At 39.8% G+C, this 72089-nt stretch overlaps 3 protein-coding genes and 1 long non-coding RNA gene across 7 annotated transcripts; 1 reads left to right on the top strand and 3 right to left on the bottom strand.

Moving 5' to 3' along the window:
- Positions 1 to 2538: 2538 nt before the first annotated feature.
- Positions 2539 to 15517, top strand: selenos (selenoprotein S). Its single transcript, XM_038692445.1, has 6 exons — positions 2539 to 2789; positions 6087 to 6212; positions 9881 to 9987; positions 10078 to 10167; positions 12806 to 12878; positions 14918 to 15517. Exons 1-6 carry the CDS (start codon positions 2687 to 2689, stop codon positions 14998 to 15000), a joined length of 582 nt encoding a protein of 193 aa, XP_038548373.1. The 5' UTR covers positions 2539 to 2686; the 3' UTR covers positions 15001 to 15517.
- Positions 15518 to 17358: 1841 nt separating this feature from the next.
- Positions 17359 to 30296, bottom strand: snrpa1 (small nuclear ribonucleoprotein polypeptide A'). Its single transcript, XM_038692444.1, has 9 exons — positions 30110 to 30296; positions 25923 to 26070; positions 24704 to 24782; positions 23786 to 23832; positions 23587 to 23689; positions 21477 to 21556; positions 20994 to 21066; positions 19854 to 19947; positions 17359 to 17630 (listed from the first exon to the last, which is right to left on the bottom strand). Exons 1-9 carry the CDS (start codon positions 30189 to 30191, stop codon positions 17467 to 17469), a joined length of 870 nt encoding a protein of 289 aa, XP_038548372.1. The 5' UTR covers positions 30192 to 30296; the 3' UTR covers positions 17359 to 17466.
- Positions 30297 to 40685: 10389 nt separating this feature from the next.
- LOC119882245 lies at positions 40686 to 43614 on the bottom strand. Its single transcript, XR_005440478.1, has 3 exons — positions 43532 to 43614; positions 43085 to 43173; positions 40686 to 41011 (listed from the first exon to the last, which is right to left on the bottom strand). It is a non-coding gene; the product is annotated as an uncharacterized LOC119882245 (long non-coding RNA).
- Positions 43615 to 44747: 1133 nt separating this feature from the next.
- On the bottom strand, positions 44748 to 71610 carry fah (fumarylacetoacetate hydrolase (fumarylacetoacetase)). Of its 4 annotated transcripts, none has more exons than XM_038693239.1 (15): positions 71453 to 71610; positions 70803 to 70916; positions 69796 to 69917; positions 68857 to 68906; positions 67954 to 68044; positions 66186 to 66283; positions 63149 to 63201; positions 62842 to 62941; positions 56498 to 56628; positions 54312 to 54402; positions 52550 to 52596; positions 47299 to 47400; positions 46727 to 46844; positions 45981 to 46109; positions 44748 to 44841 (listed from the first exon to the last, which is right to left on the bottom strand). In XM_038693239.1, the coding sequence occupies exons 1-14, from the start codon at positions 71531 to 71533 to the stop codon at positions 46033 to 46035; spliced, it is 1275 nt and encodes a 424-aa protein (XP_038549167.1). In that variant the 5' UTR covers positions 71534 to 71610; the 3' UTR covers positions 44748 to 44841; positions 45981 to 46032. The 4 variants fall into 4 exon arrangements, with proteins under 4 accessions (XP_038549167.1, XP_038549165.1, XP_038549169.1 ...); XM_038693237.1 differs by having other exon boundaries at positions 44763 to 44841; positions 45974 to 46109; XM_038693241.1 differs by having other exon boundaries at positions 44763 to 44841; positions 45974 to 46109; positions 54327 to 54402.
- Between the last annotated feature and the right edge of the window lie 479 nt (positions 71611 to 72089).

Here is a 72089-nt window from a genome sequence, read left to right as displayed (position 1 = left end):
CTAGTTACTCTGCAGATTATAAATTTAAAAAATAATCAAAAACTAGAGTATGATGTATTTTCATAGATACAGTCACACAGTAAAATATGAAGTATTTAGAATTAGCTTTACTTTTTATCTTAAAATTTGAATGTACAGAATATCTCTACAGTGTGGTGTTCTTAAAGGTCTGACTACTTTTTCCACCACTGTGGAAGACTTTTTAATCTATTAAAATTCTGTCCCTCTTTTCCCTTTTAAATTCTTCCATCCAACTATCCACTAGATACAATGTGTAAATGCAAATGTAAATGCTCCGTATTTGTATAGCGCCTTTCTAGTCTTTTCGACCACTCAAAGCGCTTTTACACTACATCTGCATTCACCAGTCACACACATTCATACACTGATCCTAAGTGCTCAAACGGAAATTAACATTCACACTCATTCATACACTGGCGGAATAGCCGCCAGGGGCAATTCGGGGTTCAGTATCTTGCCCAAGGACACTTCGACACGCAACCAGGGGGAGCCAGGGTTTGAACCTTCCGATTAACGGCCAACCCGCTCTACCTCCTGAGCCACAGCCGCCCCCAATGTGGATGGCACCACTCAGATGACTGGGAAGCCTATCTGTCCCCATCTCTTAAAAGAAGAGTATCACCACAGCAGCCCCACTGTGCACATCCAGCCAGCCAGTTAAAGAGCTGAAGTTGAAACAGCCCCAAGAACTGAAGGTTTTGCCCAAGGACTTCCACTCATCCTACGATGGACTGGACCACGAGGGATGCCCATCACCGCCTGGAGCCTCACGCAGACGCACACACACACACACACACACACACACACACTGATGTACATAGGCTAGATTGGTTACAGTTGTTCCTTAAAATGAGCGTAATTATATTTTTACATTACTTTTTTAATACCTTTACTGATTTTAATGGTGTTAATATAATTCCTAATTGTTCAAAGTATAAGTCAAATATCTAATAGTAGTATTAGAAGACTCCAATCAATTGTCTCTCACAAATAGTCTGACAGACTCTTTATCCTGGTTGTTCATAATTATGTTTTAATAAAAGTTATTATAGTTTGGGATGAACTTTGTGATGAAATTTTTTTGAATGTTGTGTGGTTTACACAGTAAAATGAATTTCAACCTTTATTGATTAAACCGATTTCATTTTGTCATTATCAGCCAACATCATTCACAATGTAAAGATGATGATTAACATGATTTCAAAACATGTATCTTATTATTTAGCTTATGTATCATCAGAAGGTATGCTTTCAACAAAGAGTTCAGGTAACCTTTCTCAAATATGTCCATTTTGGAGGAAAGCAATGCAGTGTTTTTTTAAACAAAGTATCTTAGTAGCCTGCAGATGCCTTTTTGCTGAAAGTTAAGTTTTTGTAGCAACTTGTATAGTGTAGTGTTTTTGGGGAACATATAAATTATGATAAGAGTCCAGAAGGATAGTTTTGGATAAAAAAAAAAAACAAGTTTCCAGACAGGGAATAAATGACAAGCTGTGCTTTCCCTGAAACGTCAGGTTGCCTTTGGACTGGATCATGTTGAATTTAGTATGACATGGTAAAACAAAGCTTTGTAGAAACAAGGGTAGGCTTGCTATCAGTACTTCACGGACTGAAGGGATAATAAAGAGAACTGAGGCTTAAACTGTTCACTAATGACCATGTAAAGATAGTTGTTCCACTTATGGTGATTATTTACATTCTTTATATTTGTATGTACTATTTTAGGAGATACTTTCATCTGACAGTGACAATAAAATGCAAATTAATCATTTATGTCAAATTTGATCTAAAATCATCAATCAATAGATGTTACAAACTGTAACTATAGCTCAAATTTTGGTAGGTGTAGCCAATTTACTTGATCAGTCTGGGACTTTTGTGTTGAGTTTTTCATGCTTATCTGTGGTAACTTTAAAATTTAATCTAATCGATCCATGGAGAGAAAATTTTCCTTTATCTAAATCTTACACTTGAAGCTCCAAAGAACTTCTAAACTCTATTAAAACTTGCAAAACAATTTCTGAAGACTATAGAGCACTTTGTGGCTGCAAAAGTACTCACGATGAAGTTCTGAATGCTGTTCTGAAACTCATATATAACCAGGCAATGACGGACTCATTAATTTTGTAACCACAAACCTTTATTTAAAGCATTTATGAGTGAATTGCAACAATACATACAAACTATTCAGCACTCTTCAAACCCCAAAGCCTTAAAGACTCTCGAAACTTCGTAATTGCTTGAACTGCTGATTATTTTCTTTATTTGTCTTTAATTTTATTTATATATTAACCCCTGCTCTATGTTTGCACTTTGTACTTGCCTTGAATTGCAATAAAGAACTTCTAAAAAAAACCAACAAAACAAATCCAGCCAAGGCAGGCAAGGGGGGCGGGGGATTCACCGGTAAATAAACGACATTTACCAATAGCTAGCAAGACAGTGGCGCTAACATCCAATCAAGGACTCGTCGAAGTGACAAGCTAGCCAATCACAGCACAGTACTGGGATAAAAATAACGCAGCTAATCGGTTCTACCAAAGATGTTTGACACACGAAGGCGGCCACGTAACGACGAGTAAATTCAGAGCCGATGACGTTTGCTACTCAGCACGGCACATACGTTTTAATGTCCTAAACTTACAGTGGTTATTTTTTGGCCGAAATGGATGGTGTGGAAATTACAGACGTCAGTGACGGTGACCAGCGGGATCAGGTGAAGAAGGCGCCCCTCCAAAACCAGGATCTGAGTTCTGTCAGCGTGAATGGTAAGCTACCTCGACATGATGACGTCTCACAAATGAAACAAGCCTGTCCATAACCAGAAACGATAGCATGCTAGCAGTTAGCAAAGTTAATCGGAATCAGCTTTATTGCCAGGTATGTGAACACATACGAGGAATTTGACTCTGGATTGTACTTTGATCACGATGTGCTTACTCATACAATAATACAAAATCACAATAATAAGAATAAAATAAAATCAGACACAGACTTCAGTGTAGACAACACAAATATACAAACTATGAACAAAAACAATGTAAACATATTGACAAATAGCAGGGGCGTAGGAGCGACTTTGTAGGGGGGTTCTTTTTTTTTTTCTTTTCTAAATAAAGCACTTAAATAGTTGATAGATAAATAGTATGCAAATAGTTGTGTTATCTTTCTCTATTTTTTTTTACTATTATTATATGACTTGCATTGTCGCATTGTTGCATTGCAAGTAGAGTACATCACTAAATGAGCCAATGAAATACATTTTCAAAACTAGAAGCACCCCTCTAAATCGTTCCTGATTAACCCGTACTACGAAAGGTGTTCCGTCAGTGTGTGTGTGTGTGTATGAATGTGTGTCTGATTGTTAGTTTCTGTTTGAGCACTTAGGCTAATGTGTATGACTGGTGAATGCAGATGTAGTGTAAAAGCGCTGTGAGTGGTCGAAAAGACTAGAAAGGCGCTATACAAATACGGAGCATTTACATTTGCATTCACAGTGAAGTGATGTGAGATTCTTTCCCCCTCTCCGCTGGCTCCTTTTTCTATTGCAGTTGTACCTTTACATCTTAAAATACATAGTGAACTACAATAAGAACACTGTGAAGATAATTAGGCTACAAATTTACTCCATGCGATGCCAACAAGCCTCCCTATGCTTTGTCGGCCGCCACAGTATTACATTTGGCTGTTAATGTGTCTTTAAACTGCTACAACTATCCTGACACTAACAACGTGCATTCTTCTGGGGGAAATACGGAGCATACTGTGCCTAACCCTAACCCTATGCGAACACACACCAACTCCAATTAAGTTAGCACCGACTCAACTAAACAACATCTTATCCAGTGGAGGCGGTCAGACTTTACCAACCCTGAGTTTACCTGATAACCCCGAGTTAACTCTAAGTAGGTTGAACTCCCTTCATAGTACAGGCCTCTGGACTGTGTGTGACAGCTTTTGGATGTGTAGAAGAACACAAAACATGAAGTAAAATTAGAGCCTGACTGATCCTGTTGGCGTGTCTAGAGATTTTAGAATGAAGTTACGCTGCTATGCCTCGCCCGTAAACGCGCACAGCGTCTCCTTCAGAGGATCCTACTATCGGAATAATGCGCCCCTAAAATAACAAACTATTTGCCTGACCACACATCATTTTAAGACCAACACTCCTTTGCTATTTAAACAACACTGTAAATGATTGCTGTCAGTTTACAGCCCTGAATGCAGAATAACAGGGAGATGCTTCACCCACCCGGAAATTCATAACACGTTTATGTCATTCCCTTTTCCAAGGTAAATGGTACCGCCCAAAACTATGCCTGCAAAGAGTGGGGCTCTCAGTTCCTGTCATAGACTGTTTAAACACCGCATAAGGTTTTCATGTGTGTGTCTCCCCTGGACAGTAATCGGGAAACAGTTTATTGACTTGAAATGAGCGTTGAGACAATGTAATCAGCTGTGTCAGAATGGTCCTAAAGACCTCAGTTATGTTGACCTGGTATCAGTGGTTTTTAGTGAATGTTTTTATTGATGGGCTATAGCCTACATATAATTATAGAGGTCCGGACCTCAGTGACCTCATAGCTGCTTACGGCCATGTCTGGGGGTCTTCACCCAGAAAATTGGAGCATTAAACACTTATATTCCTGCATTCTGGAGACATTTTCTGTTCCACTTTATGGTGGAAATGTCTTTATTTACATAAAGAGAAACAAAAAATTCATGTGGTTACATAGCCAGTTACTTTTTTTGGACAATGCACATTTGTTTGTTCTATATTTAAATTGCATTGCATGTTTTCTTATTTTGCAAATAAACCTTTCTCAAAGCATTTTCATTTGTTAGTTATTATTTCTTGGTGCAAGCTATTTTTCAGGACATTTTTAGCAAATGCTTTCAAAAAGTAATGGGCACAAAATCCGCCATTTTGTGAAGTGATCCACTGTTTGGCATCAAGAGTTTGTTCTGACCATAAAGAAAAGTTTAAAACCATCTTAATTAACCATCTGGTTTCTTCAAATTTCAGTCAGGAGCAAAAATCAGCCTTTAAACTTGAAAGAAATAACAATTTGACATTTATCGTGGTAAAAGAGAGCCTAAGTCACTCGCTTCCACTTCCGACCCATGGGACCTTATTTCGGGGAAAAATGTACGGTAGTCAATGACGAGAGACGACTTATTTTTTGATCCTTTTTGAACTGCCCCCTGAATTACACAAATGATGTTTGTCTATTTAAAAGATAAATTTGGCCATCAAGAAAGTTACAGTTCGTCCTAAATCAGTAAAGTTACATTACATTTTGTGTGAAAACCGTTCAATGAACTACATCTCTCGTCTCTCACAATTTACGTAACCAACATGTTAATGCGGTATTGCTAGCTAACATTCATTGCCTGGTTGCTGCTAGCTAGATAACTTGCTATGTTCCACACAGAAATATCTCACCTGATGTGTTTAATCCAACGACTCTAGGATGAGGTGTCCTTTTATCACATCATCCTCTCATGTAAGTTCTTTAACGTTAGCTTCAGTCATTGAGAGAAAAAGTTAAGAGTTTTGGGTTTGTGGTCTTTGTAATAATTTATTTTCACACTGTTATACTTCAGCAGTTTTAAATCAAAATGCGATTTTCCTGACTTTTAAATGTATATTTTAAATTGACCATCATCATGATTAATTCAGAGAACAGTTCCAACGGAATCAAAAAATTAGTCGTCATTGACTACCAACAAATTTTTTCCGAAGTAAGGTGCCATAGTGGTCCACCGCAAGGGGAGGAACTTGGGCTCTGTATTATCGATATTAAATGATATGAAATTCTTTATCGTGATAAGCCCTAGTTTATATGGACAGTCTCTGAAACGAAATATCTGACACGATAATCAAATATCATATTCACTCTGTGTAACTTAGTTTATTGAGTTCAAGAATGATATCTCAGTTTCTTGTATTTGAACCAGTGTTTTTATTAATGTAATCTGGGTTATTAACCCTTTATCTATGTGGCACATGTCAGATGAAGTTGTTTTACAACCAGGAACGTGATGTGTTTTGCCCCCGACAGTTGGAGAGCTGCTGGCCCAGTATGGGTGGTGTCTGCTGGTTGTGACTGTGCTGGTCTACCTGCTCATCCAGCACCTGAACAAGAAGAAATCCAGCCGGAGCAGCTCGAGCCCGCCAACACAGCAAGGTCAGCCCCAGCACTTATCTGTTTACACACCTGGCACAAAGATACCAAGATCAGCAGCCTGTTGCACCAGCTGTGTGTAAATTCAAAAGCTTAAGCTAAAAGCTACTACTATAAGCCTAGTAATAATCTAAATTACTACTAAAATAAAAGTGGTTGCACCGCAGGAATAAATTACAACATAACTCTGAGTAACACCTAAATAGTTCCACATGCCACAGGGTTGGTGTAAATCATAAAATGTCACAGAATTATTCTCATTAACGGTAAAAGGGTTTTTGCGCCACAGAATCATTTATCATTCAGCGTATGTCATTTTGTAACAGTCATCCAGTAGAGACGTGTACTGATAGATTCAATATTGAGCTAGCTTTGCTATGATGTGATGCCAAGTTGCTCATGCTAGCTACAGTAACCACGACGATGGAACTCTTTAATCTTAAATCATTGATTTGGCTGCCTGCCTTAGTTACGACTTTACGTCTAAACTAGTGAGGTTCGGAGCCAACTAATCGTGTTGTGACCAATTTTAGTAGCCGATTTAGTTAGTTAGCCTCCAGTGTTGCCTTTAAGCCCTGACTTATGAGAGAACTTACCCACAGCTGGTGCAGCTCAGTGCAGTGCATGGAATCACATATTGCCAATAAAGCTAACTGAATTGAATTGACCCAGGGTAAGCACAATGTGGGGCGAACACTATTGGTAGTAATTATCCAGAGTAACTGGAACACTGTTTCTGGAATGGGAAGACCCGCCAACCTGCATGCATTTTCACATCAAAGCATGCTGGTGTGAATAACTTAATAACAAGGCATGCAAACTAGGGGTGGGAGAAATAATCCATTCTTCGATGCATCGCGATGCGGATGTGGAAGATTGTGAATCCATAAACAAATGTCTAAAAATCGATTATTTAAATGTTAATTGATAACGTAATGTCGATGGAACGCAAAAGGCAGAACTTGCGGAAGTGCAGTGCCCGGACCGTCTGAATGTGCACACAACAAAGCCCCCAGCAGTGTTCCCATGTATTCGGCACACCACTGCTGCAGAATGAATGACCACCCAACTTAAATGTCACACAATCATTAATATCAAGGCGCAAGTAATGATTTTAACTCGCACACTGTGAGCATAGTGACACTCGATGCTCGGCAGCTCTCTGTGTATCCTGTGTGTGAGGCCGAGCGAGTGAGAGAGAGAGAGAGAGAGCGGCAGAACATGACTGAAAGTTAGCGGAGAAATATATTAGCAGTAAGTTTCTGTCTGGCAGTAAATGTGCAGTGTAGGTCACTGTGTGTCCATTTATAAAAGTCTGTAGTAGGGCTGTAACGTCCCAGTCGATTAGTCGATTAATTGGTCTGTACGTTCTGGTTCGACCAAAATTCTGATTGGTCGATTTTTTGCCGCATTCATTTCATCAGTTTTCATTTCATCAGTTTTGCCGCGCTTCATCAGGTGGAAACCACTAATTGCTAATGGGGGTGTTTTCAGAGCACCCCTGTTTCACAGGTAATAGTCTGTCTTAAGAACACCCCCCCTTGTTTTTACTTTTTTGGATTAGCCTAACCCACCGGAGGAGAAGAGAGACAGATAAGTAGGCTATAGAAGGTTTGATGCTAAATAGGCCTATTATTTATCTGTAATTAACTGTGAGAGTGTTTAATAGTCCGTCTTCTAACATGTCAACAACAAAGACATCGACAGTGTGGAAGCACTTTGTTAAAATTGACAACGGGAAAAAGGTTCAATGCAAAATTTGCAACCAACAGTTTGCCTTCCACAGCTCGATGACAAACATGACGTACCATCTAAAAGCGGTAAGCTAACTTGTCTGCGTTAGGTTGCCCTGTCTGTATTTTGAGTAGGCTATCTGAACATATCAAAATTCGAATTATTTCAATGTTTTAGTGTAATAATCATTTTATAAATGCAGGCGCATCCATCCATAATGACGGCATCCCCCAGACACACCCAGAGCACGCTGGATTTTAAGCCTCCTTTATCATCCAAACGGAAAAATAATATAACGGAAGGAATTGTTAACTTTATTGTTCAGGATATGAGGCCCATTGCTGTTGTGGAGGGCCAAGGTTTTAAGAACTTGTTAAAAGTTTTGGAACCTGGATATACCGTGTCAGCACGCCACACAATCACGCATGCACTAACCGCAAAATATGAGGGACTCAAAGAGAAAGTATCAGAGTTAATACAACACAGCGAGGGACTGAGCTTGACCACAGATATGTGGACATCTCTTAGAATGGAGTCCTATATGACAGTGACTGCCCATTTCATTGATGGAGACTGGAAAGCACAGAGTCTAAACATTGCTGCGCGACTATCTGAAGTTGCTGATACATTTGGAATTCAAGAAGCAAAGAGAGTTTCTGTTGTATGTGACCACGCGGCTAATATGGCACTCTGTGTGGAAACACTAAAGGAATCACATAATTAAACATTAAAGTAGATGTGCCTTTTGTGTTTATTAAGAGCAAAAACTTTAAGTTAATCTATTCGTGTCTGCCGCCGCTCAGCTGAGCGCTCAGCTGCGCTCTGCTGAAATGATCATAGTGTCTAATAAACTTATTATTATAACATATGACAAAAATAATTGTCTAAATGATGTTGCATATTCCTCAACAATTCTTGTGATGATATCACTAGTTGACGAGCAACATAGTACTATTTTCGTAAATCGTAGGCTATGATATTGCGCAGGTGCACGTGACGCATTGCTGTCAGAGCCGACAGACTATTTAGTGCAAAATAATTAGATAAAAAACTATTTAATAAACTGCAAATAGCCTACTATTTTTTTTTTTTATGTTTATTTACAATTCATTTAGGCGGACAACAAGGCTACCAAGTACTGCGCACAGTGCACAGCTGACTAATTTAAAAAATAATAATATAATAATTAAGTCATTTTTAGTCGAAGATTTCAGGACTTTAGTCGACCAAGATTTTCTTTGGTTGATTACAGCCCTAGTCTGTAGTTTCTGCAGCTGCTGGCAAAGTGAAGCTTGTTAGCGCTAGCTAACATCTCCCATGTACAAGGGCCTGGTCTCCGTTCCCCACACCAGACTCCGGACTTTTGGGGACAGGGCCTTCAGCGTCACAGTCCCCACTCCATGGAACTCATCCCCACAGAGATCCCTAATGCTCCCTGTCTGGACACTTTCAAAGATCTACTAAAAACATAGCTGTTTACAAGGCACAAGACAATTTGATAATTGTTGTTGTGATTTGGCGCTATATAAATAAAATTGAATTGAATTGAAGGCATTCGATCCTGAATCACTTTATGTTGTTCTGTCACTGTACTATGTGTAAACCATCCCGTGAAAGGCGCTAAAAATATTTATTTATTTATGTAACGTTAGCTAAATTAGTAACAAAGTAATATTAATTATCAGCTGTATGTCTGTCTAACTTACCTACTAGTCAAGGGTTGAGAACATCAGTACAAGCTTAGGCTAAACTGGTGTACAGCTCTGTCCTGTACACACACTGCACATCCTCATAATTATATTTCAGTTTTCAGTAAAATAGAGAACAGCAGAAGTCATCACCTTGGAGAATTTCAAACTACAGAAGCTATGAGCTAAGAGTTTTTCATTGAGATTCTCTACTTTGTAGTAAATGCTTATTTTATTTTTCACCTGAAGATGCTGCGTTGGTGGCCAGAAATCAAGAGGCCATGGAAACGGCTCGGAGAAAGATGCAAGAGGAGCTCCATGCCAAAGCAGCCGCCTTCAGAGAAAAACAGAAACAGGTGCTCTATTGAAATAGAAATGTTTAAAGAAAGATGTTGGACTGTCTATGATGTCAAACCTGAACTGGATGTGCAATGTTTTGTGAACAGCAAGAAGAAGAGAAGAGGAGGCAGAAGATAGAGATGTGGGAATGTGTGCAACAAGGAAAGAGTTACAAAGGAACTGCAAAGCTTTCTCAAGTAAGTACAGTGTTTCCCCTACCAGTGTTTTGAAAGAGTGATATACAAATGTATAAAAACTCACACACACTCACACCCACACACACACACACAGGGAATTTGTTTCTCGCTCGTCACCTCAAAAGTTCAGTTTATTTTAAATTTAGTTGCACAACATTGTTCTAGGGCCTCACATATACACGCTGCCGACGCACAAAAAGGTTACATACGCTGGTTTTCACACACACGAGATGTATAAAAATGAACGTAACGTGAGAATGTGCGGGCTGTGGCGCAAACTTTTGTCTGGCTCTGTCTGTGAACTCCAAAGTGCCAAAACTCACCAAATGTTTCAAAATAATGTTTCCACTCCAGTTTGTGTTCATATGTCAATGAAGTAGTCAATAAGAAACCTAATTATGGCCGTTAATACACCATAGTGTTTGAACATGTTGATAAAGCCAGGATAATGTCAGGTGACAGGATGGAGGATCACCTCTCCCCGATATTAGATGTGAATTTAGCTTCTGAGTCCTTTTCAGAAATGGAATGGAATTATCATCATTTTTAATCATATCCTCTGTGCATATCACCTTTTAGTTTGCAGTTTAGTTTTTTTAATGTGTAAAATGCTGCAGTGAACAGACTGTGCTGTCAGGAGCACAGAGCGTACTGAGACACAAACAGGTCTGCCTCCTCACCTCGACTCACCCGGCACATCTTCACCACCTGCACATATGGACTGTGTAACTGAAATAAAGCCAGCGACAGCTCTCACACAGTCGCTGCTCTCCATCCTCATCGTAATGCAGCCAAACCGAAAGACCGACATTAAAAATGTGTTCACCTGTCAAACCTCCATCTTCAAATGATCTCCCAGGGTGGGAGAGACCACTGACTGAAGCATCATTTTGGCGAGGTGTGAAGCCTACTCTGTGTGATTGCTGTAAAAATATAAATACTGCGTGACACTCGTGCGGGATGCTGCATGGCTGCGCTATGGCACTGCAGAGGAAAACGCAGGTAGATGAAGATTTCCTGGCCCATGATGATGACTGGCTAACACTTGGATTTAGAGTCCCTAGAGTTGTGGTCTTGGATCTGCGTGCGGAACTGGGTCCAGCATTTGACAGACCAACCAGGCGGAACCGTGCCATATAAATAGGATATAACCACTGTTTGTTGCAGTCAGCTGTTAACAGCGGGAGCCAGGTGTGTGTCTGATGGGATCAACAATATATAGTGTTTACCTTTCTACCTAAAGCCTTTGTTTACAATAATATCATTCTGTTAAACTCTCTGAATCTTCTTTCATTTGTGAACAAGCTGCATCAAACAATCTGTGCTTTCTAACTTCCACATCGCAAGCACCTCAGAAAAAACTCTTTCCCTCGTCTAATTGGACACGTCAGACCTTGTTTTCTTTATTTCAGCCAGTATGAGTCTCTGAGCTGCTGCACTGACTGCCATTATAACAGTCATCAAATGAAATATTGCTCTTCTCCTCCACTTCAGTGATCAGGACCTCGATCTCACACTCAGTGAAGTTTCTCTTTTCACGTGTTTCACAGCAGCTGGTGTTATTTGGACATTAGGAGGTGATGCTGGCGTACTTATGGTCATTTGAATAGTAATTTATGGGAAGAGCTCATGCATGTACGCTCAAGACACATACACACCGTCATGTGGAAGTCCGCATGCTAGCAATAGCTCACTTAACTCTCAGAAGTGAAAACACATTGTTGATTTCGAGGCTGTGTGGGCAGAGTCAGGAAAAAATTAAAAATATACGTTTGGTCAGGCATCGTAAACAAGACAACACGAGCGTAGCCTCGTCCGACCCACTTAGATCCTGTGTACAGCAGCATAGAGGCATGAAGGCCGTCAATTAATAACTTGTTTGATAGGGCATAATTCACAACTCACAATACATATGCTGCAACAATGCATTCATTTTGAATTGTCCCTATAAATAGTATTATAATGGCCTGTTTTAACATCCTACTGTTGCAGTAGCCTACATTTTTGTGAACTGTCCCCATAAATAATTGCACATGAATTTGCATATATGGTATTTTCATGATACATCAAATACATTTATATATATTCAATTTGTAATATTTTCTTATTGTTGAAATTTTATTCACCACCACATGATTACACACTCTTTCTGATGAAAAAGGTAAAACACAGAATTCAGAATTCATTTTTTTTTATGGAAAAAAACAGAGTCTGGCCAAAATTTTTTACAGATTTCATAGGGCCCAATTTCATAGGTTTCATAGGGCCCTATTCATGGTGTCATCACCAAGTATCTGAATGTACCATAACTATAGCAAGCTCCATCAGGTGGCGCTAACTTTACAAAAATGTCAAAGAGGAATGGAAAAGGTGATGAACATATCTCGATGGCGACACCACGTATCCATAACAAATCCGCTCCGCAACACTAGTAGTTTCAGGGAGTCTACCCACAAAAAAAAATCCTAGGGGAAACACTGGAGTAACATTTCAAACAGTACAGGAATCATCTCATTCTGAAAAAGCTAGTGTTCACACTACTGAGTACTGACTACGTGATTTGATTAAAGCTCGTACATCGGCATGGTCACAGTTTGAGTTCCTCACTGTACTGTCTGATTAATGTGTGTCACTGCAGACCACTGAAGAGGCCAGCACATCAACAACAGTGCTGAAACCAAAGACTGAGAGGAAGCCGCTGCGCAGTGCAGGTATGTACTTTACAGAACAGCGCACACTGATGCTTTAAATATTCAGCACAGTAGGAGGTTAATGGCGGTTCATTTTCTGCTGCTAGTTCAGCATAACTAGCGAGAACACTGTACAATCACAATGCCAGCTCAACATTGTGAAGTCTGTCTGCGATCGGCAGTGGACGATGGCGTCGTCTGTCGGCCAACAATGCATTTTAGGTGCATTTACACCAGTACTTTCATGTGGTCAAGCACTATCCCATTGCAATCACCCAAACATATACAGGGCAGGGTTCCTTCACAGTACGGAAAAGTAAGCAATTTGACTTGAGTCATTTCCAGGTGTAGGACACTGGCAAAAAAGGAAAAGAGCATCTGGATAAATATTGGTTTCCACATTCTGTTGTAAATGATAGAAATTTCTAATTTCTAAAAATAAATTGATCATCTACAGTTTTTATTGGCATTTGGAGCAGCAGCAGCACAACCAAAATATTTACCACAGTGTGAGAAAGTGCGGGCCAGAGCACAGTGCCACTCCCAGAAAGTTTCTTAGGGGTGGCCAGATGGGGCCACTGAAAATCTGGGGGTGACGCACCAAAACCATAACTGAATTTCAGCAATTCTATTATGCTGTTGTAATATATAAACTAGTTAATATTCACCAAGTCAATATGAGAGTTAAGGAATGGCACCCAAATATGCTTTGGTTTCTTATTTTACAGTTAATGATACTAATGATCTAGTCTCTACGCTGTGTTTCAGTGCTGCGCCAGCACTGAAAGGTCTGGTCATCCTGGTATTGGGGAGAAAATGCTCTGGCTTCTTAGTATTTATTTTTGTCTTGGTGGGTTAAGCCCAGGATGCAGCAACTCTTGATAAATAGTGCCGGTGGGAAACATGTTTTGGTGGAGCATTTACACGTGGGGAAGGTAACCGCTGCTAGCTCATTTACTTTCTGTCGACCGGATAAGGGTTAGGGTAACTTAATTTTTTCAGCATGTAGGTTGCTATCTTAGAGGTTGTTTTTGTTGTTTCCCATTGTGACCGTAACACACAGATATCGGAAGGGGAGGAGAATGCCAGTGGCAGGCTTATATTAACAGACTACTAATTATCCAATGTGCAAGACTAATAACAGCATTTTGAGCTCTAAAACAATCCTATAAGATAGATAGATAGATAGATAGATAGAACTGTGCAAGAGTTTCAGGCCGGTGTGAAAAAATGCTGTAAAGTAAAAATGTTTTCGAAAAGGTTAGGGTTAGGTTATGTTAACAGATTATAACGAACAGTTAACAAAATACAAAGTAAGTGAACAGAAGACAAATCTAAATAACAATATTTGGTGAGACCTTCAAAACTGCATCCGTTCTTCTAGGTACACTTGCACAAAGTCAGGGATTTTGCAGGTGTATCATCAGGTGTTTGATTAAATAGTTACACCAAGCAGGTGCTGATGATTTTGTCAAAAGCAAGGCAAGAAGTATGGAATGTGACTGAGCAATGCCCACTCCTACATAGTGCTACACCTACATCTACCTACGTCATAGCCAGACAGTAGTTTGAAAAGAGAATGTGGTAGTATGACAAACTAAATATTTATATTGTCTGAACATGTATGAGTTATGCGCTAAAGTAGTCATCTTTTCTGCTTTTGGCGTTTCCGTTGAAACTTTGTGGACCCCAGGAAGGATGCTTCAGCTTATAAAATAACAAAGCTGCACAGACACTATGAAAATTAAACTACAGTTATTTGTAAAAGAGACAAATATTGGGTAACAGTAATATAATGTTATTTATTCACGGCCACAGTGGTTTGGTGTTTGTGAGCTACAGTACAGTAATATTCTGGCAATAATTTGGCAAGATAATAACATGCATAGTGAGAATGTAACATCCATGCTAACTGTTGGATTTTAAAACCTTTTATTTACATAAAAGATATCTAGCTATTTGTCCTCAAATGTCAAATATGATCTGAAAAATCTTCAGAGAAGTCTGGAAAAGTATGGAACTATAGGCTAAAGCTGTGTGCATTCTGTTCTGTGTTTCAGACTACAATCCTCTGACTGGACAGGGAGGGGGCGGCTCTTGCGCCTGGAGACCTGGCAGGAGAGGGCCATCATCTGGTGGATGAGGTTAAAGAAGGCTGGAGACATTGGTCTGTATGACCTTTGACCTCTGGCGTCCTGATGTACACACTGACTGGCTGAACCAAGCTGACAATGTCACCAAGCCCACTCTTTGTTTAGACTATTTTCAACCTGCTCTATACTTGTGATGAGGGTTAATCGCTTAGCATCATTCATAGCATTTACCTGCTGTCCTGTTTCAGTTTGCTTGATTCAATCTACTGTTGCTGACTCTGCGCTGCTGAATATCATACTGTAGTGTAATTATCAGAAATTACAAAAAGGGGTAAATGCATTTGGAACTGAAAGCTTGTAATGACGCCATTCATTTAAATGGTATGAAACCAGAATGTTTGGCTGATGAATTTCAGTCAGTGTGTCTTTGTTTTCTATTTTAGTTTAGTTTATGAATCAATCACCATAGTTTTATAGTTGATATTACTACAGCACCTGCTAATTTTGTAAGGAGGGTATATCTGTACTGTCACAAATTTTATGAAATAAAGACACGGCCTCCCGAAATTTGTATTTGTTTAGATGGGAATCCACAACGACCTGCTGGTGGTGTGAAAAGTGCAACATGCTGGTTTCATACTTCAACTTTATTTCTCCAGTTCTCATTAAGGCAAAGATCTGTGACAAAATACATGAATACAACATCAGAAATATAGCCGCAAGCGGCAATGATGGAGATCCAAGCAGGTTGTAAAAACTGCAACATTTTACATTTCCAGAGAAGACCAGATGACTTAACAGATTAAAGTGATGAAAGAATTTAGACTCTAAACGAAGCCTTCTGTTGCTTTTTTTACAGCATCACTTTGAGGTCAAATACTTTCATTATATGTGCCTGACAAGTGGGTGAAATGTTCAACCGACCTGCCAAATTTTGTGTTTCCAAGTTTTAAGGTTTATGCTGCGCAAATACTTTTTAGCAGAGGAAAATAAAGTGTCATTTTTTATTTTATATGAATATTTATTCATAATTTATGTAAAATAATGCACTCAAATCAAATATGAAAGGGTGTGTCTCATTTGCCTAGTGTAGTACTACAATTCGACATTGGTTTGAAGTCCCTGTGTCACATGACTTGGAAGCTATTGAAATAAATAATGATTTTCCCATAACACTGTTCTCACAATTGTAATTTATTGATGGTCCCTAAGCTAACCCCTGTTGGTTAAAAGCGAGCCATCAGAGGTGAGCTAACCGCACTTATACAACCGTCACTGGGTGAACTGAATAAAAAGCCGTCACAAGTGTTTCTCCCACTGTTTTCTCCAACATCATCTGATTCTCTTTGGTCTGACGGGCTTCAGCACATATACCTTTATTGTTGTTTTGTATCCGTACGTGGAGTTTATGTTGGAGTCTGTGTTTTGCTGGGAGCCGGTCGTTTTATGGTGTCAGTGGACTGGATAAAGGTAATTCAGCTCTAGGACATAGGGTGATTAGATTTTATGAAGACTGGAACAACACAAATTTACATTTGTTGTAATAAGCCACACCCACTTTAAGCAGTCATTACCAAATGTCATGCCTCAGCTGATTAGTGACCCTAGATCATTTTAACCGAATTTTGTATAAATCCATGCAACAAATTACAAGGTAACTTTTCACATGTGTGACAACCTCTTGTGGAATAGGTTTGAATAAAGTGACAAAAAGTTGCAGAGTTTGACAATTTTAGAGCAGAAAACCACTGGAGCAAAGATGCACAAGAATTCAGAGATTAAAAGGATGAGAACTTTGACAAGTCAATCACAAAACATCCTAGGGCCCCATTTCAGAAAGCCTTGGCACAAACTAAACTCCCTTGGCTGTTTGAGTCCTTGAAATAAGTTGGAGCTGGCTGGCGGCTGATGGCTGAAGCCAGCTACTGCACGGATTCCAATACTTTTTGTACACACAAGTCACTTTAACATCAATATATGTGAAAATAGATTTAAAAATACCAAAAGACTAATTATAAACCCTGACCCCTTTAATAATATCGATGCCATTTAATGTCATCACAATGAGTGTTATGGTGCCCTTAGTGGACATGCTTTAAGCCCGCTGCATCTACATGTGCTGCTGTTGCCATAGAAAATTGTTGGCTATCAGTAATCTGTAAATAAATTCAAAAGAATGTCAAGTATTTTAGACATAGGAAGCTTTTCAAAAGCAAAAATCATATCTGTGAAGTTAAAAATCTGTAGGCAAAACAATAATTCAGGTCGTGATGTGTAAAATTTTGCGTTCAGACCACTCAAAGTGGTCACAAATGTGTTTAATTACATTATGTACACTTTGAGTCAAATTTCTCCATATTCACAGACCATATAGGTGGACTTTAAAGAAACTGTTCCCACACACAGCAATATAAGAATTCAGTTTAATGTGAGTGATTTTTAACAAAATAAAACTGCACAGGTACATTATGTCCAACACAAGAGATCTACAACTTTGGAAAAACACAAAACTGCTTTCAGGGGCCATTTACATGTGGCTCTACATCCATGTCTTCATCATCCTCTCCATCTCCCTCATTCACCTCCTCTCTGGTGCCAACACCCATGTGTGCCTCCACCAGTGCAGTATCGCCCGCCTCTTCCTCGTCGTCGTCCTCCTCCTCCACCATCCCAGCTTGACCTGATATTACAAATGAATATATTCCGCTGTCAAAATACAGTGAGCTTATATGATTCATGTAACAGGCTGTCCACACAAACAACCATCACTAGAACAACATGAGCATCCACACTGATGAACACCAACGTCCTTTAAGCACGCTGTATGCTCCAGTGTGTCGACAGCTTGGCCACATACTTACACACATACTTATGACCTGTTGCTACTGTATCTTCCCAGAGAAACAAAGAAAACCACAAGCATATGGATTCATGACAAATGTTATTCATACTAGGTGGACTTTAAAGAAACTGCTCCCACACATGGCAATATAAGAAATCAGTTTAAAGGGAGTCGTTGAAATCAGTTTAATGGGGATCGTCCAAAAAGAGTTTACTTCAGAGACCTTATCGGCGCCAAACACTATTTGGCAGTAGGTCCTTGGTGGGGTAGTGATGGCGCAGTGAATAAGACCTGTACTTTTGGTGTGGGAGACCCTGAGCACAAAAAAAAATAAAATAAATAAATACTTACCCCTAACTGCAGAGACCTTTGACATATAGCAAAGGTCACTTTTCCATAAAAATATGGAAAGTTTGTTTTTGATTGGCTATCTGCGTTTCCATCGTTCAAACTGCTTGACCGTTGTCATTGTATGTGGACTCTGATTTCTATAGTTATTGTTAGGGGTGATACTGAATACTCAAAGATTCGATGATTTGATAGGCGGAGCCTGATTTGACTGCTAATCTCAAATCTTTGCAGGGCCGCTATGAAATGAGGATTATACTATTTGGGCTAAATGGGGGTGCTCATGTCTGATTTTACATAGAACTACTGGTATTCTCCCAATAAGGTAATATACAGCCTCCTATGATATAAATGTCAACATATAATACTGTAAATAAACATGTGAAAAGAAGAGAAGAGTGTGTGTGGGGTAGAAGAAGCATAGAGACAGCACCAGCAGCGCCGTGATGTGCAGAGTTGTGCGCGAACTTTGCAGGACGTTTGAATCTTTTTTCAACCATTGATGAAAAAAAGATTTTTAAACCGTACTTGGAATAGAACCACGATATAGATAATAGAACCATGCATGCATGAAGTTGTTGGTGAGTCGGCGGACATGCACAACTCTACATATGACCGGTGAATGGCAGGTGAGCAGAGAGTGAAGGGTCGACAGTAAGTCTCAGTTTAGCTGGAAATGTTCAGCATAAGTTACAGTGACTAATGAACTGCAGCTTCTCAAGATTAAAGCTACCTAGTGTGTGTGTCAGGGGGGTGACACACACAGATCCGACTATTGGCAATCCTTGACTATGTAAATCCTTAGTCCACGACAAAGCTAATTATCGTTCTTGGTGTGGCGTTCATCAGAATATAATCCACATGATTTTTGGATAATCTGCTTTATTGACCTGGGATAAGCAGGTCCCTCGCTGTGTCCATACATAGAGGTAATGTAGCAGTTTGAGCCTGTGGTCATTTGCTTATTTCACCTGTCACTTCTTGTGTTTTCAGATCCCAGGTCCCCTGTACCGCCAAATACTTTAGTATAAAACACCAAGTGTGTGGTCCTGTGTCTGTACCAAATTGTCCGGTGTGCACTCTTAAATATATCTAAAATCCCCCCTTTAATATGCAATTTGTCATTCTAGCACGAAGGCAAGGTGATGAAGTTTGACTCTGAAGTTACTGTGCTCCTCTAAATAGGTTTTAGTGAAAAGATTAAAACATAAAGAGGACATTCCTGTGGTCCTCTGACGTCTCATCTAATCAGCTTGAATATTGTAAATCATCAGGAGTCACAGAATCGGTTCTCTGCAACATAGAATATTTCTGGGCAAATTTGCAGCGCCTGATAGCTCTGTTTTCATCACAAATAAACTTACATCTGTGCCAAATGTATTGCCTTTATAGCAACATGCACACTTATTCTTAGCTGCCCCACTATGGTGTTACCCCATTTCTCTTTTCCCAGTGGTTCCTACTGAAGTAGTAAAATTTCCTTTTTTAAAGAGAAACTACTGCTACTAGCAACTACCATTCAGAAACTACTACTGGGACTGGCTGGCAGTATTGTTGCCTCAGTAAGCATGTTTGTAACACTTCTTGAAGAACACAATATGAGAATTCTAGGACAAACGCATTTCTACAAGACAGGCTACATAAGCCTCAAAAAGCCACCAGGTTGTACAGCATCAGAGGATTAGTTCTGGACAGCATTTGGTCAGCACTGACCTTGTCGGAGCTCTCGGCCTGGGATCTGACCGGCCTGCAGCATTCCCTTTAACCTCTCCACCTCGGCCAGAGATGAAGCATTAGCGATGGCATTCTGAAACACAAACACACTAATAAACCTCTCAAAGTCTGTTCTCAGGGAGCACTTTACTTTCAACAAGTCCACTGCTAGCAGTCTGAGGTCATCCAGCATTTTTACTACATCAGTGGGGCTTCATCTCCCCATTGGTTTTATGACCATTGTTTAATACATTTGGTCTAAATCTATTGGAACATTGTCACCTGACATGGATGAACTGTCTTTAAGTGATTGTAACCCCTTTCAAGAACGCTCTTTGGCTGTCTGATACCAAAGGCCGTCAACCTGGGGTCAGTGGCAGCCAAAGAAAGATCAAGCAGGACATTCCCATCCTCGAACAGAGCCCGGGACTTACCGTCTTACACGCCACCCGTTTCATACTTGGGTTAGGATACCAACGGAGTTAACTGCAACCTCTGAGGAAGACTGAAACGTCTAACACTCCGAGCGAACCTTGAGTTAAGATGTATTTATTCCATTGGCAAAGATTCCATTTGAGATCCTCAGGCAGAGGTCTGTTGTCTGTTCCAGAGTCTCGTCTGAAAACTAAAGGGGACAGAGCGTTTGCTGTCAGGGCCCCGAGACTCTGGAACAGCCTGCCCAAGGAAATCAGGTTGGCTGAGTCAGTGAACTCTTTTAAGTCCCATCTTAAAACATACTTTTATAGGAGAGCCTTTCCCGATCTTATGACTTTATTTTATCCCTTTTATTTTACTAATTTTATATTAATTTTTCATGCTCTTATCTTGTTTTTTGTATTATTCTTTACACTTGTTAAAGCACTTTGTAACTTGTTTTTGAAAAGTGCTCTACAAATAAGGATTATTATTATTATAATAAAGGACAAAAAAAAATTCAAATTCTCTCCATTTCACTCGGGCCCCCCCCCCCCCCCTTTTTAATAAACAGATCTGCATTATTCATGTGGATCAGATTTTCAGGTCGGATTAATCTGGGAAAAAAATCACATCCCTAATCTATTTTGGGTTTGACATTTTGGATGACAGAAGGATGGAGATTCAAGCTCAGCTCTCAAACACAGAGCCAACATTTCTATCAACCTTAATGGCTTCCACATCCGCTTGAGACGGCCCCATCTTCTTCTCCAGCTGTGCAGGCACCCCAGGAGTAAATCTGAAAGGAACACCTCGTTTAGAAAACATGGACACACATGGGCTTCTCAGACCACTCAAGCAGCGTAGTATCTCAAGTGTAGTATCTTTTCTTGAATCAAATAAACTGATACATGGTCCACAGACAGCAGTCCTGAGCAACACCGTGGTGAGCGTAGTTACAGATTTATTACCTTCATTGAAGGTGGTGTGTTTTGCTCACATGGGGTAACAATAAATTGATGTGTTTTGGTGCAAATCTGATTTAAATTTTTAATACTTTATTATTGTTATATTAATTTAATTAAAATATCACAGATTCTGTCTGTCTATTCACACGTGTCTTCTGATGTTTTGCATTATTTAACCCATTCCATCAGCCGGGTCCAGTGATTCTGAGGAGCTGCTGTGTAACATGGACTTTCATCTTACGTTTTTGTTCGCCTGGCAATATCCTTTGCAAGTTGAGCACCTCGTTTGCCCTTGAACATTTTCTCCGCCTCCTGGCGTTCCTACGATGATATCACAGTTAAAGTAAAAACACTCATTAATTACAGACTCATTCATCCAAGGGGAGAAAATTCACAATTCACAAAGACTCCTTTTACTGTGGCTCAGGAGGTAGAGTGGGCCTCCCCTCCAATCAGAAGGTCGGTGGTTTGATCCCGTTACTCTAGGCTGCATGTGGAAGTGTCCTTGGGCAAGATACTGAACTCCAGATTGCTATATAACCCCAAAACACTATTTGACAATTTTCTGAAGAGTAAAAGAAAATTACATAGCTGGTTACCAGCAGACTGCTCTGCTGATGAAGGACGTTAGCGAGACGTTGTTGTGGCGTTCATACTGTAATCAGGAGCTTTAACTTTCTCTGTAGCAGCAAACAATAGAAAAACTTAGCTAGCCCATCTCCCTGCGCTGTAGCTGAACGGGTGAGAGCGCAGGGGGCAGAAGTTGTTTTATGCACATGTGTTCTCGCACAGACTTCACTCGTTTTTTATCATTTGACTATTTGAAAATCGTGACCAATCCTCAGCTAAAATGTGGACACCCATAATCAAAATGTCCCTTACAATGACCTTTTAAGTGAACACAATCAAACCAAACCTTTCAATGATACAAAGTTCACATGCGACATCTTTCTTTACAGCAAGATTACTTTATCATAATTTTAACAATTTGAAAATAATAAAAAAAGGCCAACGTTGGGGACCTTTTGGACTATTCTTTGTCACTTTTGACAACAATGATTAAGGCCCAGATCAGTCTGGCCTTAACAGGCAGCCTTTCCTCTAAATGGGTGTCAAAGGATGTCAGAATCAAGGCAGTTCACTTCAACCAACAAGTACAAGGTCACAAGAAACTCAACAATTTAAACAAACTATTTCCCCTGTTTGCAAGCAAGATTGGGAAGACCAAGAAAAGAGTCAGAATGGCCTGAGACCTGGTGAGGAATGCTCAGAAAAACCCACATATCCCTACCAAACAGCTGCATACCGAGGTACACAAAGACCTCAACACAAAATGAAGCTTCACAAGTATGCAAAAGAAAACCTTCAGAAGCCCGAAGCCTTTCGTGGTTCAGACTCTCAAAACCAAAATGCAACTTTTTGGTCACAATCAAAAAGCTCAGTTTGGAGAGAGAAAGAAGAATGGGGGGGGGGGGATTCCAAATTTCAAGACTCTCAGCCTTCACTTCTTGCTGTCATAGCTGCCAGATGAGTAGGGCTGGGCAGTAATCAGTATTATGAGGTATACCAATTTGATTTCAAAAGAGATAAAATTAGACAATACCGTTTATATTAATATAGTTTAAAGTTGAGTTAATTAACATGTTTCCATAAAGTCCTGCTAGTGTTTGCTTGTCCCTCATCACGCAGCTTAACTTTATTACGTTACAAGACGCAACACTGAATATTTTACAAGCACGGACCAGGTAAAGCGACAGTGAACGGTGCAGATGTCCTTCGTTAGCTACCACGTTAGTTTTGAAAGGCTACGTCGTCAACACGCCTCCTCAACATGCAGCTCAGCTGCTGCTGTGAATGCAATCATGGGAGGAAAAGTCCAGACGACATGTTCTGTCAGCCTAGCCTACTACTGATGGTGAATCATACAGAGAGCGAGACGGCAAGAAGCGGGCACGCTTACGTGAAATAAGAAACAAGCTTTAAGATAGTAAAAACATTCCCACTAACACTGACCCCCCCGCCCCCCACCCCCCACCCCGGTATACAGCCTGACAGTACTAGGGATTCTTTGGTCCATATCGCCCAGCCCTACAGAAGAGGTTATAAAGTATTAACTGAGAGGGTTGCCAAACCTTTGCAGGAAGTCTAGGAAGTATAGAAGATTGTTGCTTAAAAAAGTGAAAGTTGTCTCATTTTAACTTCTTAACATTCACTGTGAAAGACATGTTGATAGGAGGTGTTAGTACACTAGTGTACAAGTTCACCAACACTGGCTCAACAGCCCTGTATCTCACATTACTTCATATTCACATTCAAACATTGGCACATTATACCTGTTCGCTTTCACTCACCTTCAGCTTTACCTTCTGAAAGTCAAGCACACGGATCTGTGGGATTTTGTTGATGACATACAGCCTGTAATGCTTCTTGTTTGTCACTGGATTCCTTAACAAGCTGGAAATTCAGTTACTGTTACAAACATGCCGTTCAGAATTTAGTGGTGCAGATAGTTCATTAACAGATTTATCTTTGAGTATTGATGATCCATACCTGAGAAGGGTCAATGTCTTCACTGTGGCCAGTGGGTCCAAGTCCCCCTGCACATCACAAAAACAATGATTCAGAAATAACACTATGGTGGAAACACAGTAGGGTTGGGCGATGTCTACAATGTGTGCGTGTGTGTGTGTGTGTGGGGGGGGGGGTTCTCGCACAGACTCGGTGGATATTTTACACACGGACCAGGTAAAGCAACAGTGAACACAGATGTTGGTTTCAGTTGTTCAATGTGCAGCTCACCTGCTGCCGTGATAACGGATCGCGGGTGCAAATATAAAATAGAATAAGTAATTTCCCTAACATTTTTTATTTTTTTACTTTTAATGGACACATGTAATATGTTCGCTGCGATGGACTGGTGTACCCCGCCTTTCACCCCCCGCGACCCTGTACACAGGATAAGCGGCTGACATGTAATATGTTTTCTACTTTCTGTGAATATAATCCAATTAATCTTATTTCCATCCTGTATAGACTGCTTATTTAGAAAACTAGTTGTCACGTGTATCCTCACACTGAATTCATCAAGTCCGACCCACTTTGATAAACAATGTTGTATGTGGTTCTCGTATCGTGCAACATGAAGACTTCACAGCCTCTCTTCAGGTAGGACTCTCATACTGCAACACGTGTCTTTGTAAAGGGACAAACTGACAGGATAAAGTCCCTAATCTGCCTGTCAGCTCGCTCTGGGCCGTTTCACTTACCATAAAGGCTTGAATACGGTCTAAGATGCTATTACGGGATGTGTAAATATATTTTCGGTTCATTTTGAAACTATGACTGAGAAAATTTGACCATGGCAGGCCGCACATCCGATATGGAGGATTTTCAATTTGAGAATTTCACTGTAAGTCAACAAACTCTGCATAACATTCAGATGGTTCTGTTGCACTAAAATGTACTCACCAGCTCCTGAATGTTGTTGTTTGTGAGAACCAGTTCTGTCAAACTCGGCAGGGAATGCTCCAGATTCTCACCTATGCGGCTGGAGAAACATTTCACGAGGTTACAAGCATGCACCGTGTACTGGCTGGCCCAAAGGCCCATCCTCTGACCCATTTAAACAAAGGCAGAGCTTCATTAGACGTCCTGCTCGGACATCATGTACAGTAGTATCTCACACAGCACATACATACACACCATTAAATTCGTGTATAATGAATGTCAGCAGCGTCTGTTTCAATTCAGTTTCATTTAAATGATGCCAATTCATAACAGAAGTTGTCTCATTGCACTTTTTATATAGAGCAGGTCTAGACTGTAACAGGTGAGACTCAAACCAGACCTTTAACACGTGGGTGTATATGAAAAGAATAAAGCACTGAACAGTGACAAACCCAGGAAGTAAAAAACACAACATAATAATTAGCTGCCCACTAATTTAATTATCCAGTAGTTGGTAATGTCAGCCAGAAGTGACGCCACTTACTAAGTGAACAACCAAAACCTTTTATCTTAAACCTGCACTGTGGAACCTTTGTCTTCCCTACACAAACACTGTCTAGTGTTTCCCATACCTTGATTTATTTGTGGTGGCCCGCCACAATATCATAATACAACTGATTTTTTTTTTTTTTTTTACTATTTGTGCAGTGCACAATGCAGTCTCAGAAACCCACGTTCAGATTAGTTATTAGCAAGCAAGGAAGGACCCCCCCCAGCAGAACTTAGCGGGCATTTACCCTTCTATCTATTAAATACATAGCTGAACAAAACTTTACCATCTCCAATTCCCACGGGAAACACTGATTAAAAAGCACATTTAGGACTATTTAATTTATGCAATGGTAAAATATTTGGCAAATTAAAATGGAAATTTTTTTGATAAACCTTGTTCGGGAAGGTTTGTCATTAATTTGGTTTCAGCCAAGAATTTATTTCAATGCATCCTTATTTTTAATGTATCATGTGCAATATTAAAGCCACTATACCCAACCACACAGAAATAAACCCAGTATAAGCCCAAGATTATTCAGAACAGAATTGCTCCTAGATTAATTCCTTCTTAATTGAAAGATACTGAAATAACTTCTGTTATAAATTGGCGCTATTAAAAATTGAATATATAAATAAAATTGAACTGAAATATTTTACAACATTGGAAGGTGTTGCAGCTGTAACTTACCAAATCCTGTTGTTGTTCATTAGCAATGTTTTCAGTCTTTTGAGCAGCGGGAAGCCGTCCAGTTTTCTGACTTCATTATCAGAGAAGTCAATAGTGTCAAACTGGTCCAGAGTGGCGCCAAGATTTTCCAACACTGGGATTTTATAACCTGTGAGATAAAAAGCATTTCAGTGTATAAGACATTGTTCTTGCACCATTTTAAAGTCAAATTCAATGCTTTAAGACCTCAACAAAAATCCTTTAAGACCCCAAATTTTTTTAAACAATTCCTTAGATATAAAAAAAATAAAATAATAATATGAATGAGGCAATGCCATATTTGGTAATATTTTCACCACAGCTAAATGACTTTGCATATTCGGAATTAAAATGCACATGAAAGTACAGGTGTAAATGCACCCGAAACGTGCCGAGGACAGATTGTGATCCGATCAGCAAAACCACCTCTGGGGGTAAGCAGGGACACACACGCAAATGTGTTTTCCATCCACATACAACAACTACTTGGGTGGAAATATGTACCGGTCAGTCTTCTGCAAATAAAAACCAAGTCGGACAGCACAGACAGGCGCCTGTGTTATGATGATTTAGGTAGAATTATTATTATGAGCAATGGTGGAGAAGATATCATAATATAATAAAATAAGAATGATAATTTGAGTCAAGTCATTAGATAATATATCATCAGGTTGGCCTGCCTACAGACCACAAGAAAAACTAACTCACCACAGTGTGTTATACAGTAAGCGCTCAATACAAAACCCACAGTTCATCCACCAATTAATGAGTCCTTATCTCTAATCAAATCTTCTAGGAGTCCGTCTTTCTGTATCCCAGTAACCAGACAAAAAATGCTCAGTTTGAGGTTCAATTGGCCAACGAAAATAAAACCAAGTGTCTCATGTGACCAGAGTGTAATTGTAGCCTTTGCGATTAGAAAATCTTGTTTTATCACATTGCAAATGCAATTAATCGTTCAGCCCTATTTGATTGACGAACGAATTAGCACTTTTTTTATTAAGATATTTTGTTGAAGAAAAGGGACCGAAAAAAAAAAAAAAAAAAAAAAAGACTATTCATGCATATATTTTGTTTTAAATGTTCTCTCTCAGATTAGTGAAGTAATCCACTGTTTGATACCTGGCTGCTGTTTGGCATCAAGTGTTTGTTCTGAGCATAAAGAAAAGTTTATAAGAACAATTAACCATCTGGTTTCTTCAACTTTCAGCCTAACTACATAACTTAGTGTTCCACGCAGAAATATATCTCACCTGATGTGTTTAATCCAACGACTCATGCAAGTTCTTTAACGTCAGCTTCAGTCATTCGTCGTCACATACGTGACTTTTGGGTTTGTTGCCTTTGTAATTATTTTCAGTTTTACATCAAACTGCAGTTTTCTTGACTTTTAAATGTATATTTTAAATTGACCATCATCATGATTAATTCAGAGCATGGTTCAAACAGGAAGAAAACAAAAAAATAATATTATATTAATAATAATTCAGTCATGCCTTGCCATTGACTACGTACATATTTTTTTTCAAAGCAAGGTCCCATGGTGGTCCACCGGAAGGGGAGGAACTTGGGCTCTCTTTAATGTTATTCAAACCCGGGTTACAATGATAGTGCTAGTTAGAGTGTGGGATTGACATGAGAACATCTCTTTCGGACAATATTATATAGCTGCAGTTTGTCTTTTAAACTGCTACGGTAAAACTATGAACAGGACAGCTCAAAGTTGAGTGATGAAGAGCTCCACAGAGCACCTGTTCTTGCGGTCACTTTGTTGATCATTCTGGAAAATATCCTTTCCCCATAAGCAGTGGATGCTGCCATGCTTATGATGTGGCTGATGATGGACAGGGTGAGAAAATGCTAATGAACTTGAGTAATTTTAAAGGTGGTGTGAACACAGATTTTGGGAAAAATATTTATCATTGTTTGCAGTAACACCATCCAATCAATGAAACCACACATAAATCTACAAACATTTCTAAATGCAATTCAACGCCATTTTTATGATTGGTCAGTAAATATATTTGTGCATTTATTTTAGTTTTTCTTCAGCCTATTGTTCCTTCTATAGTACTGAAGGATGCAGTTCTATAAGTTGGTTAAGCATAAACACTTGTTTATATTCTTTACATATGCACAGTATTTTGATAATTAAGTGTATTAAATAGCATCTCTCTTTTAATTAAATTAATGCTTATTTGTCTAACCTCGACCTTAAACAAATCATACCATAATGTAGACATGTAATTCATTTACATTGTAACAATATTTCTTAATAGGCAGCAAACAAAATCCAGCGTAATCAATGAGAATATTAGTATGTTTTATTAAGTCATTACACTGCCTCAGCATGCTGTCACATGTCTGACAGGCCACCGTGCACCACACAGAACACTAGCTGACAAATAGTGACGTTTGGCTTGATACTTATCAAGTAGGCCGTATTTGATTTCTCCCACTCTCGTCGGTACTTTCGCATCCGCATTCATTTCAGAGGGGACGCGGCGGGGTTCTTGAGCTGCTGCCGTTGTTTCAACTCGACTCCCTGCCAAGAGACCCGCCCTTACCTGACTCCAACTGGCGCTGAACCTGACGGTATTAATGAAACTAACAATGGCAGCGAGTATTACCCAGTCAGATGTAAAAAAAAAAACGACGATTTGCATGGGATGCTGCATTAAAGACAACTTGGCTCAAGGATCCAACCAATTAGTAGTAGTATATTCCTTGGAGAAATAGACATTACTAAAAATAAATGTTAAAATATATCTCAGGAACTGCATTCAAGGTATTACTAGGTCTCCAGGCAGACTCTTCTGGACATCACTTAATGGAGAAATTAACTGGCAGAAAATGTGGCTTATTGTCTTAAAACAAATGACAAATTGATTCTTCATGTAATTGACAAAAAGTGCAAGAGTACTCAATATTTCTTTTTTTGGATATATGATGTAATATCTTAAAGGAAACGTCTTTTGTTGTTATCAATGTATATACTGTAGAACTTTTAGGCTGGATGTTGAACTTTATATAAAAAGGAAAACTGGACAAACATTTCAACTTCAAGAAAAAGACATTCTTATATGTTTTGAAAGAAACGAGAAGGTAAAAGACGTATTTTTTGTACAATATTATTATTATTGGTGAAATTGAACACTTTGGACACTTTCTACAAAAACTGCATCAATATAGCACCATGATTAAAAACATTAAAAACAAGAAGGCAATCAAGACTAACTGTGTTTGACAAATTTCTTTTGGGCAGTTGATTGTTGTTTTGAATCCATGTCCTTCTTTTGTCTTTATGTATTTCTCATTTTGCTACCACTGATTGTTTTGTGTTTATAAATTCAATAAATATCGCGGGGAAAATAAACTTAAAAAAAAAAATATTAAAAACTTACTCGGAAATACGGGACAAACCTCGTCCCGATCTATTTAACGTTAGTTCTAAAATACGATTTCGTATTTTAAAAAGGACGGATGGCAACCCTAGAAGAGTAAGACAGACAGCTAACGTTAGCTGGCGGCAAAGAAAGCAAGGGTCCTACAAATGCATTTCCGGTCCTAGGATTGTGGTCTGAAACGTTTCGGCCGCGAATAAACGCGACATTAAAACAATTAACGTTAACGCTAAAGGCCCAGCTTTCATTTAAACAAAGCCCACGGCGCTTTCCAGAGTCTTGTCTGTTTTTGCTAGCCACGTCGGCAAGCTATGCTAGCATTGGCTAGCTCCTGGTTCTCTTGTACTTTGAGAAGTCCACATTAATAACTTAATAAAAAACTACCAGTATTCCATCTAAATTCATTCAATCTTTGTGATCCGCAGCAGCACTCACCTGCTGACACTAAGTTATTCCCTATGTATCCACTATACCGGGACTCGTATGCTGCGGATACGTTCGTTTGCTTTCAGACGTTAACTTACTTTACATTGCGCAATGTTGTCGCATACAGCTACATAGTAAAATAGTTGTAACTCGGGCATACGTAATCAATAAACTATAATACATCAACACTTTGCTGTTCATATTCGGAAGTACAAAAATGAATGCGCCACGTTTTTGAATGGAGTTGGGTTTTAGGCCTGCGTAAAGCCTGAGCAAGCAAACTTGCTAACGTTAGCTTAACATATCAAACTCCGCAGTCGTGAAGACAGTTTAACTAACCTCGTAAATCCAACTCTCTGTCTCTCACAGGATTGGTGTATTGAGCAGCCTGCTCAATTAGCTCCGCAGATAATTTCACCATGCCGAGGACAAGATCAGACGTTACAGTTTGTTTTATTTCTGCAATAACACGGCCACTGCTGTACAACACGCTGATGCCTGGAACAAAAGCTGTCGCCAACTTTGTGGTGCTGAAACCGGTTTTATTTTGACCTAGCGGCCCCCAGCGGATGGAGGGCGTGACACTCAATATCCACCTGTTCATTTCCCTCCACACGAACATAAGCAGGAACCCAAAGGAAGCATGTGGATAAACCCTTTAGCTCCATCCTGCACAATATAAGGAATGTCATTGATGATATTGAATCCAAATGATGATTTGCCAGATTTAAAGCCCCCCCTCCAGTGTATTTTGATGTTTCTAAGATATTTCATTTCCTTACAATATTGATTACCACATAGTTCGCCAAATATTTTTTGACAAATGGCTTAATTTTGTGCTCAAAGTTGCAAAAGTTGCGTAGTTGTTAAAATGGGGTTGTGACGTATGACTATAGTAATTCCATAAGTCATACGTCATTCTCCAAGTCATGCCTCCTTAAAAAAACTGTCACACCATCACGCCCCGTTACGTCAGAGCATCAAAACGATAAACATCGTTGTGAGCTAGCTAACCAATTTATCATGTCATTTACTTAGAACTTACAGTAGATATGTCTCCCTGTGTCTGATTGTTGGTAATAGAGAACAGGTGGGATTGGTCCTGCAGAGCTGATTGGAGCTGATTGGAGCCTCCTGATTGGTCACCTGGATGACAGCAGCCATCTTAAGCCCCACTGACAGGAACTCCCTTCTCTGGTGTTGGTGGACGAGAGATGGCAGAAGGAAGTGACGGTTCAGGAAGTGAGTTAGGAGAGATGGTCGAAGGTGGCGGGAGTTATGAAAAGTGGAATATAGCAGGTAGGAAAAATAAGCGTAAAAAGAGCCTAAGATCGGATGGGAGTGATAGTGACGGGAGAGCAACTGTAACTGAAAGGAGGAGAGAGGATTTCAAGGCAATAGTAAAACTTGTGCAAGATGGGGCTTCATTCTGCGATTGGAATCCAATACAGCTAACTAAATCCATAAGTAAAGAAATCGGGGAGGTAAGGAGTGCTAAAATATTGCGAAATGGATCATTACTAATTATATGTAAGGATGGAGTACAACAAGGAAAAGCAGTCAGAATGAATAAAATAAATGGCAAGAAAGTACAATGTTCTCTGATGACTGACAGAAAATTGGTCAGGGGAGTTATTACAGGGATTCCAGTAAATGTAACAGCAGATGATGTTAAAGGAAATGTAACAAATGCCAAAGTGAGTGAAGTCAGACGTCTTAAAGCAAGCAGAAATGGGATTAAAAGTGACAGTCTCTCTGTACTGATCACATTTGATGAGGAAAGACTCCCGGAAAAGATCTTTATTGGATATATGTGTTATGATGTGAGGCCGTATGTTCCCCCACCTCTCAGATGTTTTAAATGTCAGAGGTTCGGACACGTAGCATCCGTGTGCAAGGGAAAGCAAACGTGTGGTAGATGCGGTGGAAACCACGAGTATGGCAAATGTGCAGAGGGGACAAAGCTGAAGTGTTGTAATTGTGGAGGAGAACATAGCTCAGCTTACCGCGGATGCGAAGTTAGTAAAAGAGCGGCAGAGGTGCAGCGAGTCAAGGCTACTCAGGGAATAAGCTACGCAGAGGCAGCAAAGAAGGTTTCAGGAGACGCGCAGGTGACAAGGCAAAATGACACTAGAAATAAAGATGCAGGGAAATGTGTAGGGTGCGATAAAGTGAAGGAGGAAACTCTGATTGTGAACAAGAATGACTTTGTATTCTTTATGGCAGATATTGTCAACTGTTCAGCACAGACAAAAAGCCGAAATGAAAGGATCAAAATAATTGTCAAATCAGCTGAGAAGTACCTTGATGTGAGGGGGCTGCACTGGGAAACAGTTAAAGACATTCTTAATGAAGATAATCAGTCATCTCAGACATGTGTTGGATCCTCTTAATGGTGCTAATTATACTCCAGTGGAATGCAAGAAGCTTAATTTCAAATGGCCAAGAGTTCAAAAAGTATATTGATAAATTGGAAGAGAAACCTGATATAATTTGTATACAGGAGACATGGTTAAAGCCACAGTTGGACTTTATTATAAAGGGATATACTGCTGTTAGGAGAGACAGAAATCCTGGCAACGGTGGAGGCGTTGTGACATTCATACAAAATGGAATGAGTTATAAGGTTATACGTATAAGCACAGATCATGAATCAATTGCGGTTAAGGTATGGACTAATAGAGGTAATATTGGCATAATTAATTACTATAATCCTTGTGGGAAAATAAGTCTAGATATACTAGAGAATGTAGGAGGACTATTGCAAGATAATGTGATATGGTGTGGGGATTTCAATTCACATAACTCACTATGGGGTTGCAATAAAACCGATTTAAATGGTTTAGCAGTTGAAGAATTTATAGATAATCACTGTTTGGTATGTATTAATAATGGGGAAGGAACACGATACAATAGTGTGCAAAACACAGAGGCAGCGCTTGATTTAACACTGGTGTCTAGTGAAATAGCAGGTTTAAGCACATGGAGCGTGATCAAACATACCACAATAGGAAGTGATCACTACCCTGTGGTAACTAAAGTTGGCATTGAAGGTTTTTATGATGAGGGAAAGAAAACTCCCAGATGGAAATTGGGAAATGCTAACTGGGATGTTTTTCAAAAGATCAGTACAAACAGATTCAAGAAACTCAAAGAGGAGAACCAGACAGATGTAAACATAATCAATAGTACAATAGTTAATGAGATTATTCAATCTGCTGAGGAAACAATCCCTAAGAGTACAGGAACTAAACGGACCAAGAGTGTACCCTGGTGGAATGACAACTGTAGTAAAGCCATAAAGGCCAGGAATAAAGCATTTAGAGAACTCAAGAAACATCATTCTCGGGATGCATTGATCCAGTATAAAAGGGCCCAAGCAATAGTAAGGAGGACAATTAGAACACAAAAACGAACATTTTGGAGGCAGTACTGTAGCACTATTGGAAGGGAAGTACAGCTGTCAGATGTATGGGGCATGATTAGAAGAATGGGGGGGATTAGAAGAAATTATGAGATACCAGTGTTGAACACTGGGAACAAAATGGCTGTCAATAACTTAGAAAAGGCGGAACTTTTTGCACAAACATTTGAAAGGGTTCATAGTTCGTGTAATCTCACAGATGAGGCTAGGCAGTGTAGAGAGGAAATCTTAATGAAGAATCCCAAAATAACAGAGAAAAGGGAGGTGTCAGGAGATCCGTTAGATCTACCGTTTAATATGTTTGAGCTAAGAAGAGCAATTACGAGTGCTCGTCAGACCACTCCAGGGAAGGACGCTGTATGTTATGGAATGTTGGCACACATGACAGATAGTGCACTAGACACGGTGTTGGGTTTGTTTAATAAAGTTTGGGATGTTGGCCAACTTCCTTTAGCTTGGAAACAAGCAATAATAGTGCCCATTCCAAAACCAGGAAAAGATCAGTCAGACCCTTCCAGTTATAGACCTATTGCATTAACCTCACACTTGTGCAAAATTATGGAACGAATGGTCACAGAGCGTTTAACATACTTCCTAGAGAGTAAAGCTCTTCTGTACCCGTACCAGAGTGGGTTCCGTAGAGGTCGGAATACAATGGATTCAGTACTGTGCCTAGAATCAGACATCAGGAAAGCACAGACCAACAAAGAAATACTGATAGCTGTATTTTTTGACGTTGAAAAAGCATATGATATGCTCTGGAAAGAAGGGTTACTTATTAAGTTGAAGTCATTGGGTATTGGTGGTAGAACATATAATTGGGTTATGAACTTTCTATTTGACAGGGAAATACAAGTAAGAGTTGGCACAGAATACTCCAGTGTATATAAGGTGGAAAATGGAACTCCGCAAGGTAGTGTGTGCAGCCCATTGCTATTCAACATAATGATAAATGACATCTTCTCTCAGGTTGAACAAAGCGTAGGGAAATCTTTGTACGCAGACGACGGGGCTCTGTGGGTAAGAGGCCGCAATGTGTTGCACGTCAGTAAGAAAATGCAAGCTGCAATAGCTGCTGTGGAAAAATGGGCAAATAAATGGGGATTCAAGTTATCTGTTGCAAAAACACAGGTGATCTGTTTCTCAAGGCGGCATAAAGTCACGCCTATTTCCATGAAGTTATATGAACAACCACTTAAGCAAGTCAAAACAATTAAATTTCTTGGGGTTTGGTTTGATGAGAAGCTCACCTGGAATACTCATTTAGATAAAGTTAAGAACAAGTGTAAAAAGGTCATCAATATACTTCGTTGTCTGTCAGGACAAGAGTGGGGAGCAAGCAGAGCAGCTCTACAAAATATATACTGGGCACTCATGAGATCCGTTTTTGACTATGGATGTGTAGCGTACATGTCAGCAGCAGAATCAAACCTTAAGAAGTTGGATGTATTACAAGCTCAGGCCTTGAGAATTTGCAGTGGATCAGTCAGAACATCTCCGGTGTCAGCAATGCAGGTGGAAATGGGAGAAATGCCGTTAAGAATCAGGCGAGTAAAGTTAATGTTGGCATACTGGGTTAATCTCCAGGGGCAATGTGACTCTCATCCTGCCAAGAGTCTCTTAATAGATTGCTGGGAACACAATGAGACAAATTTCACAAGTTTTGGGTGGATTGGTGATGCAAAGGCAGAAGTCATAGGATTACGACAATTAGACTACAGCCCTACAGTGTCACAGTCTTCCATTCCTCCCTGGTTATTCCCAACACCAATTGTAGATCTAAACATACAGCAGGAGTTGAAGGATATGTCAAAGAAACTTCCAGCATGCAGTATAGTACAGAATTACTTTGATTTACATTTTTCAGACTCCATGTTTATATTCACAGATGGCTCCAAAGATCCTGATGCAGGGCGTGCAGGTGCAGCAGTCTTTTTCCCAGCAAGTGAGTCATATATCAAGAAAAGAATATCAGATCATGTCTCAGTGTATACCACAGAGTTGACTGCAATAGTACTGGCCCTGCAATGGATAGAAGAGAGGGAAACAAATAATACTGTCATTGCATCTGATAGCTTGTCTGCTCTAATGAGTATTAAATCTGGCAAATCATCATTTAGATCCAAAATCCTCAATGACATATTCCTTATATTGTACAGGATGGAGCTAAAAGGTTTATCCACATGCTTCCTTTGGGTTCCTGCTCATGTTGGTGTGGAGGGAAATGAGCAGGTGGATATTCTGGCCAAAGGAACACTCAAAATCAAACATGTAGACCTAAAAACCCCTTTAACTAAAGATGAAGCTAAGACATTTATCAGGACCTATGCACAGTCAGTTTGGCAGGAGCATTGGGACAATAGTGAAACTGGAAGGCACCTATATAATGTACAGAGACAGGTTGGTGCCGGAAGGATGGTGGGCTGGAAACGTAGGGAAGAAAATATAATCACTCGTCTGAGAATAGGACATACAGGTCTCAACCTTTCATTATATAAAATAGGTAAGCACCCAACTGGGAAATGTATATATTGTAACCAACTAGAAACGGTTGAACATGTTCTCCTTCAGTGTAGGAGATACACTATCAATAGGGAACGCCTCTTTCAGTCATTACGGAAGGCAAAACATCATGATATCTCATTGGCGGGTCTCTTGGGGAAAACAGCAGGCCAGATATATTGTCATATAATTAAGTTTCTCAAAGAAACTGAGTTAGGAAAAAGATTTTAATTTATGTTGTTTTTTTTTCTTTGTTTTTGGTTTTGTTTATTTCATTTATTTCCTGCCTAATCTCTCGTTCCACACTCCAGTCCAGCTTGTGGCGGTAATGCACCGTTAAACTGGTTTGCCAACCGCCATTAAACCCTAAAGAAGAAGAAGAAGAACTCCCTTCTCTGGACAGAAGGTTGCCGGTGGATTTTGGAGCGAAACGTTTGAACACATTCATACTGAGAAATGGTAGAATTCAGAAAAGAACAAACAAGACCCTGTTTTCTGGGCTCAGAAATGTGTGGGAATTGGCAGTTGGCATAAACTGGTTTGTGACTGGACTAGAATGGCGACTCAGGAAGTCGAAGAATATGGGGAAATGGATTTTGGTGACTGGACTCCAGTTGCTAACAGGAGAGCACAAGGAACGAGGGTAAATAGGAGAGGAGATGTAGGGTGGATTTTGAGTCATGGAAGTAAACGTAGTTTGGAAGAGAACAGTTCCAATGAAGGCAGTGGGTTTGTGCAGAAAAGGGCTGTGAGGGAGGAATTTAAAATCATCCTCAAGTTTAGAAAAGAAGACGAGCATGTGGGTTTAAGTCCGATAGCAGTATCTAGGGAATTAAAAAAGAATCTAGGAGATGTGGTAATGGCAAAGATTTTGAGAGACGGAAGCTTATTGATAACATGCAAAACGGAGGAACAGAAAAATAAAGCCTTGCAAGTCGAAAGTGTGTGCAAGAAAATTATTAGTGAGAGAAAGACTTTGGGTGAGAGTAGAGTTACAAGGGGAATGATAACAGGGATACCTGTAGAAGAACACTTGGACAAAGTCAAGCGCAGTATTAGTGGAGGCGAGGTGAGTAGAATTAAGAGACTGTTGAGAACAATAAATGGTAAAAGGGTTGAGAGCTTGTCGGTTCCTCTGGAGTTTCAGGAGTCCTTAATTCCAGAAAAGGTGAAAGTAGGATGCATGAGCTTTCCAGTTAGGCCCTATATTCCTCCACCACTACGCTGTTACAAATGCCAGAGGTATGGGCATATAGCAGCAGTTTGCAAAGGGAAGCAGAGATGTCCTAAATGCGGAGGTGAGCACAGAGTGGAAGAAAGAAAATGTCCAGGATAAATGTTGTAATTGTGGTGTCCAACACAGGGTAACATATGGTGGATGTGAAGTCAGGAAGAGGGCTGTGGAAATACAGCAGGTTAAAACAGTTAACAACATAAGCAGTGAAGAAAGGACAAAGAAGAAGGGTTGATACTGACAAAGTTATCCAGGTGTCGAGAATAGACGCAGGTCAAACAGAGAAAACAAATACAGAACTGTCAGTGGATAAGATTATTATGTTTGTGGCCTATTTGATCAATTGTACTGATCAAGTTAAACACAAAACCTAGAAAATTAAAATAATAGTTAAGGGAGCTGAGAAGTTTTTGGCCATAAAAGATGTATCTTGGGAGCAAATCAAAACAAGACTTGAAGCAGATGGGAAAGCGGGAGGCCCAGGTGATAAGACAAGCTGATTATTGTACAATGGAATGCAAGAAGATTAATAGCAAATGGTCAAGAGTTTAAGGGATTTATTAAAGATTTGAAAAATAAACCAGAAATCATATGCGTTCAAGAAACATGGCTTTAATCAAAATTAGAGTTTGTTATTAAAGGATATGTGTCACGATCCTGTCCTGAGTTTCTCTGAGTTTATTATTTTGTCGGTTCAGTATCAGTTATTTAGTCCGTTTTGGTTCCATGTCTTTGTTCCCAGTCCTGTGCCCTGGTTCATGTCGTAGTATTTGCTTCTAGTTCTCGTCTGCATTATTTTCGTCTGCTCTGTATTCTGTGTTCTCATCTAGGTTCTGTCTGTTATGATCCCTGTGTTATAGTTGGTCAGTGTTTCTTTGTTTACATGAGTTTCTGTTATGGTCTGAAGTTAGATTCTTGTCTGGTATTTTGGTTACATGTGTTCTGTCCTGTCTATTGCCCTGTGTCCAGCATCTGTCATAGTTAGTCGGTGTACCCCTGTGTTCTACCCATGTCTGCTATGAGTTCTGTTTTATCCCATCCTCAGTCTGTTTTCCCTGTTGGTGTTAGTTTGGTTGTGATCGGTCTGCTTGTGTCTGTTACCCCAGTGATCCCTCTGCATGTCAGTCTCTCTGTTTTCCCCTGCTCTGTCTGCCTGCCTGTCTCTTGTTAGTCTCATGTCTGTCACCTGTGTTGCTCCCGCCTGCTCGTTAGTCCCTGTATATATACCTGGTGTTTCTGTCTCGTCTTTGGTGGGTCATTACCTCCTGTTACCTTGTGCTTAGGCTCGTCTTGCTTGTTCTGGATTATTCTGTTGGATCACCTTTGTTTTCTTGGACTGTGTTATTTTGGATTCAGCCACTCCGTTTGCAAGTGAGCACGCCTTTTGTTTGTTTATTAAAACCCCTTGAACTATACCTGCACTATCCTTGTCCTGCATTTGGGTCCTGCCTCACCACCACACAACCCTGACAATATGATAGCATCCGTAGAGATAGAGGGGAGGGGAGTGGAGGAGGATGTATAATATATATAAAACAAGGAATGCAATATAGAGTTTTAGGGAAAGGAAAAGAGTTGGAATACTTAATAATTGAAATATGGACTAGAGAAGGAAATATCAAAGTTGTTAACTTTTATAATCCATGTAATAAATTGTCATTAGAGTTGCTGGAGGAACTGGTGATACAGTTAGTAGGTGATCTGCTGTGGGGATTTTAATGCCCATAGCACATTATGGGGTACTGCAGTGATACTAATGGGACGATGATTGAGGAGGTGATGGAGACGACAAATTTAGTGTGTTTAAATGATGGAAGTGGTACAGAAACAGCACTAGATCTTACATTAGTGTCAGATTCATTAGCAGGCATATGCACATGGGAAGTAGTTAAAGGAACGACTGTAGGAAGTGACCATTATCCCATTGTAATAGTAGTAGGTTTGAGTCTAGAGGAATATGAAACAGTAGGATTTCAGAAATGGTCATTCAGTAGTGCTGAATGGTATTATTAGTGATCAAGAAATTGGAAAAATTGATAGAAATAAAGATGCTGATCATTTAAATGTTTCATTTTGTAAAGTTGTTCTAGAGGCTGCAGAGAAGTCAATAAAGATAAAGGCAGGTAAGCACAAAAGTAAGATTGTACCATGGTGGACAAAGGAATGTGGAAGAGCGATAAAATCTCGAAATAAAGCTTTTAAAGCGTTAAAAATGAATCACTGTTTTCAGAATCTTATTGAACATAAAAAGTTACAAGCAAATGTAAGGAGAATCATAACAAGTGCAAAGAAAGAACATTGGAGGAAATTTTGTTGCTCAGTAGGAAGGGAGACAGATAAAGTTTGTGGGATGATAAAAAGAATGAATGGGGGGAAAAAAGAGAGTCTGAAGTCTTAAATGATAGACAAACAATAGCAGTGAGAGATGAGGAGAGATGCTGGCTAAAACTTTTGTAACAATTCACAGTTAAAATAATATTAGTGAAGAGGGAAAAAGAGGGAGGGAAACAACAGTAAGGGAGAGTGAAGAGTTACAACAAGAAGAAAATTCTGATGACCTACTAAACAGACCCTTTACAATGACAGAACTAATACGCACTCTCCAGAAAACCAAGATGTCAGCACCAGGAAACGATCAGATTTGTTATATAATGATAAACCAGCTCAAAATTCAAAGGATATATTACTGGAACTATATAATAAAGTATGGGAGGATGGGAAACTGCCACAGAGCTGGAAGGAGGCTGTGGTAGTGCCAATACGCAAACCGGGTAAAGATTGTACAAATCTGGGGAATTATAGACCAATAGCTTTAACATCCAACATATGCAAAACAATGGAGAAAATGATTGATTCGGAAGAGGGGAAGAAACCTGGAATTTATTGTAAAAAAAACTACAGGAGGCTATTATGGAAACAGAAGAGTGGTCATATAAATGGGGTTTTAAATTCTGAGTAGATAAAGACAATGTTTTTTACAAAGAAAAGAATTGGTAGTGAGGTAAACCTAAAGTAGTATCATCAAGAATTAGAAAGAGTGAAACACTTTAAGTTTTTGGGTTTATGGTTTGATGAGGGAATAACATGGGGTGTACATATCCAGAAAGTACTGGACAAATGTAGGAAGGGGTTAAATGTTCTGAGGTGTTTGGTGGGAAGTGATTGGGGGGCTGACAGAACAGCACTGAAGGCAATTTACTGTGGATTAATTAGATCAGTACTTGGATTATGGTTGTGTGGTGTATGGATCTGCATCAAGCACATCTCTAAAAATGTTAGACAACATTCAGTTTCAGGCTTTGAGATTATGTACAGGGGCATTTAAAACCACTTCATCAGCAGCACTGCAGGTTGGAATGGGAGAAATGCCACTAGAGAGAAGAAGAATCCAGCTATCTCTGAATTACTGGGTTAATTTAAAGGGCCATAGTGAAGATCATCCAGCACAAGGCACTTTAAAATCTTGTTGGGAAAAGGAAAGGAGAGAGAAAAGCTTTGGGTGGACAGTTATACAAAAAGCAACAGAGTTAGAATTAACTGATTTAAAAGTCAGTCCAACAGTACCACTGCCAGTAGTACCACCTTGGGTACTACTTAAAAGCTGCTGTGCAAGTGTCAGGAGGGGGCCCTTCTTGATTTGGGACTGCTAGCCTTGCTGCCTCCCAGCTGGGGCATTTTGTGTTAAGTTCTTGTGTTTTTGGTGTTCTTAATTTATTGTCTACTTATGTTAATAAATTCCCTTGATTTGGTTGTTTTAAAGGTGTTTATTTGTGTTGAGTTTGGGTCAGTGTTGGGGTGTTGTTCGTCCCATGTTGCCACCAAAGGGTGGGACGTAACAGAAATGCTAGCAATTCTATTAGCAGTGCAATGGATAGAGGAAATAAGACCAGAACAGTCACTCAGACAGCAGAGCAGACATTTTGATATAAATACTGCAAACATTATATAGAATCCAAATGATGGGCATTGCAGTCATATTTTTGTGGTTGCCAGCACATATTGGCATTAAAGGAAACAAAATGTCATATAAGGCTGAAGAGGAGGCCACAAAAAGAGAAGACATCGATGTGGCAGTCAACATCTGTAAGACAGAAATAAAGAACGTTATTAAACAGAGATTGAAGAAAAGGTGGCAAAAGCAATGGGAGGAAGAGAGGAAAGGATGGTGGTTTTACATAATTCAGAGGAGAGTGGGAGAAATGACATGTGCAGAAAGAAACAGGAGTGAAGAGACACTTATATCAAGACTTAGATTTGGGCACAGAGGATTAAACGGTACTTTATTCAAAATAGGTAAACATAACACCAGCAGATGTGAATACTGTGAGCAACAAGAGACAATCGAACATGTCATACACAACACTGTAAGAAGTATGCGAGAAAACGGAGGGAAATTATCCAAAATCTTAGAATGGAAAGAATACACTTTGATTTAATAGAAATTCTTAGAAAGAACTCAAGAAATAAGTGCTATGGAATTGTTTTTCATTATCTTAGATTAATCAATATGATTGAGAGGATCTGAGTCTTATTTTTGTTTTGTTTGGTATAAAATAATTGTAGTCATTCAGATACACACTCCATACCAGTTGGTGGCGGTAATGCACCATTTCGTTGCGTGCCAACCGCCAATAAAGTTCCATAAAGAAGAAGAAGACTCCCTTCTCTCGCTCTGCCATTCCCAACCTGAGCCTGTGTACTGTGTGTTATGTCTATTAGTCATGAGTAGAGAACGGTTGTGATTAGATGAGACTTGTAAGTGAATCTATGTAGTGGACACATTGAACTTTAAATAGTGTAGCGTTGTTGTTGTTGACAACAACCTTCTTCTTTTGTCCTTATGTCAGTTACTAGCAGTGTGTAAGAGTGAGAAGCCCTTTTTGTTCCCTGTTTTTGAGATTAGAGGCCTAGTTTAGAGCTTTGTCTTTTTTTTACTTTTTGTTTTTGTTTTAGGAAAGTTTTAGGTTTCTTAAGAGTGTTTTGGGCACTGCTCAACTCTGAAGCTAATAAAACTGCTAAATTGTATTTCATTTGTTCTGGCATTGCTTGGGAATGGGAAGAGTGGGAAGCCACACTTTTATGTTGCGTCCAGGATACCCCCAGACCTTGGGACGTAACAATTTATAGTTTAATTAGCTAAGTTAACTAAGTTATAGTTAGCCACCTGTAGTTAGCTAGCATAGGTATTGCAGAAAGTTAGCTGACAGAGGGTCTTCATTTTAGTTTTTAGTTTCCTCCTCTTGGTTTAGTGTGTTGTTCATTTTCATTATGGCAGTTGTGCGTGCAGTGTTGGAGGACAAATTACACTAAGGTGCAGCTCCCCGACCCTCCAAGATTCAGCTCTTTTTTATCTCATTCTTTGTTAAAAAAATCCAATACTAATAGGTAAAAATGACCTGCGGGCCCAGTTGGTTCGGAGACATGGCACCCTAAACCTCCTGCTTGAGAATAGCGGCTCATACTCGCCAAATAGGGGATGTGATACATCTCTAAAAATCGCCTGCCCCTTCCTCACCGACTGGTGATGCTAGTTTGCTGTACCCCTGCAATCTTACTGGACATATTAACTACCTTGTGCAGTTTATTTTTATTATTCACCGACAATGTGAAATTCCAGGCAATGTAACAAAAAGTTAGGATGCTTTCCACAAAGGAGCGATAGAAGAGGACCATTATTTCTCTGTCCACATTAAAAAGTCTTAGTTTACACATAATATATAGACGCTGCAACCCTGTCCTATAAATAACATCTGTATTAAAATTCCATGACAGTTTTGCATCGATTATTGTTCCTAAGTTTTTATAATCATCTACCATTTAAATACTCTCTCCATCCATAGTAAGTGGTTGGTGGGTGGTGTCACTTCTGAAGTCAAAAATGATTTCTTTCGTTTTCTTGGTGTTCAACAGAAGCCCTACACCCAACCCACTCCTGGTAGCTGGTCTCCTTTAATCAAACCAATGAGTGCTGTATTGTCAGCAAATTTAATAGTAACATGCTCAGGTGTGTTGCTTCTACATTCATTTGTATAAAGGGTAAATAAGACTGGGGAAATAGGGCTCCCTTGTGGAGCCCCTGTGTTAGTAATAATAGGAGAAGACACTGCCTTATTTACTCTGACACACTGTACTCGGTCAGTCAAAAAAGACTTACCCCTCTGACGATGTGGCCATTTACACCTAACTGCAGTAGTCTCTCCATCATAATATGGGGTCTGATAGTATTGAATGCAGATGAAAAGTCTACAAAAAGAACACGTACATATTGCTTGGTCAAGATGACAATAAATATTATGCAGCATAAATAACAAAGCATCCTCTGTACTCCTCTCCTTCCTATATGCAAATTGCAGTGGGTCCAATTTATGTTGCACTTCCTTCAGGACCTGGTTTAAGACAATCCTCTCAAGACTCTTCATTACAATTGATGCTAAAGCAACTGGTCGATAATCATTTAAGACAGACGGTCTTGACGTTTTTGGTACTGGCACTATGAGAGAAGTCTTCCATACCCTGGGAATCTGGTGTAAATCCAGGGACATTTGAAAAAGCTGTCTGAACACAGGACTAAGTTGTTCCCCACACTCCTTCAGAACCCTACCTCTGATCCCGTCCGCTCCAGCTGCCTTATGTGGATTGATCTTCTTAAAACTTTTACCCACCTCCTCTGCTGTTATAACCAAGGGCTGGCCATAGTCCAGATGTTGCCTAATCACATTACGTTCAGTGCAAAAATCAGATGCGTCAAATCTGGCATAGAATGTATTTAGATCATTTGCCAAAGTCATATCGTCTCTTTTCTTCTCCTCCTTCCCTATCATTGTGTACACTCCCTGCCATGCCTGCCTTAAATCATTTTCCCTCATCTTATATTTTTGTTTACAGTCGTTTGTATAACTTTCATTTGGGACACCTCCCCCTGCTCAAAAGTTTCAGTGCTTCTTTAAGTTCCCTATTTACCCATGGTTTATCATTTGGGAAAACTTTAATGTTTTTTTTTCTGGGATTATGCTGTCCACACAAAACTGTATATAATCTGTCACCACAGAGTTAAGTTCTTCCAGGTTCCTGCAAGTGTCAAACAAGGTAATCCAAGTTCCAAGTCAAAACACCCTTTAAGACTCTCCATCGACTCCTCCCCGCACTTCTTAATAACTTTTATCTCAGGCTTGCTAGATTTAAGCCTCGGCTTATAGTGGGGGACCAGGTGGACCATGTTGTGATCGGAGCTCCCAAGAGGTGGCATTGGATACTGTTGGTAATTTATACAATAAATGTGTTGATTTACAATATTTGTATAGCACACTGACACGTGTATGTAGTTACATTACTATATTTTTTAAAAGGAGAACATATATTTTTGACAATAACTACAATCACCTACCTTGTGGACATTTTTTGGCAAACCTTACATTGGAAAGTGTGTTCCTCTTGAAAACACGTTTAAAATTCAGATCAGATTTATCTTTCTAACATTCCTTTTAGTGATCCCATGGTACCGGGGTTAATTGATCTTCATGACTAATGTAATCTTTATGACTTCAGATAGAACAGACAATCAATGATTGTCATGTATTAATTTAATAAATCTCCAGTAAACTCAGAAAACAGCATGTTAAGTGGTTTGTGCCTGCGTACTGTCTTACAACACTCTACAACACGGTTTATTGTGCTGTGTGGAGATGATGCTGCAGTCGGTCAGAAAAAGGAGTACGAATGTTTGGTTTCCCAGCTGACATGGAGAGGAGGAAAAAAGGTTGACTCAGGTCAACAGGAGCAACTTTACCATCAATAAAGAAGCTAACAACATAAAAATATATGAGGTACACATCACTGGCTTAATGTTTGGTTTATTAAAAACATCACTGAAGATCATCTTCAGGCTCCACTGAACCCCCTGTGATTCTTGTGCTGAGAGAGGGAGAACAAGAGAGAGAGAAAGGGTTAGACAAACCTACACATCTGTAAAGATTTATCCAGGTCATGGTTATCCAAGAAAAGGTGAATCGGGAGCATCTGGACGTTTCAGTCCAGTTGCTCTCAATTCAACCTTTCTTGTAAACAGCTACAGGTTTGATTGAGAAGTTATGGATTGTTAAATTTTGGAACTTTATTAACAGCTTTTGCTGCTGATGTTGCAGTCACTAGATAGTTTGTTAGTTAGTGAATGTTTTTATTTTTTCAAACAGTTCTCACATACAGGAACTCTGACGATGATGTGATATGAATTTGTACAAAGTAATTATGTAATTAGAGTAAACATATCCAGTAAGAATTGAGTGTTCACCAATATGGTGCATTCAGCCACTATGATGCATTAATGTAGGTAAATAAACCTGAATTGTTGCATGGAAAATAAAGAAAATGATAAAACATTTTAAGTAGGATATATAAATGGTATATTATAATAGGCATTTACAATCGTGTTGTTTTCTATCTCACCATGGTCCACTCAGTACTCTTTAGCATCACTGCCCCTCCACCTCGCAGAGTCTACTGCTCTAATATAATTAATGAAGATTGTTTTTATAATATGCTAGTATACTACTTTTAGGGTTAGGGATAACCCCCCCCCACCAAATAAATAAATAACGTTTTGCTGTTCTGCACTTTGTCACAGTGTCCTCCCTTGCTGCTTTGTAACCTAATTAGCAATAAATCCGTTTTGGATTTGTGATTTTCTGAACAGTGTGGCTCAGTGATGTCTTTTAATAGTTTTTGGACAACAATGGAGCTCTATAGCACAAAGGAATACAATATATCAGACTTAGTACACACACACACACACACACACACACACATACAATATCTTTTACTAGATCAATTCATTGTTGGTTTCGGACTGCACATTTGATTTTTTGATGAGACAAAAAGATAGAATATGACTGAATGCGGCTGGGATTAAAAGACCACAGACATCTGATGGGCCCATTCAACAGTAATACAAAACACACAAACACAATGAGATTAAATGATTGATTTCATTTAAATCAGGAGCCAACACACAGAAACATCAATAATACTGATCCCGGTAAAGCAGTACCACTGACGTGAAGTGGGAGAATCCCTCTGCTGGATGAATATAATGCAGCAATGTGTGTTTCAGTGCTGCAGGGCAGGGAGAATGGTTCCCATGCAGGGTCCGAAGCCCACCCTGTATCCATCTGCTTGACAATAACCTAGACAGAGGAAGAGATGGGACTTCAATTGGTAAGTATTTTGGGGCATTGATTGTTTTTATCATGAGTCAACAATAGAGAGATGGCAACACAATAAGGGTACAGAGATGGGGAATGACATGCAACAAATAGGGGTATTGCACCGAGCTATCCGCAAAACTGCCTTGAATTGTCGAGCTAGCACATGCATGTGTTTTTCCACTGCACCACACAGTTTGTCCTAGTCACAACCTTGATACAAAGCAGTATCACAGCACCATGGCTATCCCCAGGTGTGATGCTCTAGTGGAAACGCATGTCATTACATCTCGGTTTGGCATGGCAAGGGGTTGCTAAAAGCGGACCACCCCGGGCTCACGGAAAAACCCCAATAAGTCCCCAGTCAGATTTAAAACAGGGTCAGAACATAAAAAAACATATTGTCTTCACCCGCAATCCTTTAAAATTTTTAATGTAACGCAGTAATGTTTACTCAGAATACATTTTAACTAACTACTTACTTTTATCTCAGTGCATTTTTACTTTGACTTGAGTAAGATTTCTCTAAAGTAACTGCTTTTATTTGAGCAAAATATTCTTTTACTCTTTCCATCCCTGCTGTTACTACATCATTTTACCTGTGATGGTGACTTCATCTCCGTCCTCCAGGAAGGTTCTGGTTTCTCCTCCTCCCAGATTGATGCTCTTAGACCCCCTCCACGACAGCTCCAGCATGGAACCAAAACTCTCTGGATCCTGTTGAGATATATAGATTATGTGCTGGCAATAATACATTATCTAAATTGATGCTGAGAAGATTAAAGCCCCTATGGGTATATATTTTATAGGATCACATTGAATTCCTTGAATTAATCAGATGGCATAAGAAAAACAAAAACGGAAAACAGAGGCTACAAAGAGCTTTACAAGACAAAGAAAAAGGAAAGAGTAGTTAAAAGAGAAACACTATACAAAATAAACTAGGGATCCACAGTTTTTATTCAGTGGGGCTTTAATTCATACTAAATATTCATCATTCAACACTGTAAGCATGAAATGTCAGGTATGACTTAACCATAACGCCTCAGGGCAGTCTTGTACCATGTCCAATAGAATATGTGTTCACATACACAGATACACAATTAAAAAACAAATCCGTCTTAATTAGCATTTATCAAGTACTGAGCAAACCGTACGCGCAGACACTCACAGGGCCACTGATAGTACCAGAAGCCAGCAGGTCTCCTGGTCTGACATTGCAGCCGTTGACTGTATGATGGATGAGTTGCTGCTTCATGGTCCAGTACATGTACTAGACAGAGAGATTGAGATAAAGATGAAATAATTTAAGTGATGAGAGACAAAAGTTGACCAAAAAAAAAGATAAAACAGGTACAGCCCCAATTTCACAACCTACCCAGTCCTCAACTTAGGGACTGTAGGAAAGTTAGAGTGGCAAGAAACATTCAAATTTTTCTTTGAACCCATGTGAGCAGCCATTTGCAGAGCCGGGGTCAGAGAGGAGCAGAGCATTCAAACTAAAATGCACTTTTGTGCTGCTTACATATTGGGGTGGAATGGTGGAAATGTTTTTATTAATGAAACCCATTTCAATATGCATTCTCCTGTAGCCTTTTCTCATTTCATATCATCCCTGCTGATTGAACACACATGGAGGCATGATTTAGTCTTCCCTTTTTTGTGTCTTTTGTTTGGGGAAGTAAATTTCACAAAAACAAAGGGTATCACTGGGAGTGATGTTGTCAGATACCGTGTGATCCTGTCGATGGCAAAGAGAAGCATCTTGTGAACGTTGTTTGATGGGTGTAAATGTCACAAAGGAATATGTTGCAGCCGGTTCATGGCTGAAGCCAAACGACACGCATTCCAACAAAAAATGTTTGTATCTACTAGTCATAAAATAATTGAAAATAGTGCCCAGGTTTAAAGATACAGAAAGTATCCTTTAATTTCATAGACCGAAAAAGTGGATCACATCACTCCAGTTTTAAGGTCTTTACACTAGCTTCCTGTCTGTCTAAGAATTTATTTCAAAATACTCCTGTTGATTTATAAAGCACTAAATGCTTTAGGGTCAGAATACATTTCTGATCTTCTTCTTCGTTATGAACCATCCAGAACTCAAACTATGCTCCATATATCTGGAACAAACTCCCAGAAAACTGCAGGTCTGCTGAAACTGTCATTTCTTTTAAATCAAGACTGAAGTCATTTCTGTTTACCACTGCCTTTCATTAAATCAAATTTAAGGCTATTTATTAATAACCTACACTGCATTGTAACTTTTACTGTCCTGTATTTCACCCTTTTAAAAACTGTATTTCAATGTTTTTGTTTATTTCCCTATAATGCTTTTATGTTTTATCTAAAGCTATTTGAATTGACTTGTTGTGCTAAACAAATAAACGTGCCTTGCCTAATAATGAATATAATCATTAGTTGCAGCCATACTGTTATATTTCAATACTACAAACAACTCCCTTTGCTTAGTGCCTCCAAAATGTCCTATCTAAATGAATTATTAATGCAATTCTTTATTTTTTTATTGTCGTATGTCTATGTTTATATTGTTTGGTGTAATCTCTGTTGTTGTCTGTGTTACTATGGTGTTAATGTTTGCTTATTATACTTTCAAGTCATCAGTGACATTTTCATAGCTGCCTGCTTTGTTTCCTGTTACTAAATGTTGTATCTACAAGGTCATACAGGCTTAAAAAAGAAATAGATTAGCCCCACTTATAGAAGACCATGATCACAAAGTCCAAGCTACATGATGTCACTGTACCAAATACTATGTGAGCGACCTGTACCAAAACCTCACTATACTACACAGACAGGAGTTGAGGACGGCATCATCTTCCTGCTCAACCGCACCTACACCCACCTGGACAAGCCGGCGAGCACTGTGAGGGTCGTGTTTTTTGACTCCTCCAGGACTTTCAACACCATCCGGCCAGCCCTGCTGGGTGAGAAGCTGACCCTCGTGTCCTGGATTGTTGACTACCTGACTAGCAGACCACAGTATGTGCGCCTGCAACACTGTGTGTCAGACAGCGTGGTCAGTAACAACGGGGCCCCGCAGGGGACGTCCTCTCTCCCTTCCTCTTCACCACAGACTTCAGCTACCACACAGAGTCCTACCATCTTCAGAAGTTTTCTGATGACTCTGCTGTGGTTGGATGTATCAGCAGGGTGACTGGATAAACTGGACTGGGCCAAGAACACTCAAGCCCTCTACAGCAGGGGTCCCAACCCCCGGGCCGCGGACCAGTACCGGTCCGTGGGTCATGAGACTGAACGATGCTTTATTTTGAAAAATGACTGGATTCTCTCCGTTATATCCATCTATGACTCCACAAGCTAGCAAAATGAGTAAAAAACAAACGTCTCTGGAAAGTTTCTTTGCGAAGGGGAAACGGCCCAGTGAGGAGACAGAAGAAGAGCCTACGACTTCCAAGAAAAAGAAAGCTGCATTTAACAGACAATACCAGGAGTCCTACTTGAAATATGGATTTATCGAACAGGTGATATACACGCACCAAGCCCGCTCTGCATAATATGTGGTAACCAGCTCTCTAATGAGGCAATGAAGCTTTCAAAACTGCTTCGCCACTCGGAGACCAAGCACCCCGGATTAAAAGACAAGCCTTTCGATTATTTTGAAAGAAAAAAGTGTGAACAGAATAGAAGCAATTACTGAGGGCCACCACATCAATAAATGCGAGTGCACTGAGAGCATCATACTTGGTGGCTAACCATATTGCTAAGGCTAAGAAGCCATTCACTATTGGTGAAGAATTGATCCTTCCTGCCACAAAAGACATTTGCCCGTGAACTTCTAGGAGACGCTGCGGTTAAAAAGATAGAACAGGTGCATCTTTTGGCTAGCACCGTCACTTGGCGCATTGACGAAATAGCAGAGGACATTGAAACACAATTGTTGCAGAGGATAAATACATCACCGTGGTACACACTCCAGGTTGACGAGTCTACAGATATTGACAACAAGGCAATACTACTTGTTTATGTGCGATATCTTTATCAGGAGGATGTGCATGAGGATATGTTATGTAGGGCTGAAACGATTCATTGATTAAATTGATAAAATCGATTCATAAAATGCTTCCTGTCGCACACCGCTTTACGCTGTGAACGCGACGTGATTATGATGGAGCTGTTTGCAAAGTGGGGGAAGAGAGAGAAAACAGCGATGGACAAAAAATAAAGTGTCCAAAGTATGGGATTATTTCAAGATAAAGAAAACAACAACTCTGTAATGTTACCCTCCGTCCACCGTAAAACTAAACTTTTGTGTGTCAGTGGGAGAGGGTGGTGTGATACTTGTTAAAGCCAAACTGGATTTGTGGGGACGGTGCGTGAACAGAGGTATATTTGACATGTTTCCAACATTGGCGGAGATTTTGGAAGAGACTGAGCCCGAGCCTTTTTTCTCCCAGCTGGGGCACGATCACCTGTCTTCACTTTTAAAAGAGTTTGAATGCTACTTCCCAACCACAAAAGACCCACAAACTGCCAAGGAACGGATTTGCGACCCATTTGTCAACAAACCAGGTGAATCCAGCATGTCTGTGCAAGAAGAAGATGCTGCTGGAGATCACAAATGACGGTGGCCTTAAAAGTATGTTCGAGACAACAACTCTGCCGGTGTTCTGGATAAAAATCATGGCAGAATACCCTGTTGTTGGCGCGATGTTACGAGGACGCTGCTAATAAAGTTGCGAGTAGGCCTACACCTTGGATTCATGTTTATTATTATATTTAAAAAATACCCCAGTTTTTATGCCGGTCGTATCATTTTATTTTGTTGTATTTATCCGCCACACCTTAAACCGTGAAAATATTGTCTGATATTAAACCGGTCCGTGGCGCAAAAAAGGTTGGGGACCACTGCTCTACAGGAAGGGTCAAAGCTGTCACTATTTTCTGAGAAGGCTGAGGTCCTTCAACATCTGCAGGACGATGCTGAGGATGTTTTATGTGTCTGTGGTGGCCAATGCCATCCTGTTTGCTGTTGCATGATGGGGCAGCAGGCTGAGGGCTGAGAGAGGTTAGGTCTGACTGTTGTTCGTTATGAAAAGATGAATGCGCGTTTGTTTGCTTGCCAAACTTGTGGTGGTCAATTAACATAATCATTTACGTCCTGCTGGCTGCCATCACGTTAATTATTATTGTTGACTGCAAACAATTTACAGGTTTAGTGTTGATCCTGTGACATTAGTTTTATTTACACTGGGTTTGAGAGTTTGTGAGGTGTGTTGACTTACAGTATTTAATAAGCTGTCATTAATTGCATTGCACATCACATGGTTGTGCTCTGTAAGTGAAAAACAGGTTACAGTTACAGAATTCCTTAGAGCCATGCAGTTTTATAAGCAGCCTGGATTGAACACAGCAGGTGATCTAACATTCGTAATAACCACGAGTGACTTCAGGCTTGACTTAGCTCAAAGACTTGAGACTTGACTTGGACTCTAGCTCAGAGACTTGACTTGGACTCTAGCTCAGAGACTTGAGACTTGACTTGAACTCTAGCTCAGAGACTTGAGACTTGACTTGGACTCTAGCTCAGAGACTTGAGACTTGACTTGAACTCTAGCTCAAAGACTTGAGACTTGACTTGGACTCTAGCTCAGAGACTTGAGACTTGACTTGGACTCTAGCTCAAAGACTTGAGACTTGAGTTGGACTGTAGCTCAGAGACTTGAGACTTGACTTGAACTCTAGCTCAAAGACTTGAGACTTGACTTGGACTCTAGCTCAGAGACTTGAGACTTGACTTGGACTCTAGGTCAAAGACTTGAGACTTGACTTGGACTCTAGCTCAGAGACTTGAGACTTGACTTGGACTCTAGGTCAAAGACTTGAGACTTGACTTGGACTCTAGCTCAGAGACTTGAGACCTATCTTGAACTCTAGCTCAAAGACTTGAGACTTGACTTGGATTCTAGCTCAGAGACTTGAGACTTGACTTGGACTCTAGGTCAAAGACTTGAGACTTGACTTAGACTCTAGCTCAGAGACTTGTGACCATCTCTGGCGGACGCTAACAGCCTCAACAAACTGATCCACAAGGCCAGTGACGTTGTGGGGGTGGAGTTGGACTCTCTGTCAGTGGTGTCAGAGAGGAGAATGCTGTCCAAACTACATGTCATCTTGGACAATGTCTCCCACCCACTCCATGACGTGTTGCTCAAACACAGGGGTATCTGTGGTTCAGGAGGTAGAGCAGGTTGCCCGTTAATCGGAAGGTAAGTGGTTCAAGCCCCCAGGCTGCATGTTGAAGTGTCTTTGGGCAAGATACTGAACCCCGAATTTCCTCTGGTGGTTGTTCTGCCAGTGTATGAATGTGTGTGAGTGTTAGTTTCCATTTAAGCACAGACGCTTTATTGTGGATCTGGCTCAGCACACAAGGGACTTACCTTAAAGTTTGACTTGCAGATGGTTGCTGCCTCTACCATTTCCCTCCCTTAAAAAGCAAAAAGTTAAAAGTTACTTAAATTGAAACATACAATCACTTCTTAGCATATTACAGTAATCTTGACACACGGCAGTGGGCTAAACAAAAATTTAATTAAGGCTTTGTACATCACGACATGTACAATATCATTCAGTTATTGTGGAAAGTAACTAGATATACTTTATATATATATATTTACTTAAGTTCAATCTTGAGATACTTTGACACTTAGATCTTTATTGGCAAAACATTTGCAACATTAAGCAATGCCATTAGTTCTGCTATGAGATAATTGATATATACAATTTATAAGCTCCTCCTGGTCCTCCTAATGGCATTTGCAAGAATCCACCGTGCCTAAATGAAAACTCAGAGCACTCTCTTTGCAAACACAGTGTCTGACAAACAACCAGCAGCAATGAAAGAAGTTCTCAACGCTCCTTTGCCAACAACAGCGTATAGTAAAAAACGTGTGAACAAGGACTTTTTATTGTTTTCTGGAGGTGTGCATCATTTCCCTTTAATAATACAAATCTTCTCTATTTGCCATTTGCTCATAAACAAATATAGTTGAAATGAATATCATAACACTCCTTATGTCCTTGTTTATATGAACTGTAGTTTGAATTCCTAAAACCCATGCCTTTTACATTTTTCATGTTCTACATGGGATAGGTGAGTCTCCTGCAGAAATATGTATATTATACTTTTTTCCAATTTTTTTATGATCTTCTCTCTCTGCCCTTCTGTATTTAGACCATTCACTTTTAGTGACAGTATCTTCAGACTGCTACACACCATGGTGTTTCACTACTGTCTGTAAATCTTTTCCCAAGCAGTTCAAAAGTAGACAACTGTGAAAAAATGTATAATCTAAATGGGACTTCCGTACAGGGACCTTTCTTCTCTTCCCCCCTGTCCCTGTTGGTCCTTTCAGTATACCCATTAAACAGTGTTCATCTCTTGTGCAGCGTTAACTCCATGGATTTGTATTTTTAGGAACCTTTTGCCATCTTGATATCCTGGCATTTTTTGTGTTTCAGTCAGGTAGTCATGGTCAAACTGCATTCACTTGTCTCCACCTGTATTTTCTGTCACACTCTTTAGAATCATCTCCTTGGATTCAAACCGAACTAAATTTACCACTATTGATCTTGGGGTACCACGTGAACTTGGTTTTGTGTGAGGGCTCTGTGGGTGTGTTGGATCTGTAGGTTAGCTCCTTCAGGTTGCTCCACTTCTGTTTATGAATTGGTTCAGATAGTATAGAATATTACTTCTCTGTGATCTCACTTTAAGGTCAGTTAGTCTGTCTTGCATCTGCCATGTCTGGTTTATTATCCTCACCAGCGAGTCATTTGCCTCTACGTTCCACTCCTCCGCCCCCCTGCTGTGCACGCCTGGGTGTGACGATGTCTTTTTTCATCTCAGTCTCATGTCTCTGCTATTGTTAGCTAGTTGTATTGGTCCATTCGGTTCTATAACATTTGTATATCCAGTTAAATAGGTTACATGGGCTTATTTCTACCAACTTGAGTGAGGTAGCAATTGAAATTGAAAGTCTTTTTTTCTGCAGCCTCTACTCCAAGACATTTGAGTAACATTTTGTGCATTTTATTCCACTACATTTAACTGACTGTTGTAATTACTTGTGACTCTGCAGATTAAGATTTTAAAAACCTAGTACACAATGAAACCATTGCAGTTGATTGGATTGTAGTCACCTTTATGTACAGTACCTTTTAGTGACACAAACAGGTTAATGTTGAAAGTGTAAGCATCGTGGTGTTGTAGGTAGGGGAGGGGCTCTGGATCCTGCAGAAAGGGGAGAAACAAACAAAATTAACACTAAAAATGTGGCCACAGGAGGATCTAGTGTTTACTACACAAAGAGAAACATTTATTTTCTTAATTCCGGCTGAAGCCATGTACTGCACGGATTCTGAACTTTCTGTACCTACTAGTCATTTCAACACCAAAATATGTGAAAATAGGGTCCAGGTTTAAAAATGCAATTATCCTTTAAAGGCTCATAGGGCAGAGCTGTTTTGCAGGCTGTGACGTACAGGCATAGAGCATTGACATGCGTGTGCACATCATACTTCTTGCCTTGATAAAGTTTGACAGAGATTTTGCAGAACTTCATTGTAGTAGGTGTATCGAGTTTCTCTCCCAATCATGCCATTGGACTACAAAACCAGTGGCAAACCACATCTCCCATTCTTTAGGTGTAATGGCGTAGGGTTAATCCTCATCAAGGGTTCCCCTCCATGTCTTTGGATGAAAATATTACATAGAGTCACAGAGAATTATGGACATGACATTTGCCAGAAGGCAAAGTAAAAGGTTGTTTATTTGTCATTATATAGCACAAGGCTTTACACGTATACTCCCCAAACATTGCATTTTTAAAAATTGTATCTGGGGAGAATGTTAACAGCAGCAACCAGATGATAATAGTATTTCATTTTCACGATAAACAGTCTGACATTTGTGAAAAAGAGTCCATCTTGACTGTGTTTGAACACCAAGCATCATCAATGTAAAACACAGAGTCCACTTCCTCTCATCTTGCTAGAGTCTTGTGCTGAAAGCTCGGAAGGTGTACTAGTAAAACAACTTGCTTTTATTTATGACAAAACTAATGACTGTATGACCAAAACTAATGACTGTATGTACAAAACTAATGACTGTATGACCAAAACTAATGACTGTATGACCAAAACTAATGACTGTATGACCAAAACTAATGACTGTATGACCTAAACTAATGACTGTATGACCAAAACTAATGACTGTATGTACAAAACTAATGACTGTATGACCAAAACTAATGACTGTACGTACAAAACTAATGACTGTATGTACAAAACTAATGACTGTATGTACAAAACTAATGACTGTACGTACAAAACTAATGACTGTACGTACAAAACTAATGACTGTATGTACAAAACTAATGACTGTATGACCAAAACTAATGACTGTATGTACAAAACTAATGACTGTATGACCAAAACTAATGACTGTATGACCAAAACTAATGACTGTATGTACAAAACTAATGACTGTATGACCAAAACTAATGACTGTATGTACAAAACTAATGACTGTATGACCAAAACTAATGACTGTATGTACAAAACTAATGACTGTATGACCAAAACTAATGACTGTATGTACAAAACTAATGACTGTATGACCAAAACTAATGACTGTATGTACAAAACTAATGACTGTATGACCAAAACTAATGACTGTATGACCAAAACTAATGACAGTATGTACAAAACTAATGACTGTATGTACAAAACTAATGACTGTATGCCATGTAAAAGCCAAAGGTCTCCATTACAAAAGTCATTCTGTAAGCACAAATAAAGTAATGCCTGCAAGCAGTTTAGGTGGGCAGTTATTCGAAGGAGTTCCACATCATGGTCTTGTGAATCAATGCAGAATTGAACAGGGGACTTGGGATTCGGGGTCACCATTGGAGGTTTCCAATGGTTTGCCAGAACTAATTGCGGCCATTCTAGTTAATGCTTGTGAGCCCACCAGATGTGGCCACAGCGCGTCCCAGATGGGGACGAATACGCAGCGGGTCTATTTTGATGGAAGCCGCGTCAAGCAGCACAGAGCAGATCGAACTGGTCAGGAAGTTAGACACAGAACGGCACAGAAAATCCAATCATTTAAAAAAAATACAACACCCTGTGCGGCCTTCCGATCATAAAACAAGATTAAACAAAAAGAAAGAAGACAAGAAGAAGACCGCTCCTGGAACACATCTGAGACGCTTCCACTGAAAGTTGAAGCTGGGCAGAGGATGAAACAAAAGCGTAGCGCAGAAGTAAAGCAACCCAGCTGTACTCAGTGGACTTTACGGGTGAGCTGTGACCCTTGTACTAACCTGGATGGGGTTGGGCTCTGCAAAGGGTAACAGCGCCTCCATGGGGACAACCCAAGGCGAGATGGTTGTCCCAAAGTTCTTGCCCAGGAAAGGACCTAGAGGTACATACTCCCACGCCTGGATGTCCCTGGCTGAGAATGAACAAGTGGCAGGTTATGGTCCAGCAACAGTAATTAGCAACTATAAGGCAATAACAGGCAGTCCAAAAAGTTTGGTATCACAGGACAAAAAATAGCATCTAAACTACCAGGAGACGAAGTAATGTGGTGACATACACCTTTCATGAATTTTTCATTACTTGCAGATACAAAGGATTCTGGGAGGTAGAGCGGGTTAGCCGTTAATCGGAAGGTCGGCGGTTCAGTCCTGGCTCCCCCTGGTTGCAAGTCGAAGTGTCCTTGGGCAAGATACTGAACCCCGAATTGCCCCTGGCGGCTATTCCGCCAGTGTATGAGTGAGTGTGAATGTTAGTTTCCGTTTGAGCACTTAGGCTCAGTGTATGAATGTGTGTGACTGGTGAATGCAGATGTAGTGTAAAAGCGCTTTGAGTGGTCGAAAAGACTAGAAAGGCGCTATACAAGTACGGAGCATTTACATTTTACATTTACATTACAGATTGCTAGACGAACATGGAAATGTTTTAATCAAAATCTGTTCCTATAGGCAAGGAAGTGTCAGGTACAATTTCTCAATCATAACATTTGGATTATAAGGAAGTACAGGATTAGGACCCAGGCTCGTGACAACAAAAAAACTTGAGTTGCATAATCTTTGATGCTTATGTGTATAGCAGCAAATACACAAGGACTGCCACAAATATATAATTTATAATTCCAGTTTCAATTCAGTGAATCAAGAAATTTACATACTATATTCCTTTTTATTTAAACCAGGAGATACTGAAACACTCATGAATATTATGCTTTGTTCACTCTTAGACAGTGGTGAAAGATGTATAAAGATCTTTTACTGAAGTAAAACCAATACTATAACAATGTCCAAATGCTCTGTTACAAGTTTAAGTCCTGCGTTAAAGATCTTAAATAAAAGTTAATAAGTGTATTATCAGCTATATTTAAAGGTTTATTAATGAGTAATTAGCATTTTATTGTTCAAGATTGCATCGGTAGGGCCCTATGAATCCGTGATGCAGGAATTGCAGACAGAATCGCAGAATTTGGGATACTAATACGGGATTAACTCTCAAAATCGCGAAATCTGCCAGAATGTTGATGCAATTTATAAAAATCTGGGTTGTCCCTACCATTATAAGTGTTTTTGCCCACCAAACAAACAGAAAAACTATGTCGCCATGTTTTGGTGTTTACAGGCACTGCTTCTGTCCTCTGTCAGTGTTCAGTGAAGGGGGAGCTTAGTGGCTCCTCCACATACACACACATACCACATCGGCAGATCGGAAACTTGAACTTGTGTATTTTGTCACTTTGTGGAAGGAGTCATATATTCTGAAAGAAATTAAAAAGTTACTTCCAGTAAATGCATTCATTGTGAATTGTCCCCTATTAAATAATATTATATTATTTTAATATCCTTCTGTTGCAATACCCTACATTTATTGTACCTTTCCATATTTCTATATGCATATTTTCATGATACATTCAATTCATTGATATGATTCAACATTTAATATTTTCATACTGAATTGTTGAAATTGTATTCATCCTCAGCACAATTACATACTTCCTGAGGACAAAAAATGCTTAACACAGAATTGGGGAAAAATTCAACAGAATCGAATTTCAGTCACAACTGGTCATGAAGAGGCTAATGTTACTGTTGGGCAGTCCAGTCTCTAACAGTGCAAAAATCACAATCTTATAAAGTTCGCAATAACTGGCTCTTAAAAACCTTATTTTCTTAAAACAAGCAGGGGACAATCTGTTGCTAATTCAAATGAACATGTCTAAGGAAATGACTATACCTTGAAACAAGAAAGTTTCTGCACAAGAATTATGAAAACTGAAACTTGATTTTAGGAAATACTTAAAAGAAACATTTTTACGATGAAAACGCTGAAATATTGTTACTGCTCTGGTGGACTTTCTCATATGGGAAAAACAAGGTAGTAATAGTATTTTCCTCTCAAATATGGTAGAAGTATGAAGTAGCAGAAATGGACATACATAACTTTGATATCATACATAACTTTGGTATCATCATGACTTTCTGTTGGCACTAGTGTCTATTGCGCATGATTGCACAGCAGAGTGGTTTAATGACGTGGAGCAACAGCAGAACCCCCGTAATTCTGGTAGTTGCATAGCTGTACTATGCTGCGCCAAAGAAAGTCTCTTTGCTCAGTGTGTTCATCTGACTCGGATCATTAGTGAGAGTAATATAGTAAATGTAACTAGATACTTTTATCACCCAGTAATAAGTAAAGTAATATTATTACTTTTTAAGGAGTAATAAGAAACTAGTAACTTATTACAATTTTTGAGTAACTGTTAGATTTTTTTTTTATTAGATTCACAGAGAGCTTATAATCTAAGCAATAAGGTTACATCTCTCAGGTGTGACGGGATGTCACAGGGTTTTGACGTAATTTTTGGGCCTACATGGAACTTTCCATGCAGGCTTTGGTAAGCTTCACTGTTAACCACTGCTCACCCCCTTAGGTCCTGCTGGTGCTTTGCTCTTTCATTAGCACCACTCTGTAGCGTCACTTTGATATGGGCTTGCTATCCTTTGCCAGCATCCAATCACAAGAAACGAGTACTAGCCAATCACAGCACAGTAGCGAACGAGACGAGAAAAAAGCGCTGTAAGTGACAGGCTGTGTGGGCACTGCAGCGGTGTGTGTATCAGCTTGCTGTCGGGGAGGAGAGAAGCGCATTTTCCGGATCGATACTGTAGAAAATGAATATTAAAACCGTTTGATAGCCTGGAAGAATTTGTTTGTTTTCAACCTGTCTGTTCCTAATATAACATTTTATTCATCAACTATACTGCTGCTTGGGGATGCAGAGACACTGCTGAGAAACACTCATGAACAGTCCTAAGCAGTGTTGGGCAGTAACGCGTTATATATTATTTAATATTACTTTTCCCAGTAACTAAGTAGTGTAACTAATTACTTTTCTGAAATGGTAATATTATTACTAGTTACTAAGGCAAGTAACACTGAGTTACTCGTTACTGAACGCACCGTCCTTGACTTAAATCCACGACTGTGTGGCAGCTCAGCGGCACCGGACTTTGTTGTTCATGTCCACTGACAGCCAAAACTAAAGGAAGAATGGAGAACGAGGGAGAGAGGCGTTCTTACCACAGCTGGAAGTAGCTGCTCCATTATTGTGTCACAGTCTAAGATGCAAAGAACATTGTCGTCTATTGTAAACTCTGTGCGACCAGCAAAAAGCTTTCAGTGCGAACATTTCTACATCTGATTTATTGAAGTATCTGCTCACAGCTTACAGAAAGAAACTCTTGGTCTGTCACTGCTTGGACTCTTCGGGAGAGAGTGGCTTTAACGTAGAGTTTTGTTACTACTGAAGACTGCTCTTATAAACAGGCTACATGTGCAGAAAAACAGCTGTTTAAAAGTTTTTTTATTTCAGCCGCTGGTGTTAAGAAACATTAGGTCTAGGCTATGCTCTGTAAACACTATACTCCTTTCTGCTGTTATGGATATGATGTTAGAGAGGAGAGACTACTTTGTTTGGGGGTGAAGTAGGGAAAGCAGTGTTTCCCATAATCAGCCTATAATTTGGATAATTATCAACGCGGACCGCCATATTGATTTTCCAAATTCTTACTAGGCATATTTAAAATCCTATTTGATTGAGGAGCTGTATTGAGGAGCATATATTGTGCAGCACCTCCTGGCTCGCTCGCTCCCTCTCTCTCTCTCTCTCTCTCTCTCGTGAACACCGCTGCACAAACCTGTCCAACGTTAGAAACGTTAGAATCAGAGGCCAAAGTGTGTGAGCATGCGAGCTTACAGCAGCAGACACAAAACACAACGTCAGATGTCTGAAATGTTGTTATGAGATGTGTAAAAATATTTTCGGTTCATTTTGAGACTATTGTAGTGAACAACGGTGTGGATTTGTGCATTTTACATTGAATAAATTTGGAGCTACCCTAAATTCCTTTCTCCTCCTCAGAGAAGAAGGGGAGGGGTCAAAGTTGCTTTCTCTAAGTGCTAGCCCGACCATAAAACTGGCACCTTTTTGATTCCGAAGCTGATAACCTGACTGTTAAACTGACAAAGGGACATGAACCAGACATTGGCATTTCCCTGAACAGCCTATCAAAACTGGCCCCCCACACATGTTTCCGTGGCAACTGACGTTATTCTTCTGTTTTATTCTGTTTTATTACCACATCAAAGGGATACTCCTTGTCTCACCTAGGTGTGACATGGTCCAGACACCAAACTTTGAATGGCTAAGGACTGCAGTCTCCAAAGACTCAAAACATTTAATTAAATCTTTAGTTACCTGATTACGTTTGCCTCTATTTGAGTAGTTATGTTAACTGTTGTTGCTATCTGTTGTTGATATTAGTGCTGAAAAGAAAGTTACTTGTGCAGTGTTTTTATTTTCAGCAAGACACTCCTTCATCTAATGTAATCCAAGCTTTCCTCATGTAACCTGAGCTCCCCCAAGTGGGCGAAATAAGTATTACATGCCCTCGTCGGAAATGCCGTTAAGTGTATAAATATCCTGACCCTCTGGACGCTTCGGCACGCACGTGGCATGCCTCGCCAGGCAACGCCCGGACTCGGCCAGCGAGACAGGCCTTTTGTTCGCCTGAAGCTACACACCTGAAGTGCCGCGACATCGATCTGCCTTCAGTTTGTTTTATTTTCTTTATTTCTTTTGTTTGTTAAAGTTATCAGTCCGTTAAGTTACACTGGACTAATTCAGGAACGACCAAGTTCCATTTTAAGCCTTTTTCGTCGAGCCAACTTCACCGAGGTCAGACCAAGCCACGTGGTCTCCCCAGCTACATCAAGGAAACCTGAAAACAGCCGAATTGCCAGACGGAGGAGGCGTTTTCAATCAGACACGGAGAACCCCGGAGAATCCCTAGCAAAAAGCCAGGATCGGGCATCTAGAGTGGGACCCGTGCAACAGGCCAAAAGCAGGCTGTCGACAAGCAGTAAGACTTAACACACGTTCTGTGATCAGATGTCCATTTTAACTCCTAAACTATAGCATTAGTTTACTTTCATTAGCTCTTCTATGCCGTATGAGTCAAATGCTTCCCACAATCGAACCTCCAGGCTCATTGTTCAGCAAATGTTTATGTTCCCTGTATCCAACCATCTTTTTATCACCTTAGTTAGAGAATAAATTCACTGTAATATAATCAAGAGCTGTGTGTGTTGCCTATTTCTAGTTCCTGCCAAGAGAATTGACCCTTAGATATGAGACTGACTGACTGATTTAAGATAATTGAGCGATTATTAACTAACTGATCACTAGTAATAATTGTATAATTATTCAAAACTACCTAGAGGTCCGGAGACTCTAGGATTATAACAACTCCGGTGGTGCCCTGAAACGAGGAAAATTTAGATTTTATTAATCTTCAATTATGAATTCATAATTGGGTATCAATTCTCATAAATTTATTGAAATGCATAACTAAAAATATTTAGGTCTGCTACACTATGGAGGAGCAAATTAGACTATGGTGGGCCGCCATGGTCTCGTTAATCAATGGGAAACACTGTTATATTATTTACAACCATGAGCAAGCACTTGCTTGACAATGGCAATGAAAACTAACTTTTAACAGGCAAAAACCTCAAGCAGAATCTAGACTCAGGGTGGGCGGCCTTCTGCCTCAAGTACCCCAAGAAGAAACAAAATTTTTTTACATTTTCTGATAATAGATGTCATATTTTGCTGTAATGCTGATTTGTATCTACTTCTGCTGGCAGAGTTGGCAGGCTTCAGTGGGACTGAGGCAGTGGTAAAGAGGTGTTATTAGAGACAATGACAGAGAGCATCGGCACCATGCATGATCTCTCTAGAGGTTTCTATCTAAATCAATGATACATATTCCCACTCGTGTCTTCACGACTCACTGCCAGTTTGTGCTGTTGATTTGGCCAATTGATTTGGTCAATTGATCAGCTTCATCACAGAACACAAAACTGTGCTGATATGAACATCATACTGCATGTTAAACACCTGCTTACCAGGACATTTTGGTTGGTTTTATAATATTTTCTAGGGATTTCCATGATTGGAAAGGCATATCACATAATCCCGGGTTTGCCAGGAAGTATAGGAGACCACAAAACCATCTACAAACACATACAAGAAGAATACTGTTAGGGAGATGTGTAGTGCAGAGATTCTTACCGCTCCAGTCATTCATGAGTACCATGCCAAAGATGTGTTCATGGGCTTTCTTCATGGGAATGGGCTCCCCCAGCTGATTCCCCCCCCCAACAAAGAAGGCCTTATCAAAGTAAAGAAGACATATCACAGCAATGAAACACTGATGTCTGCTATTGTGCAATATTGAATATCACAAAGACCAATAAAAAGTAACAGAGAAGGGTAACACAGGTCTTTCTCTTAGGCAACTCAGATGTTGAAATGAACTTATTTCTATCTATTCAAACATTAGAGAAACATGATTAGATTAAGTAAACACTGTAATCACCATCTCCAGCTCAATGTCCAACTGCTTAGACGGGCCAAACACAGGAGGTTTTGCTAAAAGAAATGAAAAGGCAAATGTGGTTATCATCAGCTTTAATAGGCTCAACTTAATATTGTTGAAAAACTGTTCACATTGTAACATCAATGGGATTTGCTTCACATTTTGAGGCAAAACACTTGTTCATACAAAGTAAACCTTTAAATTTAAGGCTTAAAGCTGAATTCACTGATTTCTTTGGCAGCTTTAGGGAAGTAGAACAAGCAGTAAACACAACAATGTCATGCAGTATTATAACCAGGGCCAGGTAAACCTGCTTGAGGGCCATGCTGGAAATTTGCTGCTGGAAAACTACCTTACTCCAGTTTTTTTTTGTGGTAATATGAGCAAACACAAGTGAATGTGGGAATATACAACATATACAGACACACAACTAAAATAATGATTTGAAACTTACAACAAAAGGGGCAAAAAAACAAATGTCTTGAAACTCAGTTTTGAAAGGGAACCTCTTTAAGATAGGGATTCTGTGTTTTTATGGTAGACATGTTAGGAAACAGTTGCCCATTTAAGCCCTGGATCTACTTGCTTTTAACTAAGCGTTTGCATATGCGTAGTTGCCACGCGTATCCTGAGTTCCTTTGGAGCATAGGTTGTGCACATCTCCAGGAATTAACGCTACGCATCCGCGAGATGCGGTTTAGCACATGGGGGCAGTATGTCGATCTGACCGGCAGGTCAGCAGCAATCTCCTGTTCAACACCAGCCCAGGTGGTGGCGGTATGCAGTTGGTTTGCCAATCACCATTAAACCCAAAAGAAAAAGAAGGTCAGCAGCAGACTTAAAAAAAGGAGATTTATGGCCTGATGATTACAGTAAAACTCCTGGAGCTAGTCTGCAATTATCAAGATCGTTATGACGTCTCATTAAAATCACAACCTGCTCGAGTGTCGCTATGTTTGGTTTGTTTGCGATGTGCAAATTGAGGTGGTCAAAGAAGATAATCCGGTGTCTGCGAGGGATGAACCGGTCCTGGCCTGCCCCGTAGTACTCCAAAAGTCACTTTTCTTTTAGCTCCGTTTGGTCTCCACCATACCTACCAACATTAAGGTTTGAAAATACAGTTTTTTTATGGCAGCGGTTCAGTCCAACTTAAATTTGCAGGTGTATTTAGATGTTTTAGGTGGCCTGTGCAGCCCTTTGGAGTGGGTTGTGTGTTGCAGTAACAGGTGGATTAAAATTGTAGTGTGTGGACTGTGTTTCTACGGAAGAGGATTAGGGAAAAATGTTGATGATGAAATAGGATGAATCGCCTCCCAAATAAAAAGAAGACGCTGTGCGCATTTACACACAAAGTACAGCAGCATAATGTGTTGTAACGCACGTTACAGAGATTGTAACGGGTATAATATTACCGATTTTTAGTATTAGTATAGTATTGCGTTATATTACTGCGTTACAGCAATGGCACAACATGGCGGCGCAACATGGCGATGTCCATGTAAGGGGGTGCCCGCAGTTCTGTAGATATAAATGGCTCATTCTAATGTAATAAAAACATAATGTTTTATTATGTAAGGTCTTTATACACCACTGAAAACATAGTAATGGATCTTATATTGCATTTCTGTCAATACATCCTCTGAAATATTACACACTGAACATTTAAAGTCAGATTTCTGACTTTAGAGTTTTCGTGTAATGTGTCCATGGAGTGGCAGCAAAGTTCAATGCTTCGCCATGAAACAGAAGTTGTAAGTGTAGCGTACATGCTTAAATCTCAACCAGTTTTCACATACACAAATCACACGTTCATCCCAAGATGCACAAAAAAGCTTCCATCAGCCGTTACCTAAATCCAAAAGGTTGTCAGCCATTTTGAAATTATTGCCGTGCAGTCTAAAAGCATTGACGATGAAAAGTTGTGCTATCTGTGAGTTTTTGTCAGTGGGCATGTCCCTGACGTGGCGTCAAAAATCCATGATTTGCCATAAAATAAGAAGGCATTATAACTCCAGTGTACATGCTCAAATCTGTGCCAAACTTTATACATTTGTCTGAACATATACCAACATGCACTCAGTGTCATAGCACTACCTACTGGAAACAGGAAGTAAGCCCTGTGTGGCCTTATTTCATTTCATTTTCACAGTGTGGTCCACACTTGATGTACTGCTACACAAAGTATAATTACCGGGTGTTCACTAGCGCCACACGGAGGACAAAGGAAGTGATGTTTAACTCTAAAACCTGTGACAATTCAGAGCTGCGTCTCAGATTTCTCAGAATTTTAAAGTCAGAACTCAAATGCATTTTTCATATGTGCCCTAAATCCTCTTCCGTATGTTTCATAGACAGTAGGTAGCTGTTTTTTGCCTTAAAGCTCTAAAATCCACTGTACACTAGCTGCCCAGCACTAATCAGCAGAGTAATCTTTTCACAGTGCACTCTCTTAGTAACTGTTGAAACGAAAGTCACATTTTAAAACCTTGCATCTGTAAAATCTCATGTACTTAGCAACTAAGAAACACTATAACTTGCTACAAGGATAAAGCATTTTCTATTATATATATTCATTGTTATTTTTTAAGCCCAATAGGTTGGAGATTGCTCTTAACCCATCACACCTGGCACATTGCATCCGTCTGCAACCATACAGTATATGAGTGTCATGTCCTGATCATCCATTTTAGATCAGTGTAGAGTTAGAAAGAAGCACACTTACCAGAACCCTGCAACCCACTCCTTATCTTTACTTGAGGCTCTAGAGGCACAAGACACCTAATTATCCAACTCAACTGTCTGCAGTCAAGTTGCATTGTTTGTAATGTAGGCACCAGGTTTTGGCAGGGAAAAAAATGAAAAAATAACCATATCTCTGATTCTTGTTCTTGTTTTTGTTAGCGAGGATGTAATCAGCAGTCTTGAAGTTTGGAACAAACAATTCATCCTACATGATGAGCAACATTTTAAATTTAAGTGACAATAAATAAATGATTTGAATGATACAGCCCAACACTGGTGAATACAAGAGTCTTACTCTGGTCAGGTCTCATTTGGCCTGAAGGACGGCGGATGGGGGTCCCAGAAACAATCACCGATGATGCTCTACCATGGTATCCCACTGGAAGCCTCAACCTGCATAAAACAATGCAGAAGTTAGCACAAGTGTCCACAGTGGGAAAATAAATTTCAGATTGTGCTGCAGTGCCGATCCCTTAGTTATGCTGCTATAGGCCTAGACCGCCGGGGGATTTCCTATGATGCACTGAGCTCCTCTTTCCTCTACTTTCTCTCCCTCTGTATGCAACCTCATCCCATTATTGCATGTTACTAACTCAACTTGTCCCCTTTCCGGTAGTCTTGTGCTTTCTCGTCCCTCTCCTCTCTCCTCCTATCACTTGCTGCAGGTGTTTCTGGATTTGGAGCTGTGGAGTCTGGATCTGTGGTTGCAAGTCTCCTGCTGCCCCCGTGTTCCTGCTCGACACCCTCTGCTACAATTTCTGTTACTAGTCCTATTGTTATTATTGTAATTATAATCATTAACATTACGATTGTTATCATTAACACTACTAAAAAGCTGTACCATTATTTATTCAGTCTATAGCAACATCACCTTTAATGTCTGTACCTCTGTGTGGATATTGTGTACGCTCTCCCTCCCCTCTCTCTCTCCTTCCATCACTCTCTCTCTCTCTCTCTCCTTCACCCCAACCGGTCGAGGCAGATGGCCGCCCACCCTGAGCCATGGTTCTGCTCGAGGTTTCTGCCTCTTAAAAGAAAGTTTTTCCTTGCCTCTGTCGCCTAGTGCTGCTCTTGGTGGGAACTGTTGGGCTTCTGTAAATAGCATCATAGAGTACGGTCTAGACCTGCTCTTTTATGAAAAGCGTTGTGAGATAACTGTTGTTGTCATTTGGTGCTATATAAATAAAATTGAATTGAATTGAATTGAATTTAAAGTATTTAAAAGAAATCCTTGTGAGCCAAAACCTCAGACATCCCCCTGTTCTCAATGCTCTGTTTTGAACTACTAACAGCTCGGTATAATTGTCATCCCAAGCCAGATTTCCATATATGGTCATTTGCTCCAGGCACAGAATGGCAGTATGAAATTAATTGTTCTTTTGTAATGTATTTGTAGATTTGGCAATATTTTTGTTTTACATACATGCCAATAAAGCTGAATTGAATTGAATTGAATGATCACCACCCACAAAGGAACATGCAGCCCCATCCCTGCAGCAACCTGGTAAACACATAAGACAATGGCCAATCAGAAGACAGTGGGCTTTTGAGGGGGGTCTCAAGAGACAGTAAGCATCTACAGCTTGTTTCAGACAGATGCTGAAATGAGGACCTACATGAAGAGCCAGTATAAGACAGAAAATTCTTATTTTTGAACTTTGAATCATGCAAAGCTGCCATATAGGAGTCATAGAACTACAATATAGGACTGGAAATGTAGTATAATAGGTCTCCTTTAACCAGAGTGCAGAGTGTCAAAGGTAGACTGACATGCCCCATCCACCTTAGCATTCCTCCCACAATAGCCCGAGTAGAAATGAAGGCTGTCTGTGCTGTGTGATGTTCCCAGGGCTCTGCTGCAGTGTTTAAACTCTGATGCTCTGAAACCAATTAGAGAAACCTTGTAGTGTCCCTCCACAAACTGTTCACTGTTTGCAGACAGCCTTGAACAGTTAGTTTCAAGCAATGTCTCAGTGGGTCTATATCAAGGCTTCTCCGTGAGCACTTCTGTTCATTCTATCTACAGTTGTAAGTGTCTCCTGCTGGCATGAATGAGTGTGTACCAGTTTGGCATCAGAGCATTCTCCTTCCCCCGGAACATGATGCCAACGTTGGTGGCATGATCTCTGGAGGAGTAGAAGTCGGTGTAGTCACCTGGGAAAATCAGAGAGGAGAGTTTATAAGAGGTGCAGGCTGAAATATTCACATCTATTGCCTAGCTGTTTTTAGTGAGGTCAACCAGCACAAACCTGACTGAATAAGCCAAATCCTAAGTATTATGTATTTCTATTACTTAGGATTTGGCTAGGTTGTTAAACAACTCCCCCTGGTGCTCAAATCCACAATGCATGCTATTCCCTGTTTCATTGTGTCTTCCATTAATCTAACATAAAAAAGTATGCATTATTAATAAGTTACACCTGCTAAAACGTACAATTGGTTTAACTGATAAAGACTGACAAAGAGATCATTTACACCATATGACCAAAGGTATATGGACACCACTGTCGACATACTTTTGTGTACTTTTGGTCTGGGTCTGTTTTTCCTGGTTTGGGCCTCTGTTCCAATCAAAGGTAAATCTTAAAGTTACAGCATACGCTGATATTTTGGACAGTAGTGTTCTAAAAGTTCCCAAAGGACTAAACTGGGATTTTGAAAAAACAAGGGGGGAGCATGCCCTGTCCCAGGAGAAATTACACCCTTGGCAGCCGGTAACATTAACACACAGTGACATGTAATATGTCAAAAAAGGTGAGACATCTTTTGAAATGGAAAGCCCCATTGTTTCAAACAAATGTATTATTCAGTAAGTGCGATGGGACATTTGTTTTGGAGAGGATACCAAGCATGGGGTCACATCTCAGGGTGGACGCAACCCTATGGTCTGCAGACCATGGTGGAAAGGCCTTTAATTAAACAAACAGCTATCATAACAGGAGTTTTAACCCTCAGGAGGGGCTCACCGATGTCTGCAGGAAGGTGCATGGTGGCTGTACTCTGATGGACAAATGCTCTGCAGAGACAAGGACAGAAAGATGAAAAACCTCAGATGAATTAACCTGTCTCATACAAAGACCTAGAATCAGCCAGCAAATTGGATGTGCAATCTGAAGGCAGTGATGAAAAGTTGTGCTATCTGTGAGTTTTCTTTGAAGTGTGTGTCCGTGGCACCTTCAGTGTACATGCTCAGATCTGAACTAAAATTAACATGTTAAATAACAGTCCTGCCCTGAACTTATCTACAAGCCAAAATTCACTCAATGTCATAGCACCATCTACTGGCAACAGGAAGTACGCTATTTGTGACAAAAATCTTTTGATTTAACATTTAGCATTTCACAGCGCAGTCCACACTTAATGTTGTGGTACACAACATATATTTGCGAGTGTTCTCTAGCGCCACATAGGGGACACAGGAAGTGATGTTTAACTCCTCTGTGATGGTCCAAAAAAATTATTCAGAGCCGCATCTCCCTACCTCCGGCCACTGCACAGACTAACCAGGTAAGTGACTAGTGAATTGTTTTTGTACTGTATTTTTATAACATGTTACGTTCTACAGGAAATATGTGATCAGTGAAATTGCAATTTCCATCAGGAATGGATGACATTGATAAAAATATCAAGCAGTGAAATAAAGTGTTAGCAAATGCTAAGCCACACACGGCAGAAAAGTTTTGCTGCAAAGCTCTTCAATGCTACAGACTTTTAAGCTTATGCAGAACTTCTGACAACACCCAGTCAGTGAGGTCACAGAAGGTGGTTGGCTAATATAAATGACCTGCTGTGACTGATTGGGGGTGAGACCAGAACATGCCCACACAAAGCAGTAGCCTGATGAACATTATGTAAGCCTGCGTTCCATGCAGACTTCTGCATCTGCAGACTGTACACAGACTGACCTGCTCCGAAGGCTGACATCATCTCTCAGTGTGCTCTCACTGGCTGACAGCAACACCTGCAAGGTTTGTCTGGCCTCCCTCCAGGCCTCATAACCAAGAGCCATGAAAGCATTCAGTGTGGGCTTGTAGGGAAACACAGATAACAATTAAATAATGATACATAAAGCAACCCTTCTTCATCAGCTGACATATTTTAGAATGCAAAATGACTGAAAGTATTTGGCTAGACCACAAACCATGACCTGATAATCTAGAATATTTTGCAATTTTTTGCAGTACAAAGGTTACTGTAAATGTGCATAGCAATGTAGTTGCTGTGATCAATCAAAGCATAGTTTTGAACAATGCATACTATATATGTGTACTTGTGTATATGTGTAGTTTTTTCATTGCTCTACAGCTCAGATTTAGTAAGTCTGTCTGCACTCAAGTGTATTTGCAGCTGCAATTTGACCAAGTCGCTTGGTAGCATTAAAATTCTGCTCACACATTCATGCATTAGTGATAATAATCCAACATAATAATATATAATAAAAAAGCTAAGAGTGGTCTTGAGACTACGTTTATGTTTGGTACCTTCAGTACATTATATTGATACATCTGTACTTCTATTTGAATAACATTTTTAAATGCAAGACTTTTTCTTGTAACTGAGAATTTTCAGTACAGGATCTGCCAGTGGCTTCTTCACTAGATTGTGAGTCCATTAGGTACTGGAACTGTTCTGTATGCCCCTGACACATACCCCTTCACTCAACCCTTTCACCCAAGAGCCTCTGAACCTCTGTCACAAATATAGTTTAAGTGGCAGAAACATTAAGACTAGAAAAATGGGACTCCCTGGACATACCTTTGAATGGTCATTTTATCATGCTAGAATATGACAGGACCTGTAGTATGATAGTACTACTAGTTTGCTACTATGATATTGCACAGTACACAGTACTGATTCATGTCAGACAGGTAAATGTTATTGTGCCTCTCCTCTGATTAGTGATTGTACTTACCTGGTCAAAGACATCCTGATGTCTGGACATCACAGGCCCTCGAAACAGAGACTTTATCACACTGAGGTCCAGTATCTGGTCTCCGATGGCAACACCAATGCGATTTTGTTTGGGCTGGAGAGATAAAACACACTTTCACTCACTCTGACTTAACTACAGATGATGTGCAGTACAATTCCACTACCCTGCATCAATATAGTAGTTTTAAATGTTCTTTCAAGTTTTTTCTTTCAACATTTCATCCAGCAAGCCACAAGGTAACCTCAATCATTTGAACCAGATTATTTTGCATTTGCAGTTATACAATTCTGTACTCTTCCTTTAATATTTTTTGCATAACTTTATGGCATTCTATTAACGCAGTTTGACTGGGATTTGTACTGGCTGTAGTATATTGGGGTCTCATGATGACAGTGGAACTGCATGGGATCTTCAGTGCACTCATAAACTGCCTCACACATTTCAACACTCTTAGCACAAATCCCTCAGTACACAGTTCAAAGTTGATTCTGTTCTGATTTTGTCTTTTTTTTTTTTGGATATTACAAACAGACCTTCCTAAATCTGTCTTGACAACATTCCACAATGTCAGTGAAAAGTGCTGGTTTATCTATTTGTAAACCTAGTAGAAAAAAGCAAACTGCACTTACATTATCTGGTGTGGAGAATATTCCATAAGGAAGGTTGTGGAAAGAGAAATCGGACGTTGCGTCTACTTTTATGAAAGACATCTTGTTTTTGGTAGTGGAATTCCACTCAACTTTACTGAGTTACTGAGAGACTGAGCAGCAACAGTAATAGCTTCCAGATGTTTAACTTTGTACAGGCCCGCCTCCCAATGCACGGCCAATCGCATGCTGCCTATAGTATCCACCCACCTCTGGAAGTTAATGCAAACCAGCCTGGTAAATGACTAAGCAAATTTGTAGTCCAGGTACTGATTAGCCCCATCACTTTGGATAAGGGAGAGAAAAGGGAAGATCCTAAAATGCTAAATGTAACAGCAGTTTAATGAGGGAAAGACACAATTCAAAACATTCAAAAAGGGAAGATGGAGTCCAGCAATAGTGTAGAAATAATAAAAAGGAAACAGAAAGGGGAGGAGGTATACTATGCTATAAAAGGTGCTCTTTTTGTTCAGCTTGAAGCGGCTGCGCCCTCAGTCAGTGACAAGTGCTGTAATGTATATCAAAATATCGGAAATGTGTTTAAAAATCATATCACTGTTATTGAATGAAAAGTATCGGGGTATAAATTGATATTGAATTATTGTCCAGCCCTATAATC

The sequence above is a fragment of the Micropterus salmoides genome, unplaced genomic scaffold, assembly GCF_014851395.1.
Source record: "Micropterus salmoides isolate LMB-PRFRI ecotype aquatic unplaced genomic scaffold, ASM1485139v1 Ms_hic_scaffold_3, whole genome shotgun sequence".
NCBI lineage: Eukaryota > Metazoa > Chordata > Actinopteri > Centrarchiformes > Centrarchidae > Micropterus > Micropterus salmoides.
Note: the sequence above shows the minus strand (reverse complement) of the source record. Positions and strands in the feature narration are given on the sequence as shown.

What these genes read in the sequence shown, in the direction of transcription:
- selenos (XM_038692445.1), top strand. Translation starts at nt 2,687, where the DNA reads ATGGATGGTGTGGAAATTACAGACGTCAGTGACGGTGACCAGCGGGAT. An exon ending in TCAGAGAAAAACAGAAACAG is followed by an intron (nt 9,988 to 10,077) that starts GTGCTCTATTGA and finishes TTTTGTGAACAG; the next exon opens with CAAGAAGAAGAGAAGAGGAG. An exon ending in GAACTGCAAAGCTTTCTCAA is followed by an intron (nt 10,168 to 12,805) that starts GTAAGTACAGTG and finishes GTGTCACTGCAG; the next exon opens with ACCACTGAAGAGGCCAGCAC.
- fah (XM_038693239.1), bottom strand. Translation starts at nt 71,533, where the DNA reads ATGTCTTTCATAAAAGTAGACGCAACGTCCGATTTCTCTTTCCACAAC. An exon ending in TATTCTCCACACCAGATAAT is followed by an intron (nt 70,917 to 71,452) that starts GTAAGTGCAGTT and finishes TTATCTCTCCAG; the next exon opens with CCCAAACAAAATCGCATTGG. An exon ending in ACTCATGAATGACTGGAGCG is followed by an intron (nt 56,629 to 62,841) that starts GTAAGAATCTCT and finishes GTTCATTCTCAG; the next exon opens with CCAGGGACATCCAGGCGTGG.
- snrpa1 (XM_038692444.1), bottom strand. Translation starts at nt 30,191, where the DNA reads ATGGTGAAATTATCTGCGGAGCTAATTGAGCAGGCTGCTCAATACACC. An exon ending in ATTGCCAGGCGAACAAAAAC is followed by an intron (nt 21,067 to 21,476) that starts GTAAGATGAAAG and finishes TGTTCCTTTCAG; the next exon opens with ATTTACTCCTGGGGTGCCTG. An exon ending in AGGCCGAGAGCTCCGACAAG is followed by an intron (nt 17,631 to 19,853) that starts GTCAGTGCTGAC and finishes TTGTAATATCAG; the next exon opens with GTCAAGCTGGGATGGTGGAG.